The sequence below is a fragment of the Dipteris shenzhenensis genome, chromosome 24 (assembly GCF_047967505.1).
Source record: "Dipteris shenzhenensis isolate YYH24624 ecotype China chromosome 24, Dip_SZ_1.0, whole genome shotgun sequence".
NCBI lineage: Eukaryota > Viridiplantae > Streptophyta > Polypodiopsida > Gleicheniales > Dipteridaceae > Dipteris > Dipteris shenzhenensis.
Genome location: NC_141619.1, coordinates 39230943 through 39303031, shown reverse-complemented (window position 1 = coordinate 39303031; position 72089 = coordinate 39230943).

The following is a 72089-nucleotide window of genomic DNA, read 5'->3' as shown; positions in this document are numbered from 1 at the left end:
CATGGTTGTCAAACAAACAGCCAACTGTTTCTTTGTCTTTGACTGAAGCAGAATATAGAGCATTCACTACAGGTGCATGTGAGGCTATATGACTCAGAAGACTATTGTCGAAAATAGATTATTTTGATGAGTCAAAGCCAACAACAATATACTATGATAATCAATTGGCTAAAGCATTGGCCAAGAATCCAGTATATCACTCCAGGACAAAGCACATTGATGTCAGAGAGAGTACTTCATTAGAGAAAGAGTGTTATTTGGTGACATCACACTACAACATTGTGATAGCAAAGAGAATGTTGCAAACATCTTTATCAAACCACTCGGTAAAGAGCTTTTCGAGAAACACAAAGTAGCTCTTGGTTTGATGCAGAGGAAGGACATTCCCATTAAAGGGGTGTGATGGAATGTAATGCTCAGCATTTCTTCGATTCCCCAGAATCATCATCTTGAGGGTAGGCCTACTTCATGATGTTGATCTTGAGGGAAGGTGTTGAGAGTTCATGCTCAACATCATGTGATCATGTGTGCATAGCACCATCATGTGATCATATGTGCATAGCACTAACCCAATAGAGTGTTATAAAGTAAAGGGTTAGATGCCCTAACCCTAATCCTAAATGGGTTTGTATATATTTTACATTTTCAACTAAATCTATTGTACAGTTAGTCATTTGTGGTGTGCTCTCTAGTTGTGCCCTTTCTCCTCATCTCCACTCTTCTCCTCTCCCCTCTTCATATTTTATCATGTGAGTATGTGGTCCATGGTCCCATGATCATGACAAAATCTAGCTTGCCCCTCTGCTCTAAGTCCTTGCGTCTCTACGAACCGTACCTCAAAGTCAAACACTGATGCATAGATCTTGAATGTGATACGTCTAATCATGAGGGCTTTGTAGTCTCATGGGATCATCTTGCCTTGTGAATGGGTGAGATGGTATTAAGGGTCCAGCTGTGTGGCAAGCTAAGGCGCACAGCTCCTTTAAAGAGCTTCGCAAACTTTTCCAAGAAACTGTAGCTTTGGAATCCCGATTGCCATATTCTGATTCTTAAGATCTAACAAGTGCTTGAAATTGACATGACCATATCTCTTGTGCCATTTTGCAGATAGTGGCATCTGTTGCGGTTGAGCTAACATGGCATGCTTCTCTGGTACTGTAGCTAGCATTCTGTATAAGTTTCCTTCCTTGACACCTTTTGCTACTAGCTGACATCTTTTGGATTTATCTCTGATAGTGCATTCATCTTCGTCCAAGATGACTCGATAATTATGTTCCGTCATTTGACCTACTGACAATAGGTTCTTGCTGAGTTTCGGAACATAGAGCACATCTTTCACCAATCCTTTCGTACCAGTGAAATTGTTCATAGGGATAACACCTGTCCCTTGAACTGGATTCGATGTATTATCTGATGTGTAGATGACATTTTTCTAACCTTCTAATGGTTTCATCTCTATGAATCACTCCTCATGCTTTGTCATGTGAGATGATGCACCGCTGTCGATTTACTAAGGATCCTGTTCTGCTTGGTTGACTTGATAGCTAAAATCCTCTTTTGGATTGAAATCAATGTCTAGGTATCAGTTTGCTGCATTTCCTCAATTGCAAGAAACATATTCCCATGTTCATTTGCAAAATGATTTTGACTAGAATGTCCAACCCGATGATTTCCTCTTCTGTGGAAATTCCCTCAATTATTGCTAGATTGTCCACCTTGGTCGTACTGCTTTTTGTGGCGATCTCTCTCATAGTGTCCAAACTTGTGACAGTAGTTGGACTGGATGTTTGACACGTTATTGGACGCATCCCTCATCCTTACCAAGGAAAAATGCATATCCCTGTGTCGATCTCCTAGTCTCATGATCTCTGGCATAGTCATTGTCACAGTATTCATGCAACCATGGATGACTTCCTTTGTATTCTATCCAAACTGTCTTGTACCTTTGATGTATCTCAAGACTCTTTTGGCTGCATTCGAGTGAGACTATTTTGGATTTGCCATAAACTGTGCTAGTGAGCTTACTGCATAACAAATATCTGGCCGTGTGATTGTCAGATATATAAGAGATCCAATGAGCTACCTGTAGTATCTATCATTGAATATAGGCTTTTCTGAATCTTTAGTAAGTTTGAAACTCTATTCCATGGGAGTGGCTAGAATCTTGCAATCTGCCATATGAAACTTCTTCAGGAGACTGTCAACATACTTGAGCTAACTCATGAATGTGCTATCTAAATCTCTCCAGAACTCAACTCTAGACAATAGTGCATAAGTCCAAGATCTTTCATGTTGAACTTTGCAGATAAGTCGGTTCAATTTTCTGATGAATTGCTTCCTATCACAATCAGATCATCTACTTACAAAAGTGCAATAGCAATGTCTTCCCCTTGAACTTTGTAGTAGAGAGTATGATTTGCATTGGATTTCATGTATCCCAGATTAGCAAAATACTTCTCAATTCTGTTGTATCAACTTCTGGGTGCTTACTTTAAGCCGTAGAGACTTTTCTTGAGATGGCAAACCTTATTCTCCTTTGCTAGTTCAACATAACCTGCTGGTTGTTGCATATAGACTTCCTCATCCAGATAACCATTGAGAAATGCATTCTTGACATTGAGCTGGTACACATTCCATCTCCTGAGTGTTGCTAGTGGTATCAAGAACTGTATGGAATCCATCTTTGCTACTGGAGCATAAGTCTCATCATAATCCTGACCATATTGCTGTGCAAATCCTTTTGCAACTAGTGTGGCTTTGTATCTCTGAATACTACCATTTGGATTGTACTTCACTTTGTATACCCATTTGTTTGCTATGGTCTTCTTTCCTGGTGGAAGGTTGCATAACTCCTAAGTATTATTCTTATACAAAGCATCCATTTCTTCATTCATTGCAGTTTGCCATTCTAGCTTGTCTACTGCGTCTTCGAAGTACATTGGCTCTTTTGTAGCCATGATGGTAGTCATAACAGCATAGTTGGTGGTTTCCACCTGAATTGCTTTGCCTTTCTGAGCATATGCCAATCTGGCTGGAGGTCTGCTTTCCCTAGTAGACCGTCTGAGCTGCTGTGGCTCTGCTTGGGGTGTTGCTGGCAATTCTTGCTCTTCTTCATCAACCTGTTTTGTAGATGACTGTGAAGTTGATGCTTCTATCTCTTGTGTAGGTGAGGTTTTCCATTCTGATTCCTCATCAAAGATTACATCTCTGGAGATAATGACCTTGCGGTATGCTTTGCTTTCTTCACTGTAGCCAACCATGATGCATTTGCGTGACTTTGGATCCAATTTCCTATGATGATCATCATGTATGTGAGCATATGCTATGCAACCAAATATGCGGAGATGCCCAATGTGTGGCTTGTGTCCAATGAATGCTTCATAAGGAGTCATACCCTTTATCGGTTCGGTAGGAAGCCGATTAAGCAATTAGATTACAGTGGCTATTGCTTCTGCCCAATATTGATTTGGAAGATGCTTTTCACTAAGCATTGCTCTAGCACTGTCTGCTAAAGTCCCATTCTTCCTTTCAGCTCTTGCATTCTGCTGAGGAGTATGTGCACATGTGAATTGTCTTCGTATGCCGTGACTTCTGCAAAAGTTCATGAATGTTGAAGACATGTATTCACTGTTGAGAGTTGTGGTGCCGTGAGCACATAGATTAAAGGGCTAAGGTATGGTATAGGAAAGAATTAAAGTAGCCACCCTAGGATGTGGACTACAAGATGTGGAGATGTGGATTGAGGATATCCACAGGGAGAGATGTGGATGAGAGGATCCCACATGGTTGACTATTCAAAGGGCACTCTCTATATAAGAGGCCTATCATGTATTGTTGAGTACACATGGAGAAAAGCACATTCACTCAAGATTCTCTTTAAGAGTCCAAGCTAATCTATCTTGTAACCTAATTGACTTGAGGTACATGTCATGAGCACTCTCTTCATCATGTTTCCACACAGGTTCCATCCACCTTAGAGCGCTCCATAGATCTTGAGGCACCCATGTTCTCTCATGGTATCAGAGCTTAGGTTTAGCTAAGCCTAGTTTGAGATTGAGAGAGATAGATATTCATCCATTCTTTCAGAGATTTCCGTCATTTGAAATGTTTCCGTTCACGTGAGAGAGAGCGCTTTTGGGAGAGAGAGTTGTTCATCATGAAAGATGTTGAAACCATAACTATGGCATCTTCAAAGTACAATAACTTCAATCCTCAATATAAAGGATAAAGAATGCATTCACCCTTCCAATGCTGATAGTCAAAGGTTAGTTTGTCTGAGATTTAGTCAACACATATAGTCAAACTTAGTCAAACATGCCAAAAATGGTCAAGCTTCATACAGTGATCTTAGAGGCCAAAAGTGAGATGATGGAGAGCAGGTCTTAGAGGGTGTTTGCGTCCGAGCTTGTACATGACTAGCATACTGATAACATCTATTTGCGGCACGATGAACAAATCATGCGAGTGGACTTGCACACCTACAAGGCCCATCCATTCTCAGGTTATCTTTTCACCACAGAATCTGACACAATTGAACTCGGTGGTTCCCCTTAGAATGTTTAACATGCTCAAACCCTGAGAGGTGAGCAAAGGAATAGTAAGGGTCAAATTAGATCTCCACTGGCTATCATACGTAGGTGCCACAAGTGCTCACCATGAGTTCTCTTCCAATTGGGGAGCCAGGGTGAGTAAGATAACCTCCTCCATTGGCTCTATAAAGTGCGATGAAAGAGCCCCCTTCAGTTACGAATCTCCCTTTATCCAAAAGCTCAACTAAGGCCAAAAGGACCTCTTCTCCTGCAGAAATAGAGGAGGAGATTGAAGAAAAGGAAGACCTACAAAAGGTACCAACCCACTACAAGGCCTACACGATCGAGGATCGCAAGGTCTTATACCAATAGGTCAATAGATCTCAGGAAGACGGGTGCTCCCAAGGATACAATGGGCCAGCCCCGATCAAGGAGGTAAGCCGAGCTCTAGAAGGGTAGGACCCCCAACCTATATTCATCGCCGACAATCTCACCCCCAACGAGGAGAACAATTTGATAGCTCTCCTATGAGAATACAAGGATTGCATGGCCTAGAAATATACTAATATGAAAGGGGTGCCTACCAAAGTAGTGTAGCACATGATCCCCATGCTAGATGATGCTAGGCCTGTACATCAATGCCCCTACCCTATGAATCCCAAGTACACACTCATAGTGAGGGAGGAAATACAGAAACTCATAGATGTAGGATTTATCTATGAGATTGAGCATATGGACTAGGTGTCACCCATCATGATAGTCCTAAAGGAAAATGGAAAAATTAGAGTATGCATGGATTTGAAAAAATTTAACACTGCTGCCATTCACAGAACATGTTCTGGAAAGGGTAGCCAAAAAGGAGGTTTATATCTTCCCAGACGGATTTTCTAGTTACAACCAAGTGTCTATCGCCCCGTAGGATCAACATAAAATAGCCTTTGTAACTGGGTGGGGTGTGTGCAGCTAGAGTAATGATATTCGAGTTGACCAATGTGCCTTCCACCTTCCAACGGATGATGATCACGGTATTCAAAGAGTACCTAAGAGACTTAAGTCTTCTTGGATGACATATGTGTGAAATCGACATGGGATGATCACCTGAAATATTTCAGACTCATCTTGGAGAAGTGCTGTTTATACTGCATATCCTTGTATCCTATTAAGTGCTAATTCTGGGTCAAATATGTTGTAATTCTCGGCTACCTAGTGTCCCAAAATGAAATCTCTACAGACCACAACAAAATCAAACTCATCTTGGAGTTACCACCCCCCACCAACGCCCAAGGAGTCCAACGATTTATTGGTTACATGGGCTACTATAGAAGGTTCATCTTGTTCTATGTGAACATAGCCTACCCATTATACAAATTTCTAGTATCCTTTGAGTGGATCGAGGAGTGCCAAAAGTCCTTTGAAACCCTCAAACTAGCCCTAGCCACTGCATCGGTGTTGAGAGCACCCAACTGGGATCTAATATTCCACATCCATATTGATGCTTCCAAGTTTGCTACTATCGGGTGTGTGCTAGCCCACCCAGGAGAGCATAACCTGGACTACCCAGTGTACTTCACGAGTTGCCAACTAAATGAGGCCAAGGGTAACTATGAAACAATTGAGAGGGAAGGTCTGGCCATGGTATATGCAATCAAGAAGTTCAGCAATAGCTAACAAGTTCATCTTCTTCATGGACCACCAAGCATTGTTATACTTGGTCAACAAGCCATGCATGACTGGATGCATCACTAGGTGGATGCTAATCCTCTTAGAGTTCAACTTCACAATTGATGTATGTAAGGGGAAAACCCATGTCCTAGCCGACCACCTATTAAGAATCCCAAATAGCGAAGCCCCGATGGGAGTTGAAGATGACCTCCATGACGCTTCCCTCTTCTTCATTGACATCATACCTGAATGGGCTGCCGAGATCAATCACTACTTGTCCAATGGCCTACCCCTTGGCCAAGCTCTTAAGAAAGATAAAGCCCACAGACTCATTAAGGACGGAGCATCATATTAGCTAATTGTGCAAGCCAACTATACTACATGGGCAAGGATAACACCTATTTCATTAATTTTGGACTCATGCATTGTCCAAATTCATTTTGTGAGATAATTTTGGATAAAACATTAAAAAAAAAGAGGCTCTTATAAAACAAAACATTGAGTCAAAAAGGAAGATTTTAAAAAATCAAATTAGAAAAAATGACGTGAGATGTTATTAAAACTAGAGTACATTAAAAATAGAGGACATCACATTATTAAAAGAGACAAAAAGTAAGATTTTAAAAAATCAAATTAGAAAAAATGGCGTGATGTGTTATTAAAACTAGAGTACATTTCAAAAAGAGCACATCACATTTGTACAAGAAGTAGATCATATAACTCAAAGCCATATGGTGTCAAAAAACACCTTAATACAGCCCAAAGTCTAGAAGATCTCATCATTGGTCTCTCTTATCTTCTCAACAACCCAATCTTTCACTGCCTCCATAGCTGTATCCTCAACATAATTACATGCAAAGAAGAAATTTAAGCAATCACAAATTGTTTCTTTATAATTTCTCTGAGAGGCTCTTATTGTTCTCTCAGCATCTGCATCAAATCGCCCATGACGAGAGCTGCGATAATGCACGTTACTTAAGAAGTCTAAGAGATCTTGTCGTGCTTTTATCATACATTTTAAAAGTCTTTCACTCTCTACTATCTTGAGAGTCTCCTCCGTCTCTGCGTGCCTTTGTGCATCAAATTCCTCTTTCTCCATGTGTGTCAAAGGAGAACCTTGTCGAATTCTGGCCCCTCTCTGTGCTCCTTGGTCAGCAATCCATTCTTTGAGATTGTTAATTCCGAACTCCACATCTTCGACAATGCCAAGGACATCCATGGGTGGGGAGATGATAAAGAAAGGGAGATGGACTACGATGCAAGAAAGAAGAGAGTGTTTGTGGAAGGACTAGGATGGAAGAATACAAGTTAATGAGAAGCACTAGGATGGATGAAAGAAGAGAGTGTTTGTGGAAGAACTAGGATAGAAGAATACAAGTTATCAGGATGGATGAAAGAAGGACTAGGATAGAAGAATACAAGTTACTCAGAAGGACTAGGATGTAAGAAATAAGAGAGTGTTTGTGGAAGGACTAGGATGGAAGAATACAAGTGCACTAAGGCACGATGTGTTCACTATGATAAGGATAAGGGTTGGAATAAAGTGAGAGGCACGATGTGTTCACTATGATAAGGATAAGCGTTGGAATAAAGTGAGAGAAGCATTGGTAATGCTCTACTTTAAGTGAGTGGAGATTGTCCAACTGAATAAATTTTGCGGAGCATTGGGAATGCTGTACTTTAAGTGAGTGGAGCATTGGGAATTGATACTTGCGAGTGAAATATATTACAAGTGAGAGAGAGAGAGAGCAATATGATAAGGATAAGGGTTGGAATAAAGTGAGAGAAGCATCGGGACTGCCCTACTTTAAGTGAGTGGAGACTGTCCAACTGAATAAAATTTTGCAGAGCAATGGGAATGCTGTACTTTAAGTGAGTGGAGCATTGGGAATTGATACTTGCGAGTGAAATATATTACAAATGTTACATCATCACATATTCATATCAAAATTCTCATCACACAAGGATTTATTTCCAAATAATCACATCATCACACATTCATATCATAAAATTGTGTGCATGAAGAAATATATTACAAATATTACATCATCACATATTCATATCAAAATTCTCATCACACAAGGATTTATTTCCAAATAATTACATCATCACACATTCATATCATAAAATTGTGTGCATGAAGAAATATATTACAAATATTACATCATCACATATTCATATCAAAATTCTCATCACACAAGGATTTATTTCCAAATAATCACATCATCACACATTCATATCATAAAATTGTGTGCATGAAGAAATATATTACAAATATTACATCATCACATATTCATATCAAAATTCTCATCACACAAGGATTTATTTCCAAATAATCACATCATCACACATTCATATCATAAAATTGTGTGCATGAAGAAATATATTACAAATATTACATCATCACATATTCATATCAAAATTCTCATCACACAAGGATTTATTTCCAAATAATCACATCATCACACATTCATATCATAAAATTGTGTGCATGAAATAATTATATAAATATCATCAATAAATGCCACTTAAGTAATAAGTCACAAATTGGTGTATAATCAACAAAAACTACAAACACAACATCATACATGCATCACAACTCTTTTGATGCTTCTAGTGGAGACTGTGGCAACTCTTCTGATGCTTCCAATGGAGGCTGTGGTGCTCTAGATGTACACTCAATCTCTACTTCTTCTGTAGTATGAAGTGCTTTCAGAGTGGACTCAGTATCCTCTTCCTTAAATGCAAGCGGAGGCTATGGCAACTCTTCTGATGCTTCCAGTGGAGGCTGTGGTGCTGTAGTGTGCAGTGCTTTCATAGTAGACTCAGTCTCCTCTTCCTTAAATACAAGCTCTGATATTGCTTCAGTTGCACGTTGTATTCTAATGGTAGCAATTAGGTCTCGAATGATTTCAGCCCTAAATAATTGTATATCCTCCTCTGAATATTTGAGCTCCAAAGAGTCTTCTGATGAGATCTGTGGCTTAAGTGAGAAAATTTCTTTGAAAATCAACATGCAGTTGTAGGCAACTCTCCACCCACAACTATGCCCATCTTCCTGCTCTACTACTAAATGCTTTTGGAAGTCTACCGAGTCTTTGTACTGTCCTGTTTCTCTGATAGCAGATACCAACTTCTCAATCGACCTGCTCATCATGACATATTAAAAAAACTTAGTGTGTCTATTACATAAGGTACATAATATAGAAGTAACAACAGATTAATAGAATACTTACATTTGCACTGAGCCATGAAAGCCTGCAATCGAGTTAACAAACCAACAATAGTTGTCTTCAAGGTCCCAAACCACCAGACTCCAATGTTCCCTACACGAATAATTAAGAACCATTATTATTTAACACAATGTTGCTAGTATAAGATGAAAATAAAGGTTGCCATGATACTTACATCTCGTGATATGCCATAAATAGGACTCGCACGCCATGTAAATGTAAAGGCTGTAACCATTTACAAACATCAGCTATTGTCTTTCTGCTATCGCTAAGTATAGGAGAAAGGAGGGAATCCAACATATACACACGGTTTTGTACGGCTCTACCAAATCGTGAGATAACTATACTGCACCAACAAATAAATGAATATTAGCTTATTAGATTTAATCAAAATATTGAATTATCAAGTAGAGAAAAAGTTTGTATCAAACCTGAGAATGGCCATCATAACGTTGTTATTGACCTCATTTGAAGCTCTAGAGAGGATTGAAATCTCCTCTCCCCCAAATTCAAGATACTGAGGTCTATGTTGAATCATAATCCTAACATTAAAAGAGCTTCCCAATTCTTCCAATGAAGCCATGTTTGTAGAGTTGAGGTCTTCTATCCTCTTTGACTCTTTGACGGCATTCATTTCGCAATCAATGATTGCTCGAATGGTACATGTTATAAATGCATAGAGATGCAAATCCGTATATGTTGACAGTGTGGTGTCATTTTGTATCTCAAAAGTTTGACCAAGTACCAAAAAGCAATTGTAGCCCACCCTCCATCCACAATTATAGATGTGGCTATTCTCTTGATGTGATACCTGACATGTTATATACTCTATTTGTTGTGCCAAGTCACATTGCCGCATTACTATGTCGATAGCACCTACTAACTTTCGAGCTGATCTGCACATCAAAACATATAACAACAGTGAATATGTGCATTCCATATCAATCTACATGTCAAGAAGTGACAACAAGTGTAGTCTATACTTACTCTAACACATTGCCATGGATAGATGTCATTGAGTTGGCAAAGAAGCACTTCTTCGCAAGGATGTCCACGACTACCAGACTCCAATGTGAGTTGCATTATCAATAAAGAATAATTACTATGTTTGAGACAATTCTAGCAATGCAATAGAAAAAACAAGTAGGGTTTGATGTTACTTCTCATAATATGCTGTAAAAATAACTCGTGCGTCATTCATAGGGACGTGCTTCAACCACTTGCAAACATCCTCTATGGTTTCTTCTTTGTTGCTAAGCACTTCCGAAATACGAGGATCGAGCATATATGAAACGCTTTGTATATTTTGCGAAAAATTTGCTATAACATTACTATATTAAAAAAAAAAGTATTAGCTTCTTGGGTTTAATCAAAATAAGCAAAGTATAAAGCCAAGGAAAAGGCTGCATCAAACCTGAGGATGGTTGTAATGACTTTGACATTAACCTCTTTCTTAGGATTCAAGAGGATTGAAATCTCTTCTTCACCAAATTCAAAAAAATGAGGTTGTTGTCGAATTAACGACATAGTGGTGAATGAACTTCCAATCTGCTCCAATAGATTCATATTTTCATGACTCATCTTATCGAGAGAGTAGTCTACATCATATTCTTCTTCACTTGCTATGTCCTCCACATCCTCCTTCTGCTATAAAAATATAAAAAAGTTATGCGATGTACACATCCCAAATAAAGGCTTAAACAAGCAGATAAGGTTTCATACATGCTTTCATTAGAGTAAGTCTCTCCTCCGCTTGGAGCAAAAATTTAAAAAGGTTTCATACATGCTTTCATTAGAGTGAGTCTCTCCTCCTCTTGGAGGAAAAATTTAAAAAGTTATGAGATTTACACATCCCAAATAAAAATAATGGTTTAAATAATCATAGAAGTATAAAGATAGCATGCTTTCATTTGACTCAGTCTCTTCTCCTCTTGGAGGAAAATATAAAAAAGTTATGAGATTTACACATCCTAATTAAAGGCTTGAACAAGCATACAAGTATAAAGATAAGGTTTTATACATGCTGCAATGTAGTCATATTTTCAGGTTGTCTCCCAATGGTAGTAATTAGATGCTGAATACTCTCAGCCTGAAATGCTAGCAGATCGACTTCTGTATATGATTCCATTTTGACTGGTAACTCCAAATCAAAAATCTCTCTAAGAAACAACATGTAGTTGTAGGCAACTCTCCACCCACAGCTGTGTCCATCTTTTTGCTCCACTGGTAGATGTCTTTTGAATTCTACTTGATCTTGTTGCTCCGTGGTTGTTCTGACAGCAGATACTAGCCGATATGCAGCACTGTCCATCATGACATATTAAACATATTAATATGTCATGATCATAAGATACAAAATAAGAAAGTATCAAAAATATTAAGAGAATAATTACCTTGGGGAGTTGGCATGATAGCCTTCCATTGAATTCACAAACCATAAACGGTTGAGTTCAAGGTCCTAGAAGATCAGACTCCAATGTGAGCTACACGACCAGAATAAAAATGATAATTGTTTTACACAAACTTGCCAAAGAAATAGTAAAAATAAGGTTAGAATTGATACTTACGCCTCATGATAAGGCATTAAGATGACTCGCACCCCATCTAAATTCAAAGGGCTTAACCAGGTATAAACATCTTCTATAGTCTTTTGAGGAGAGCTAAGAATAGAAGAAAGGAGAGCATCGAGCATGTAGACACGATGCTGCACTACACTAGGAAGCTGAGAAATAACTACACTGCACCAAGAAATAAACAAACATTAGCTCATAGAATTGATTTGCATTCTGCACTAGGAAACTGATATATAACTACATTGTGAATAAATAAACAAATGTTAGCTCATTAAAGTAGCAACAAATAAACAAACGTTACCTGAGAATGGCCAAGATAACATTGTCATTAACCTCTTTTAAAGGATTGGAGAGGATTGAAACCTCCTCTCTACCAAAGCTTAAATACTGAGGTTCTCGTTTCAAAATGATCCTAACTTCAAATGAGCTCTCCATTTTATCCAATGCAGCTAAATTTGATTCTTCAATCAAATTTAGAGGTGGTTGCATTGTTGAAGTAGAAGGGAGTGCCTCCGTATTGACTTCATCCATTTCTTCTCCCTCTATTGCCTGTAAACAAATATGAGAGATTAGATTCATTATCTTTAAATTTAAATCTTATTTAAAAAATTATATTTAGTTGAGAAATAGAGAGTTCATACTGCTAAGTATTGTCGTAGTGGCCTTTTTTCATAACCCTGCGAGCCATAATTATCAAAGAAGGCATCATGATGTTTGTCTTCATCCACCAACCTCTCTGTGAAAGGGTCATGTAAGTCCATCTTTTCATCATCATCAACTGGGACATTATGATCTTCAAGGTAATCATCCATGTCATCGGTGTCCTTGTGGTCTATCTCTTTTTCATAGCCTGTGGTTAGATCTACTTGAAGCTGAAAATAAGCCATGAAATGAGGCTTGTCTAGCCTCCTCAAGAAAATGCTAGCTTGTTTTAATCATTTTAATCCACCTGTTTGCCCATAGCTTTACCTTGGGTGTTGACAAAGAAGCTATATGCTTCACCACATTATAGTCAATGTTACAATGAGTAAGTGGAATTTGTTTCTCTGACAGCAAATACTTAATCTTCTCGTACGTTCCTTTTGAATTCAAATTTGTGTTCAACATTCTTCTTGATACTTTCTTCAACATTCTTCTTGACACTTTCTTCTCGTAAGTCCTTTTCATTCTTCTCGTAAGTCAAATCTTATTTGTCGCTCTTGCTCGTGATAGTAAGTTAAATCCTCCTCTCCCCTCTCTCTCCTTCTGCTCCCTCCTCTCCTCTCCCTCCCTCTCTCCTCTCTCTCCTTTCGCTCCCCTCTCTCCCTCCCTCCCTCGACCCCTCGCCCTCCCCTCCTCCCCTCCCCTCCCCTCCCTCCGCTGCCAAAACCCCTCCCCCCCCTCCCCTCCCCTCCCGCTCCCCCCCTCCCCTTCCCCCTCTTCCCCCCCCTTCCCCCTCCCCCCCTCCCCTTTCCCCCCGCCCCTACCCCCTTTCCCCCCTGCCCCTGTCCCACCCCCTTTCCCCCCGCGCCCATCCCAGCCCCTTCCCCCTCCACCCCCCCTTCCCCCCTTCCCCAGGGCTGGTGGCTGTGGCTGCCAGCCCCCCCCTACCCCCTTCCTCCCCTACCCCCTTTCCCCCTCGCCCCCGTCCCACCCCCTTCCCCCTCCACCCCCCTTCCCCCCTTCCCTAGGGCTGGCGGCCACCGCCAGCCCCCCCTCCCCCCTTTCTCAATTCCCCTTGCACCTCCTTCCCCCTTTCTCGACCCACTCCCCAGCCCCCCCCTCCCCCCTTTCCTGACCCACTCCCTGCCCCTCCTCTCCCCCCTTTCCCCTCCACCCCCCCTTTCCCCACCCCCCTCGCACCCCCTTCCCCCTCCTGCCCCCTCACCCCTGCCCCCCCTCCATGGGTTGGCAACTGTGGTCGCCAGCATCCCCCCCCTCTCGTACCCCCTCGCACCTCCCCTCTCGTACCCCACCCCCTTCCCTCTCCACGGGCTGGCGACTGCGCCAGCCTTCCCCCCCTCTTGCACTCCCTTGCACCCCCCCTCTTGCACCCCACCTCCTTCCCCCTCCACGGGCTAGCGACCGCGGTCGCCAGCCTTCCCCCCCTCGCACCCCCCCTCTCGCACCCACCCCCTTTCCCCTCCCCCCCGTTCACCCCTGCCCTCCCTCTCACCCCCCTCCCCCCTTCCCCCTGGCTGGTGGCCGCGGCTGCCAGCCCCCCAGCCCCCCCCTCTCGCACCCCACCCCCTTTCCCCTCCCCCCCCTTCATCCCCGCCCCCCCCTTCCCTGCCCCCTCTCCCCCCCCTCCCCCCGTCCCTCGGGCTGGCGGCTGTGGCCGCCAGCCCCCCCCTCAGCCCTCCCCACCCCCCCTTCGCGGCCCCCCAGCCCCCCCCCTCTCAGCCCTCCCCCCCCTCTTCCCCACCCGCCCTTCCCCCCCTTCCCTCGGGCTAGCGGCTGTGGCTGCCAGCCCCTCCCACCCCCTCACCCCTCCCCCCCCTTTACCCCCTTTAGCCCCCTCCCCGCCCCCTCTCCCCCCTCCCTCCCCCCTTCCCCCCCCCTTCCCCCGGGCTGGTGGCCGCGGCTGCCAGCCCCTCCCACCCCCTCACCCCTCCCTCCCCTTCACCCCCGGCCACCCCCCTCCCCGCCCCCTCTCCCCCCTCCCTCCCCCCTTCCCCCGAGTTGGCGGCCGTGGCTGCTAGCCCCCCAGGCCCCCCCCTCTCAGCCCTCCCCCCCCCCTTTTCCCCCCCCCCCCTCCCCCCCCCCTTCTCCCACCCCCTTCCCTCTCCCCCCCCTTCACCCCCTTCCCTCTCCCCCCCCTTCCCCACTCCCCCCTTCCCGCCGCCAGCCCCCCCTCCCCCCTTCCCCCCTGCCAGTCCCCCCCGCCTCCTCCCCTTTCACCAGCCCCCCACCCCCTCCCCCTCTCCCTTCCCCCCCCGCCCCCCTTCCCCCCTCCAGGGGAGACCCAGTCCCCCCCTTCCCCCCCGCCCCCCTTCCGTCCTCCTTTCCCCCCTCTACTTTGCCCCCGCCTCTCCCTCCCTTCCTCCTCCCTTCCCTCCAACCCCTCCATCCTCTTCTTCTCCTCCCCTCAACCTTTCTCTCTCTAGTTCCTCTCTCTTCAAATTTAAAAAAAAAATCTAGATGAATTAATCAAAAAAATTTGCAAGTACCTGGAAAAAGTTTGTAAGTTTGCTCTTTCTTGCTTTCTTGCTCTTCCTTCCTTGCTCTCTTGATCGTCCTTGCTTTCTTGCTTCAATGAATGAAATGAGGGGAGAATGAATGAAGAAGGAAGACTATATATAAGAAAAATTAGGTTTTCCTCCTCCTCTCCTATTGGCTTTCCATTCCTCCCCTCTCTCCTATTGGCTTTTCATTTATCCCCTCTCCCATTGGCTCCCATTACTCCCCCTCTCCCATTGGACCCCCATCCCTCATCCCAATCTTCCATTAGCCCTCCCCCCATCCATCCATTTCTTCTTCCTCCCCATTGCCACCACTCCCATCCCACATTTCCACCACGTCCCATACTCCTCCCATTTCCCAAAATCCCATATTTCCCCATCTCACCCTCCTCTTTTTCATCCCCTATTAACTCCCTCACTCATTTCACTCCCTTATTATCCTACTCCCCTATTACCTTCCCCTCTCCCATTCCATTCTTCCCTCCCCACTCTCACCTCCACTTCCCATTACTCACTTGCCATTTGAAAACTATTAATATATTATTATACTATTTTTTATACTTATTATCATACACCCCTATTACTTCCCTCTCCCATTCCACTCCTCCCTCCTCACTCCCACTTCCACTTCCCATTACTCACTTGCTATACACATTTGCAAACTATTAATATATTATTATATGATTTTTTATACTATTTGCAAACTTACATGTGGGCAAAATCACAGGTGTCAAAGCTATCCTATTGTGGTCATACAACAATTGTGCTTTTATTCAACGGCATATTTATCCTCATCAACAAGCTTATTTACTCAAGGTATGAAGTGCATAATTTGTGCACTAGGTGTTTACTTTGTTGTATCAAATTGTTTGTCACACACACACACACATATACACATACCGAGAATTTTCTAATATTATCGCATCTACATTTCTCTGATGGGCACAAAACTTTGTACACGCCTCAACCTAGGTCTTATTGACTTGCATACAAAGTGGTGCATCCATCCCATAAGTACTTGTTCGGATAACACACCTCCAAATGTATTTTATGACGATTGTGCATAACACTAGGAACAAAATGGTGTATCATATGAGATCGACTATGCAAAGCATATTCAATGGACACAAGAGGCACACCCATACGATAAGTACTTGGTCAGATAACACACCTAAGGGCGTGTTTTTTTGCGGATGTGCATATCACTCGGGAAAAAATGGTGTATAATGCGTGATCGACCATGCAAAGCATATCCGATGGTGACAATACTTTGCACGCACCTCAACATAGTTGAAATAGACTTGCGTGCAAAGTGGAGCCCCCATCCGATAAGTACTTGTTTGAATAACACACCTAGGACCGTGTTTTTTCATGGTTATGCATGACACTAAGGCAAAAACGGTGTTTTATGCTTGATCGACAATGCAAAGCATATCCGATGGGCACAATACTTTGCACACACCTTCAAATAGGTGGAATCAACTTACATGCAAAGTGGCACACCCATCCCATAAGTGCTTGATCGGATAACATACCTAGCAGCGTGTTTTTTTACGGATGTGCATGACACTAGAGCAAAAAGAGTATTTAATGCTCGATCGACCATGAAAAGGATATCCGATGGGCACAACACTTTTTGTACGCCTCAACCTAGGTGGTATTGAAATGTTGTCAATGAGGCATACCCATCCGATAAGTACTTGGTCAGATAACACACCTAATGGCATGTTTTTTTGTGGATGTCCGTATCACTAGGGAAAAAATGGTGTATAATGTGTGATCGACCATGCAAAGCATATCCGATGGTGACAATACTTTGCACACACCTCAACGTAGATGAAAAGGACTTGCATGCAAAGTGGAGCCCCCATCCAATAAGTACTTATTTGAATAACACACCTACAGCCGTGTTTTTTGACGGTTGTACATGACACCAAGGCCAAAAACGGTGTATAATGCGTGATCGACCATGCAAATCATATCCGATGGTGACAATACTTTGCATGCACCTCAACGTAGTTGAAGCAGACTTGCGTGCAAAGTGGAGCCCCCATCCGATAAGTACTTGTTTGAATAACACACTTAGGACCGTGTTTTTTCATGGTTGTGCATGACACTAAGGCAAAAACGGTGTTTTAGGCTTGATCGACAATGCAAAGCATATCCGATGGGCACAATACTTTGCACACACCTTCAACTAGTTGGAATTGACTTACATGCTAAGTGGCATGCCCATCCCATAAGTTCTTGATCAGATAACATACCTAGCAGCGTGTTTTTTTACAGATGTGCATGACACTAGAGCAAAAAGAGTATTTAATGCTCGATCGACCATGCAAAGGATATCCGATGGGCACAACACTTTTCGTACACCTCAAACTAGGTGGTATTGAAATGTTCTTAATGAGGCACACCCATCCGATAAGTACTTGGTCATATAACACACCTAATTGCGTGTTTTTTTGCGGATGTGCATATCACTAGGGAAAAAATGGTGTATAATGCGTGATCGACCATGCAAAGCATATCCGATGGTGACAATACTTTGCACGCATCTCAACCTAGTTGAAATGGACTTGCGTGCAAACTGGAGCCCCCATCCGATAAGTACTTGTTTGAATAACACATCGTCTACCACCGACTTTGAGAATACAAGCTGATAATTGCTGGCGAGAAAATAAGAATGTACTCATGTTTGCATTCTGCTCCATGCTAGTTGCTCATCGAATCTTCAATGAGCTCGAATGTGGATTTTTGTATGTTGGGCATACACATGAGGATATCGATCAGGTTTTTAGCACAGTCTCAAGGGAGCTTAAATGCAAGGATGTGGAGACAATAGATGACTTGGTAAGAAGATGTGGCAGGCAAGTTGGTGGTCGTAAGGAAAGTACAGTATGTGAGAGGCTCGAAAGAATGTGTGATTGGAAGAGCTTTATTCTACCTTTCATACAAACGGGTGGTGATGCATTGACAGGTCATACCAATCCACACTACTTTCGTTTTTTTTAAAAGATGAAAAACCCGTAATGCAATGGCAACAGTATTCTCATGATACAAAATGGGAACCTGAAGAACCTTATAGTCTCTTAACTTCAATTCCCAGCAAGGAAAGGTATCCAACATGGGCTCCTATACAAGAATTCAATGAGAGGTCTAACTGTGAAATAGAAGGATTAAAAGCATTTATTACATACAAAGAGGAAATGCTCCAGAGATATCCTGATTCGAAGCCTACTTGGAGAGAACACACTACCACTGTAATTAACAAGACACAAAATTTAATAAAGGACCTTGAGAGAATGTGAGGCTCAAAGGATGTCAAGGAAGAATGCAATATGTTTTGGCCAAATGTTCATAATGATTTGCGCCCAGCTCCAGTCTTTGAAAATGAATTTGTATCATTACTCCCATGTCTATATTGTGGACCGAAGAAGAGAGAGTTTATGCCAGAAGTAGATATAGAGGTCGATTGTTTTTTGTTGCGGTCCGGCCATCGGATGATGAATATGAGAATGTGAAGTTTTGGGTTGCAAAAGTAGTTGAAGTGCAAAGAGACGACCAAGGGAGAGCTACAACATTTACAGTGGTATGGTATGAGCCAAAGGGCAGGAAGGAGAATATGGATAACAACACATTGTATACTAATTGTATAATGAAGGAGTGGGTCCCAAATGATGAAGCAGTCTCTCAAGTTTTGACGGAGACAATCATAGTGTCTTGGCATTCAAGGGCAAAGAAATCAAAGAAGCGCATGGGATATGAGATAGAAGGAAAAATAAAAATACCACAGCAAACTATTTTGCATATACACGAATTTTAAAGGATGCTCGCCATGGAGGAAGTAGAAGGAGACAGTGCAAATGAAGAATGTCCATGATTAAAGCTTTGTATTGAAGTCCATTGAAGGATTTTATTTGGGTACTAGGCAAGAAGACAATCTAAGACAATTATAATCAGAGTCATCACCTCCTATGTCAAATGAGAGTCAAAATATGCATTGGATGTCACCCAAGGGTCAAGGCTTGCCAAGACAATAGGGAGTTAATGCAGATGGCACCTGGCAAGGGACTATCACATTGAGCAATAAGACAATGGGGAGTCAATGCACCCAAGGGGAAAGGCTTGGCAAGATAACTTGTGGGAGTTAATGCAGATGGCACCTGTATTTTGCACTAGATGTCACCCAAGGGTCAAGGCTTGGCAAGACAATAGGGAGTTAATGCAGATGGCACCTAGCAAGGGACTATTGCATTGAGCAATAAGACAATGGGGAGTCAATGCACCCAAGGGGCAAGGCTTGGCAAGACAAGTGGGAGTCAAATTATGCAGATGGCACCTGGCAAGGGACTATCGTGACATTGAGCAATAAGACAATGGGGAGTCAAATTATGCAGATGGCACGAATTGAGGCTCTTTAAGAGCAACAATTTAAATTGTAAACATATGTTCAATCTATATCATTTTGGATATAAAGACTCTAGCTGAGAGCAATGTCTATCAATGTAATCATATAATAATAGCTATAATTGCTATTATACCTCTTTGGTTAAATACAAAACTTGGGTCTTATGGCATCATGTCTTTTTTCTATTTATCAAAAGTTTTAAAAATTTTGTGCATATTGCGAGTGACAATGTTATTTTCATGAAATATTTAAGTCTCCTTTCATGGATTTATAAATTTATCACGTCAAGGAAAAACGTCAAGGAAAAATATTAAAAATAATTAAATTAATAAATAACTTAGATATAGCTAGAATTTCTAATATAGGATTATTTCAAATTCTTGCATGTTGGTGCAAAAGTATAGATTGAAAAAACAATATTTTTATGTGAATATGATAGTGCCACAAAGTGAACTTTTGATTTGGGAAGAATATTTTTAGAAAGTAAAATTTTGAATTGGGAAGGATATTTTCACAAAGTAAAGTTTTCATTTGGGAAGGATTTTTGGGCTTCATCCAAAAACAACACAAAAAGTCCAAAATTAATGAAATAGGTGTTGGATGGCATCCTACATAGATGTGTGTGTGAGCACTAATACATCGATGTGCTCAAAGAAGCCCACTTGGGAATTGCAAGAGGTCATTATACTATTGATGTTACAACACGTAAGGTGCTCCAAGCTGGCCTTTGGTGGCCGACTCTCTTTGGAGACGCAGACAAATTCATCAAGCGATGTGACCCTTGCCAGCATGTCCAAACCCCACACAAGGTGGACATGATGCCCCTAACCTATTAGGTCAAGAGTAAGTTCCACATGGTGGGATTACTCCCCACCATGTGGTCTTTGTTAGATATGCTTAATGCCCCACCCTCCTGGTAACCACCAGTGGTCCAAGATGCTCAAGTTGTAAGGCCCCCATATGAGGAGAAGCCATGTGTGAGCCCGGGACACTGCATGGATCCTGATGAATTGCATGCCAGATGAGGTCTATCAGACAATGAGACCGTTGATGGTAGAAAGGTGATCGTGTGGGAGCCCCTTATTCTTGCTGGAGGACTAGTCGGTTCAATCGACTAGGTCGACTAGTCGGCATGCTGACTAGGTTGACTGGTTGGTTCCACCGACTATGTTGATCCAACTACCGCCCTCATAGCTATAAAGAGGTGACCTCCCCAGTCCATTGGGGCCAGATTAGATCTTCCAGCTAGTAGCTCTTCACCTAGTATCTATCTAGATCGCCATCTAAGCACCACTGTGGGAGCGCATGGGTGGATGGAGCCATCATCTGTACCACATCAGTATTGAAGGAAAATTTAGTTCAACTCCAGTTTGCTGTGAACTCTCTATTCTTTGTTCAGTTTCTATTCCGCTATGTCGTGTAATTTAATAGTCTTACCTCTAGGTTGGGGGTGGGCCACACATACACATTAATTTTGCTTAATAATTATCACATTTTCACACACACACACACACACACACACACACACACACACACACACACACACACACAATTTTCTTAGTAAAAATTTCCAACCCCTTTTCACCTTTTGGCATTTCTGAGAGGACACATTGATATTTTTATTCCCCACTCTTTTATGTTTTTTATCAATAATTTTTCTCACACATGCACTCCTCCTTTCCCTCATTTTCCTCCTCAACTTCGGCCCATTTTTAAAGCTCTCTTATCTTTGCTAAACCCCCCCTAACTTTGTTCCTCCCCGAGTCATTCTTTGCCCTACCTTTCGCTATAAATTTGTTTTCCTCCACTCATTATTTTCATTTTAAGTATTGTCTAACCCTTAGGTAAAACGCCCCACAGTCCCCTTTAATATTCTCATTTTTTTAGACAACAAAAACCCCCTTTTCATTTTTTATTATTAGTTTATTTCTAAATATATATATATTTTTGACTTTTTTATTAACCTTTTTCCCCTCCCTTTTCTCATTTATCATTCCATCCCCTATAACACTGTTTTTACGTTATAAATTGGTATTAAATTAATTGGTAACCTCATTTATCTTTTTTTCTTAAATAGTTAGTTGCATCACCTCACTTTTAGTTATTTGCTTTTCCCCCCCCTAAATGCCTAACCTAACCATGTAACTAAACACTCATGTAACTAGACCCCTAACCTAACCGACCTCTTTGTAATTAATTTAAGTAAACCCCCTTAAACTACAACCTAGCCTAACTATTTGCCCTTAACCTTGTTTCCTACGTTTCCCCACCCCTTACCCTACACAACCTTGGCCGTTATTATAACAGCCACCGTTTTGCAATGTTTACCTTCAAGTGACTGGACACTACTCTTGTTTGCAAGCTTTGGCCGTTAACCTCTTTCCAGCTTCTCATTTGAGGTTTACTAGCTTACGTTGTTCTTTCCGCCACCTTGAAGACAGCCTTTAACTAGCTAGTCTCCTTGCATTGCTACTCATTGTACCTTTGGTAGGCATATTAGCTAAGTCTTACCTTCTCACTACTTAACTCCCGTCGAGTCTGGTTAATCCTCTTTTACATGCCTGCTATGGTCACTTAGTGCAGTTTCTCTTGCTGAGCTTCACGTTTTCTTGTTTATTTTCTAGTTTTAGCTCTTTTCTTATATATATATATATATATATATATATAGCTTGAAAATTATTTCTTTTGTTGGGTAGTGTTAATTGCTTCCATATAGATCTACAAATTCCTCTATGTGCTTTCTTCTTTCAATTTTAATTTCCTTAAAGTCAATACGTTCTTTAAAATTTCTCTTTTTCTTTTTGTGACGTGTTTTTCATATTTGCCTTTAGTGATGGTAGTTGGACAAAATTTATATTCTATTTTATATTTTATGCTTGATATATAGTATATAAATAATGAGTTCTCTCTTTAGGTTATTTCCCTTACTTCTATCAAGTGCAATATTCAAAATACTATGTTTTACTTGGGCCTAGGCTAACACTTTCTATAGTATCTTTGATTTATTTGCCACTAAGCCTAATTACTCTTTATGAATGGTTTCAAGGGTTTACTTTTTTCAAGCTTTTGTTAAACATTATGGTGAATTGTGCCTTGGGTGTGAATTATATATATATATATAATTTTGCTTATAGCTTCTTAAAATTGCTATCAATTAAGTATTTAATTGTCTAAATTAATTATTTGATGGCTTAAGCACTTTCTGTTCCCTTGGAAGTTCCTTGTTTACTTTACTACTTGCAAGTTAATTTTTATGATTCAATTTTTTAAAATTTCCATCTTTTTTCACCATTAATCATGGATGCGGATTACCCCCCATCATCATCATCATCATCACCATTAATCATGGGTGCATATTACCCCCTATCATCATCATCATCATCATCATCATTAAGTTAATTGGCTTTAATAAAAAAGTAAGGTGTGGACTACCCCTATTGGTATTTTTTCATTTAAAGTGGTGCACCATCCCTTGGTATCTTGTTTAAAATATAAAATCTAACTATTGTATGGATGTGGGATCCACCCTTATTAGTTTAAAATTTTTGATGCCCCATGTTTGTAATCATTCTAGAATCTTGATAGGTGTCTTTCTCTATGGTATAAGTGATAACAATCTGGGTTTTACAGGCATTACCTGTCTTCCGTGTGAGAAAACTATGATGTTCTAACACATTGTTTTGTTTGGATGGTGACAACAGGTAAGTAGACCCTGACCTCAGAGCTTGGACTACCTGACGGATTTTACATTTTTGTACTAATTCTTTGCTTAAAGTTTGCAACCTCACTATGAATAAAAATTATTTTGCCAATCCTCCCATTTTTCTTTTACAAAAAGTTTTGGATTGTAATATGTTCAAAGGTTACTTCAATTTAAATTTTTTAATTTATTTATTTTCCAAACCAGTGCTTTTTATAATTATTCAAATGATTGAACTAATTGTATGGTTCATTGATTGATAGGAAAAAGAAATCTGGCTTGCAAACCTTTGAGATGAATGCTTTCAACAATGTCTACTTAGATGTTGAGAAACTCCAACAAGCAATGGTTGAATTCTATGGCATGAGAGAAGATGGTAAGAGGAAATCCATTATAGCATTGCACTTTACTTAGTTCATTTCCTATATCACGTTTATCCTAATGATTTTTCTCTTTTGTTGTACAAATTGCAATGGAAAGCTCATTTTTGTCATCAAAATGGATGAAGCTCAATTGGTGAAAGAACATAAGTTAGAGAGAGTCAGCATCTGTATTATGAATAAAGCCTTAGCCTTTGTTCAAAGGGATGAAGAAGTAGAGCAAGATTTCTTAGTGCAATCAGAGAAAGATATATGGTGGCTTGTAGCATTTGAGACTCCGAAAGAGTGCCATGAGACATTGAAGTGGGTTCTAGATAGAACATGAATCCCATCGATGATCCAAAGACAAGAGGAAGGGCAAAGTCAATGGCCATGGAACCTTTCAAGTTGAATGGCATCTTGCTGGTGATTTGAAGACCCTCAAGTGCTTGCATGGTTGTGATACAAGGGCAAATGCAATGAACACATGCCTTTATTGCATGTATTCGAAATGTAAGCAAAGGGCTGGCTTACAATGGGAGAATGGCATTCTATCTTGCAGCCAAACGCAAGCTCCCAATCATGACCAAGAAGGATCCAAAGTGGGATCCCATCTTGCCCATCCCACTTGAGAGAGTGCACATATGTACTTTACATGACGTAGAACTGCACGTACTTGATAAGACATAGAATCTTCCTGCAAAATTGTCCATGGGTGGAGGGAAGGCAAGGAGATTCCTATTGAACCACAATCTTGACAAAGAAAAACATACATTGTCTCAAAGTAGTTTGGGTTGGGAATACTGGAAAGCATTGTGTAAATGCACGACCAATAAGGCTTCTCATCCTCAAGTAGCAACTTTGAGAGCTAAAGTATGGACAAAGGTAGATGCACTGATAAAATTGTTTCGCCAAGTTCAAATCGATGAGATGTATTATGAAAGGTTCAAGATGGCTGTGAAAGAGTTTATGCAATTAATGGTGAAAGCATGGGGGGAGTCGCACATTATGCATTACATGGTAATCTTGGCACCATTGTAATATTTAGCACTTGCTTTATAAACAGTTTTTGTTGCTGATTTGATTCTCATCATGTTTGCAGCATATTCTTTATGCACATGGACCATGGTTTGTACAAAATTAGGGTCCCATGGCTTGTTCAAAAGAAGTGGGTTCTGGTTCCTGTATCACTTTGACCATATAGGCATAGTGAATGGCTGTAAATCCATCATATTTCAGCCTATCCACAGGATACCTAGCTCTGGTAGACCTGCGCAAAATAGGCTCACTTCTAGGTGCTCTCAAAACATCCCTGGTCTTCCTTACTCCAGGTGTAACAACAGAAGGAATACCCAACTCATCATCAATGCTCTGTTCTGAGCCACTGGATTCACCATCCACATAAGAGTGACATGCATTCACATCAAACATGGGCTGATCTACCTTCTCTTTTCCTTTTTGTGATACTTGCATACCACTATCTGCATTGCTTTGAGGAGATTCTCCTGATCTCAATCTGCCTGTCCATGGCGAAGTATGTGAACCATTGCTAGAGGACACTGTAGGTCCACTGATATTTTGTGATTACTACTGTGAATTCTGTGCAGCATTACCATTTTGTGCATCTACATCAATCATCACATTTACTTGTTTATACCAGCTGCTCATCTCATCAAAAACATCTCTGCTCACTGTAAACTTATGAGTAGAAGGGTTATAGCATCTATACCCTTTCTGCTATAGAGAATAACCAATAAAAATGCACTTCTCAGCTTTTGGATCCAACTTGGACCTCAACTCATTTGGCACATGAACATAGGCAATGCAACCAAAAATTTTCAAATGAGAAATGTCTGGTTTCCTACCAGTATACATCTCCTCTGGCGTCATGCCATGTGTTGCTGTAGTGGGAGTCCTGTTCATTATGTAAACTACTGTAGCAACTGCTTCAGCCCAATAATAATCTGGTAGATCTTTTTCATTTAGCTTGGCTCGAGATACCTCTCCAATATGCCTGTTTTTCCTTTCTGCAAGTCCATTTTGCTGTGGGGTATGACTGCATGAATATTGTTGCTTTATGCCATGCTCCTATAGGAACCTTGCAAACTCATTTGAGAGGTACTCTCCACCTCCATCTGACCTTAGGCATTTTATTTGCAGGCCTGTTTCTTTTTCAACCATAGCTTTAAAAGCTTTGAAGTTCCCAAACCCTTCACTTTTCTTTTTCATAAAATACACCCAAACTTTTCTGCTAAAGTCATCAATAAAAGTGACAAAATAGTGACAGCCTCCAATAGATGCAGCTTTAGTAGTCCACACATCAGAGTGGATTAATTCCAATGGCTTTTTACTCTCTTGAACATGCCTAGGAAATGGTTTCCTTGCCTGTTTTCCAAATTTACAGGCTTCACAAACCTTATGCATTTCTGCAACCTTGAATTTAGGCAATCCTGCAATAATATTTTGGGCTTGCATTGATTTAAGTCATTGTATATTAACATGACCAATGCGTTTATGCCAGATATCAATATCTGCAACTACACCGGTCCCATGTGCAAACATTGCCGCACTCAATTTAGGCATGTCCACATCCAATGTAAACATCCTGCCTTTCTTCTTTCCTTTTGCTATCAAGTGACCGTTATTTTTCATATCCTCAACAAAGCATCCATGAGGATTAAATCTGACCTGCAAGCCCTGCTCAACCATTTGACCAATAAAAACCAAGTTCTTGGTGATGTTCGGGACATGAAATACATCAGATAGGTATTTCTTTTTCCCATCTTGCATAGACAAAGGAATTTTACCAATCTGCACGATAGGATGTGCAGTATCATCACCAGTCTCCACAAATCCTGGTTTTTCCATTTTCCTTGCATCCTGCATCCACTCTGCATGACCTGTCATGTGGTTTGACGTAGCTGAGTCAACATACCACACATCATTTTGTTCTTCTGCACTTGTCACAGAATTTGGTCATGTGCTGCACCATAAATAGATGCTCATTTCTGTCATCACCGTGTCTACTAGAAGATGCATAATTGCCTTGCTGCAATTTTCCATTCATAATGTCATTCTACTTTTTGTAGCAGTCCTTATCCATATGACTCATTTTACCACAGTAGTAGCATTCAACATTTTTGTTTGCATTTTGGCCTCTCTGCCATCCACCACGGCCTCTTTGGCTCCCCCTGCCTCTAGAGTTACCACGTCCTGCTCCATAGGATTGGTTTTCTTGAGTTTGCTGCATATTCTGATTTCTACCATGGCCTGTAGATCGGCCTCCTCTACCTCTTCCTCTACCTCTTCCAGCATTTGAGTAGAAAACAGTTTCTTTTGAAGTTCCTCCTGAAGAATATGCACCCCCATTTCTCTGCTCTTCAGAAATTAGAAGAGCAAACAACTCTTCAAAATCAGGAAATTTTTCAGGGACGGTAATGGATGTCGAGATCTCTGCATAATCCTTTCCTAGACCATTCAAGGTCATAGGAACTAGATCATCATCTTCCATTGGCGACCTAATGGAAGCAAGTGCATCTGCAATTTTCTTCACCTTCATGTGGTAGTCATTGATGCTCAAATTTTCTCTCTGCACATTGTGCAACTCCTGTTTGAGTTGCATTTTACTGGCTTGCATATTTGTGCTGTACATTTTTGCCAAAGTATCCCATGCCTCCTTTGGTGTACTTGCATCCTGAATATGCACAATCATAGAATCCGAAATATTGATAGACAGCCAGTACATAACTTTTATGGCTCTCTCATGCCATCCTTTAAATGCCTGCATTTCCTGTTGATTGGGAACATTAGGAAGAACTGGTTCTTCTTCATTTCCTGTAATGAACTCCCAATAGCCTTTTCCCATAGGGAAATTCATCATTCTAAACTTCCTTGCCTGGAAGTTGTTCTTCTCAAGCTTTTTAGTGACAATCTGTGAGAGAGAATCAGACGCCATCATAGAACACTGCAAAATATTCTGTCACTACAGAAAAAACACAGCTTTTGCCTCACACAGGCAGATCTGCAAAACTGACGAAAGTGGTATTTGACCACACAGTCACTTCCTAGTGATGATTTTGCATCAACAGGCAACAAGCATGATTTTGCAACTCCCAATATCTCTGCACAAAAGCATACGATGCAATTTCTACGGCAACTTTTCACCGACCAGCAGAGCAGTGGTCGTACAACAAAAATAGGACCTTTTTCTATGTGCCTACGAAGAACTTCCCCCTTCAAAATGGGCCCTGAAATGGCCTGGAATTAGAAAAATAAAGTCCCTGAGGGCTTCGCCCACACCTGCAGCATATACTGCCCTCTCGCCACAACACAAAGGGCGTCTCAATCTGAGACAGTGCACTCTTGCACTTCTGGCTGTGCTACCTGTAGAGATTTGCTCCCAAACTCGAAAAAGAAAAGCAACACTGGTCCTCTTACTAGGACACCGCGAACTTGGTTTGCTTTCTTGAGCTCCTTACCACGAACAAGGCTCTGATACCATGTGAAGATAGTGGGAGAGAGGGAAGGAGTCTCACTTGCGGCTTTCTCACATACACAATGGGGGAATACACACACAGGTGGAGGCTGAAAATAGTTTCCCTCTTCTTAGTTGTGAAAAGCCAAAAGAACTCTAGTACAAAGAAATATAAGAACCATATATGTGGGTCTCAAACCAAACTAAACTAACTAAGGTGGCATACTAACTGAGCCACGAACTAGAGTAGATAAGGATAGCTGTCATCCAGCTATTATTCGTGGGCAGTGTACCAATTGCATTTGCAGCTAACAAGTCCGTGACATAAATACACAGTGGTCACCCTAGCATATCACGAGTGGAGCTCGATATCTCAACATCCCCCAAGTCCCGTGAGCCCACTCCCCAGTCTCCTGAGCCTTCTCCTCCCCCCAAGTCCCATGAGCCCACTCCCCAGTGTCATGGGCCCACTCCCCAACCCCAAGAGCATGAGCCTTCCCCCTAGCCTTCCCCTCAGCCTCAGCCTTCCCCTTAGTCTCTACCTTCCCCTTAGCTTCAGCCTCAGCCTGACCCTCAACTTTCCCCGAGCCTTCCCCTTAACCTTCCCCTCATCCTTCCCCTTAGCCTTCCCCTCCCCATGAGAGCCCTCTCCCAATCTAACAAAATGTGTTCAATAACCTCCCTGACATAGAGAGGCTTCCTGAGGGCCAACAGACTACCAGGAAGAGCACCATCTTCCCTTTCCTGGTGATATAGCCCATCGCAGAGATGATCTGTGTGCCCATGAGGAGGGTAGAGTAGACGCCGAGGAAGCCCCATCCCAAAGAAGGTCAAAGCTCAAGACGTTACTGAGAGGAGGACTCGGAGGAGGATCAATGCAGACAAGAGCAGCGAAAGAAGTTCAAGGCAGACAAGAGGCCGTGGGCTAGTATTCGGGTACCTGTAAGGCCCCGCCGACCAAGAGTCAAGAAGCTGTAAATAGCAAAGCCAGGAGCACAGGCCCTGAGGGAGATCAGGAAAATGCAAAAGACCACTGACAACTTGATCCCGTGTGCTCCCTTCCAATGTGTGGTACAAGAGATAGCATAGGGATACAACGATGATGTGCAATTCAGTAGAGGAGCTATGGGGGCGCTCCAAGAGACTGCGGAGCAAGTGACCACTACTCTATTCGAGGATGCCAACTTGTGTGCCATCCATGCAAAGCATGTCACGGTCATGGAAAAGGACATGGCCCTGGTGAAGTGGCTATGGAGTGACCCAAGTTTGAAGCCCTAGATTCTCTTACAGCCCACTCTTAGGACTCAGACCACCCCTGTCCTTAAAGGCACTATCTTGTATCTAAGGCCCAAGGGCCCATTGTTTTTAATAAAATATATCAACATTCTCTACACTATCACATTGTTGTATATTTTTCATTTCTATGATTGAGGTAACTGATCATTTTAATGTAAGTTTTGAATTCTGTCAAATCCTGAAGGAATTTCACCATTGCGCAGAAGGGAAAAGTGTCCGAGACGTTGCTAGGACCCCAGAAAGCCCAAAACCCACCGCAGTGCAAATTTTGCCAGAATGCCCAAATTTGTGCCGTGGCGAGTTTTGGGCTTTCTGGGGTCTTAGCGATGTCCCATACACTTTTTCCTTTTGCAAAACGGTGAAATTCCTTCAGGATTTAATAGAAATGAACTCTCGATACCTAGAATTGGTGAAAACGATACTAAATTGACTAGCAATTTATTAAATTAACACAATTAAAATGATGGAGAAAATATATCATCAATGACTTAAACAAAATACAATCGAATTCATGATGAGCAATGATAACTTAAAACAATTAATAAAGACATGTAGTCATGTATCCATTGAAATATCCATTTAAATATATGTTTATATATACAAAAGGCCTCACAAGCTATCTTTCTTCTTGACTAGTTTGCGTACATCGAGAATAGGGGCCTTTGAATCCCCTAGTGGATTCCTAGATATAAATCTAGCTGCAACAGCACTAACATCCTTCTCTCCTGCTACCAAAGACATAGTCATTGTCGTCAATGCCCTGCCGTGAATGTTCGATCCAAAGACATTGATAGTAGTCAAGCGGTGTACCAAAATGACTTTGTCGGCATTCCGAGTAATGTTGGAGTATCCGATAGTGTGCGACAATGCCTTGCACTTCAACAACTCTGAAGGACCTCGAGGATAAAATTTGCTGTGAAAGACCACGATATCCTTTGCGACTTTGCCAAGGTAATGGGCCAAAGAATGATCTCACCCAAAAGTGTTGCGAACATTATCCCATTGAGATGAGAATTCATCAAGCTCAAACGCATCCTACAACAATTCAACAAACATTAGGAGACCGACAAAACAAATTATACTGAAAGAACATTAAAATAACAAATATTGTTCGAACTTACCACTACAGTGTCGTCGGCTTCTATCCCTTCCTCATTTGCAATGTTGATGGATCCAGGTGTTGTGTGATGTTCCATTTGGGAGGTGAACGCTTTCTCCTGACCTATGTTGGAGGTGGAAGCTTCTGCATGAGAGGGTTGTGCATCGTATATGGACATGTCTACATCCCTCATTGAAACCAGTGTCGTCAAGAGAGTTTTCCATTGTCTAGTCTTTGGTACCTAAAACCCTAGGATCTTTGACACTTGTCAACATCGAACCCTGATAGGACTCCGAGTTCCTCATCCTCTCATAGTCCAAAAAAGAAATCTCTATGTCATGGAGGAATACATACTCTTCTCCATCGATGATGAGGGGGGACAAGGACCATTATTCTGAGTCTGCGTCAATGGTCTCCGATGCAGATTCTTGCTCTACTGGGGGCTCTTGAAGTAGGCTCAATGCTTGAGCTACTTCCATCTCCTCTGTTGCATCATTAAGACTCTCTTCCATGTATATGTCCGAGTCGACCATATCAACAGTTCTACTAGAGGGGGTGCTAGACGATGAGGCTTCTTTCTCTAAATTTTCTTGGAGAAGGAAGATGAATGTCATCTCCCATGAAAGGAATTTGGCGCCTGTTTTCCTCTGATCCCTGTGTCTAGGATGTCTTGCACTTCGAATGTCCTAAACCCTTTGTCGGTAAGGTTGTCACAAAAGTAGGCCAAGCACTTTTCAAACTTGGGTTCCTCTACGAACAGATACTTTATGTAATCTATGGGAACCCATCTCTTTGAAGAGTGGTCAAGTGTATAGGCAAAATTTGAGAAATTATCTTGCATGTAAAGGATGAGATCTGAGAAGTCATCATCCTTGGCTCACATATATGTGCCTAGGACATCTAAAGTCCTATCAAACACTAAAAATAGCTCTTCCTCATGATTTGCAAATGTAGTTCATGAAATGAAGTCATGGAACACACTTCTAGCTGAATCCATGGCAAATAGCAGTTGATGGAGGGAGTAACTTCTGAGGACAGGAGTTTCTATGGATCTCTAAATGTGAAAGTGAGAATGTGATGTAAAAAGGGCTCTTACCCCTTAATATATATCAAAAACCTAAAAATTAAAATTAATCATAAAATCCCCAAATTTTTTGAAAAACATTTACCATGAACTGAAAGGAGAAAACATTAAAATAAATAACATTTTCATTTAATTATCCATCATCTTTTGAAGCAACTAGGATTTGACAGACAAAAAATTAAATGTTGCACTAGTCAAGCACATTGTTAGCAATCTTCAAATTTGTAGGAGGAATGAAATTGGCACTATGCATGCACTTCTTCACATGGCGGCTTATCTTACCACCATTTAAGGTAAAGTAGAAGGACCCTGACATGCCATCCTCCATGACCAATAGGTGTTCTCGCACATCCCTTAGAGTCCATTGCGATGTGACATTCACATTCTTGACATCTCCCTCTTCAACATCAATAGACAAACTTACCCTCGCATTGTCTTCATCATTAGAGTCTAGGGGAAGCCATCGGCCATTTGATTTCTTCCAGCGCCTCTACTAAAAAGCTAAATACAACATTTGGCATGACAAATGGTATCGAAAACCACATTGTCTTTACGTGCATGACATTGAATCACATCACCCTTTTGGTTGCCTGACCTAGTTCCCCAATTCATCCCAAGTAAATCTTCAAGAGCATTTTCATCTACACGCTTGCAGGACCACATAGTTTTTGTTCTATGCATATGTATATTCTGAAATAAATAAGCAAAAATGTGTAGAGGCATAAACCAATATAACCTTGCCCATTTGGATCCAAATGTTAAACTTCATGGCCATGCCCACATCCTTTGCAATCTTGTCCTTGTACGATTGCAATGTCCTCGAGTCCACATTGTTGCAATCCATGTCTTGAAGTTGTGATGGTGCAATGGTTTGTAGATGGCCATAGCTTGATGATGTCGTTGGAGTGATGTATGTTGCATTATACCAATACACATTCTTCATTCTGCAAGGAGGCCAAATTCTCCCCGGCATGCATTTGCTTACCTAAATCCTCATGAATCGCAGTGAACTTGCCTATGGATTATTCAACTAGTTTCCACTCCTTGAGGTCCAAAGGGAAAACATCTACCACCATGAATAAGAGCTCTTAGAAACCAAACACAAAATTTCCAAATGGACTCATTACACTTACAGGTGAAAAAGGTACATAGATAGAAAGGCTCACAGTTTGATGGTATCCTAGATTGATTGAATGATGGAGGAAGCTGCATATCTTTTCCCATGTAAACATGTTGCACTTTTGTGAGCCATCCTTTCTTCCCAAACTTGAACTTCAAGATGCACCCCTTCCACTCATGCAAGATGTCACCTCTCTTGCTCTTGGGAAGCTTATGTGGACCTTTGGCTGATCCTTTCATCACTATCTAGTCATTTAAGTTGTAGGTGCAAGGTATCCACTCATCCAATGCATTTTTGGTGTTGTGGAAGACATAAAGGTCACAGCATTGTGTGGTCTTGTAGCCTTTCTCCTCACCATGCTTGCAGAGGTTGCAACAACAATAATGGGACTCCTACACAAGGCAATGCAGCTCCAACAGAGGCACAAAAAAGAGGGAGAAGCAGAGGGACAGAGCAGCAGCAACAGAGGCACAGGAGAAGGAGAAGGAGAGGGATAGAGCAGCTCTAATAGAGGCACAAAAGAGGGAGAAGGAGAGAGACCAGAGTAGTAGCCCGGGGGATTCACAGGAGGAAACTTATGATATCACGTGAGTGTACAATAGGGGTTTTTTTAAAAATGAGGCATAAGCTTATACATTAGGGGTGGGGGGCCTTTTATTTTTTCCCAATATTGAATTTAAGTTAGGGGGGCCATGCCATATTTAAGAGGGGGGGACATAGTATAGGCTACCTTGGGTGACTAGTCCAAACAAGTTTGGTTTTGTGTATGGTTTTAAATCGTCATAGGGAAAGTAATCTAAATTTGCTTATTGTGTGATCTAAATGCTTGAGAAAGAACGTAGATTTAAGGAAAGGGGGGACATAATAGAATTTTGGTGGTATCTTATAAGCTTAAATAGGGGTGTTTTATCATCCTACATGGATCTTAAATAGGGGGTCTTCTTGAAGTTCATGCACGTAGGTGACGTCCCCCTTTCATGAAAGTGAATCCCCCGGGAGTAGTAGCAACAGAGGCACAGGAGAGGGAGAAGGAGAGGGATAGAGCAACAGCAATAGAGGTACAGGAGAGGGAGACAGAGAGGGACATAACTGCTCCAATAGAGGCATAGGAGAGGGAGAGGGGAGAGAGAGAGAGAGAGAGGAGCTAGAGCAGGAGGGAGCAAAGAAAGAGGGGGAAGAGGGAAAATGCATGGAATTTAGTTCAAATCTAAGTGATTTGGTAGGCTAGACCAGAACAATGGGGGGCTGAGCCCTAGAAAGAGGAGGGGAGAAGACAAATTCGGTAGAAGGGCCCTACCATCCCATTGAAGGCTATTTTGGGCTCATGTGGGGGAGGTGCACTTGGTAGGAGGGTCAAACATGGGTTAAGAGGGGGGGTGGTCCCTAGTGTAAGGGGAGCAACCAATAGTGTTTGGGTGGTCCCTAGTGTAAGAGGAGCAACCAATAGGGTCTCTCTGCAGGCCTGCCCACCCTCCACCTCAACATACCATTGCCCCACACCTTCTAGCACTCTCATTGATACACCTCAAATCACTCTCTAATCCCTTGAAATTAGGAAACACTAATTGGAGGCCCTTTTGAGACCCCAATTCTCCCCTAATGAATTTCCCCCCCTCCGGCGATACACGTTAGTAGCATTGCATATCCCAAACAAGTGCAATGTGGCCTCCAACGCTTCAAAACACAAATGGGCAAAAGGGCACACTATCAGGTTTGATGTTGTGTCTTATTAAATGCAATGACCTATGGCATGCTTATGAGCCATATAGCAAGGAAGTGCATGGAAAAATAAACAATTCAAAATTGTAAATAGTGTTGGATTTATTGAAAGATCTTTGCACATGCACAAATTGCACATTTTTGAATTCTTCCATTTTAGGGTGAATCTAGATACCAATATTAACAACTATCAATGTTTTAAAACAACCGTTCAGTTGTCCCACTAGTTTGGATTCCAAGTTTCCAATCGGTTTTGGTTTTAAACAAATTAAAAAAAAGTTATGGATTGTGCCCTCAAATGGGTGTTCATCACTTTGGCACAACATTGGAGGCCTATTAACCCATATTCAATGTTCTCATTTAGGTGTGTCCTTGGGTTGAGGAGAAGCTCATGTGTCATACTTTTGAATGATTACTTTGTTGCATGTATATATAGAATAAAATTTAGATTTTTTTGAATAAATTTCTATATCCTGTAGTCTTTAAGATGCATGCTTCACATGAAAGAGAGCACTGGTAATGCTTTAATGGTCTCATTCCAAATTGTTATTCCATATTTTTTTAGTTCCATATTCAAGTTTGGAATGTGTACTACAACTTGAAGATAAAGTTTGTTGAATTCAGTCAAGCAATGCATAAGATATGAGTCATGCACAATACCTATATACAAAACATTCCCTAAACCTCAACAAAAATGGCTACACCCAAGCAAACAATGACCCTGTAGTAGTTGACGATCCTCTCATTGGTAGTTGACAAGCCCTTGAGCTCTCCTCACGTTTTTGCCCATGATTTTGTATATCTCTCTCACCCAAATATTCCTTGTAGGTGACAAGCTTCCAAAGATATCCTCAAGTATCGAATCCATTGGGTACCATCCTCAGATCAGCCCAAGAGAGTAGCCCAAAACAATGTCCATCCTTAAAAAGACAATGGTACTATCCTCAAATCTCATAGAATACAAGGCAAGTATATAATAAGTGCTCCTATGTCTCTAACTCTACCTGTATGCAAGGCCTATATAGCCTCTATGCTCTAGGCATGTTTGTGGCTCTCCTTGCATCAATCCACAAAGCTAGTGGGAGGAGACCCACATCTATTCGATGGCAATCCTCAATGCATGTGAGACCTGTCTATCCTCTAATATTGAGGTCTGATAATCACCCCATCCTCTAATACTCCTAGGAAATGGTTGTGGTACAATTGGGCCTTGGTGGGGAACTCTTGGTCCCCCTGCATTCCATGATGTATAGAGCTAGACTATACCCAACCAAATGATATGGTTGATCTTATACTAGGAGATTTGCAGGGACAAAACATCCTAGGTATATTGGAAGGGGGGAGGCAGTCCATCTGAATACCTTATCTAGAAAACCATATTGATATGGATGCATATTAATCCATGCAAACTCCATGCTTGATTAGTCATCTAGATGATTCTAGTGCCACCCTCAATAGTGTTTAGCTAGGTAGGGCCCAAGCCTTGTGAAGACTTGTCACCATCTCAAAAAATGGCATCAGTATGAACTGGTGTCATAACAAAATTTGCATGTTCAATTTGATGAGGAACTAAGGGCTTACTCTAAATCATTCTAAATTCTATAGTCACTTATAGCCTCTTGAATCACCGCTAGTTTGGTATCTGATAGGTCACTTTTCAAGAAGGGTGCTGCATACATGATTTCCAACTCACAAGTGTATCGAATACACATCCCTTCATTGGAGGTCTTGGAAGTGTGCCAAAAAGAATTGTCACCCTAATCAAGCCAGATCCCCTTTCCCTTATGTGAGCCATGCCCTAAGTGCATGCGTCATCATGAAAACTCATCCTGTGAAGATAGCATCAAGATAGGTGTATGACTGCATGATCTCAACTGGTTCTCTTTAGTAAGTGAATTTGTATTGACGTATCACTACACATGAGGTGTTGAAAATCATAACCTTGGTCTTGCCAAGGTTGACTGTCAGGTCCTATGTGCCTCTGTAGCCTAAAGAGGAGACCAAGACTATGTCAACTGCATACAACAGTACCTGTATCATCAAATCTATGAGCATACAACTGTATCTATATCATTAGATCTACAACAAAGGATCCCTCTAGTCCTAGGCAATTAATGACTTAAGTTGTGATGTACAAGAAATGATCCCTCTTATCCTCTAATCAGCATATCTACAAGAAAGGATCCCTCTAATCCTAAGTTGTGATCTCATTAATATAGAGCCCAAAGAGTGTGAGTGAGAGTGCTTCACTCCAATCATTCTTTCAAGAGTATCTATATCATCAATTATGAGTGTACAACTGTAACTATATCATCAGATCTGCAAGCAAGGATCCCTCTAATCCTCTAATCCTATGCAATCATTGAAAGCTGTGATTCAAGAAAGGATCCCTCTAATCCTCTAATCATCACATCTACAAGAAAGGATCCCTATATTCCTAGGAGATATATGAAAGTTGTGATTTCATCAACATAGAGCCCAAAGAGTGTCAATGAGAGTGCTTCATTGCAATCGTTCTTTCAATCTAGGCTAACAAGCATCTAGGGGCAAGTAGTCTCCCTCTAATTATCTTATATAATATCATCACCCCCCAAATCATGCCTCTAGGGGCACATACTCTCCCTCTTACTAACTTATAAGTTCATCACCTTGTCTCCTAGGATCTAGACCTCCTAGAACCTCTTGATCATACATGCTTATGGGATTGTGTCAAAGGCCTTCCCTTCGATTTTTTTGATACCCCTTGAATGCATGTGATACCTAGGATTTCTTAGTGGTGCACCCGCCGCGGCCTTCCCAAAGCCTACAAAGCAAGCATAGATTTTCTAGGATCTTGATCTCCCCTCCTCAATTATGACCCGTAGGGTGAAAATGTGATCAAGATTGGAATAGTACTGGGACAAAGAACTGGGGTCCTAGTTTTGGTCACATCTCCAAAACACATATTAAAGAGAGAGGAGGTACCGACACCAAATTAATTAAAAGAGAGCGTTAATCTCTGCCTTTCTCTATCTATACAAGGATATACATGTCAAAGGTGAGGTTGTACTCTAGCATTGGAAATAAGAAGGGCATAGGTGAAGCCTTGATTTGAGCTAATCTATCAGCTCCAAAAGTAAGAGAAAGTATTTGCTGAAAGAACATCTTATGGCTCTGCACAATGTGAACAAATGTGAAAGGCATAAATTGATACGGTTGATTGGGATGAATTGGATGATTAGGATGAAGCATTTTTGATGAGGCTAAACACAAGGATCATAGAGAATGATACACCCTATACTAGGTGAGTGACACACTAATTCAATTATATGAAAGACCGACCAACTCCACAAAGAGATAAATTGAAAGATCAACAAAATCTCTTATGAAAAACTAATATTGTATCAAAGGGCCTTAAGAGAGCTTTACATCCATGTAAGAAGAACTAAAATTGAACCTTTGAGGGAAGGGTGAAATCGTTCATCTCTTGTTTGTCTATAATAAATTTTCCTTCATGTCTATTAGCAACTTTAGCCCCTACAGTGTAGGATGGTACCATAGGATTCAAACAATATTTCCTCATTTGTTGGGTCTCTATATTGATGAGTTGTCCACATTCATGATTATTTTGGGACTACTTGGCCTTATTTGGATGATGGACCTTGTCCATAGATGGTCAACACTTGCTAAAGTAATTAGGAGTGTCATGCTATTTTGGAGTACATCTAGAGCTCCTTATGAGCTGCTACCTTAGGTTAACTAGGTCTTGATTGGGACAATCGGTTAGCCAACCCTATCTATCCCAACCAACCTCCATAGGGCTGACGAGTTACACACACACATTCTCATAAATGAGATCATATAGGAATCAAATCTGATCTAATATAGTCCATGCACCACACACGTGGCACAAGTGGATCACATTCACCCCCCAATAGTTGAGGGACACTAACTAGGACTTTATCCCTAAACCCCACACCCTGGCTATGACTTTTCCCAACACTCCCAAACTCCTTTCCTAGCCCCTAACCTCCTGACTTAGCCTTTAGACATCCTACCTAGGTCCTCTACACCCACCTAGTATTCTATCCTCTTGCCTACTCGTGGGATATTGCAAGCTCCTTTATAGACCGTGGACCTACTCTAGACCTATACAACGTAGCTGCACCCTAGCCTCTTGGTTGCAACATAGTTGTAGGCCCCAACAAGGAGTATCATTTTCTGCAAAGTTGCTCCAGCTTCCTAAAGGCATAATCGTTCGCAATATAGCTCTAGGCTCCACAAGGGTCTATAGCTTCAAGCTGTTTCCAAATTGCTCCAAGACTCCAAGGTCCTACTCTAACATGGACCTTCTCTACGAGGTGCCCTTTAACTGGAGCCTTCGATGATCTACATGATAGCCCTCCAAATATGTTGCCCATGGGATTTCTCTAGGTCTGGCTTTCTATAGTATCTTGATTTGGCACCTTCAACAATTTTGAAATTTCAAAATATGCAAATAAGAAGACAACCAATGTAAGGGACCATCAGAAGGGGGGGGGGACATCTCATTCTTTAGAGATATAGATAGTGGTGTACATGTGCAGCATGGGCAATTCATTGGACAAAAGAACTAGAGGTGAGAAGGAAACAAAATATAGTTCAATCTGGATTAGTACTCAGAAAATTATTGCCCAACATATTAAAAAATGTCTTGTTACAATGAAGGAGGCTTCTAAAATGTAGGGTGCAGACAATGAGATTTGTAGAAGAAGCTAGGTTAAAGACTCTGAGGAAGCCATGCGCAGACTGCATGTTTCCATGGAGGAGGATTTAAATATATGGAAAGTTGAAATGCAAATACAAGTGGGGATTTAGTTAGGTCAAGTGTAGGAAGAAAAGAATTGGGTATTGCCAACCAGCATGCCTCAATGATAAAAAAGTTGGAAGAAAGATTCATCACACATACCCAAATGGAGGAAGGAGGTTTGCTCGGATTACTTTTAAGCTGATGATAGCCACCCATTGGGTAGTAATTCCCATAAAAGTAAATCATGAAGCCTAACCACCTCTAATCTCTCATTACCATGCACTCTAGTACTCTCTTGAGAATGCAAGCCTAGTGACTGGTAATTTACTGCAGTCGTAGTAATCATGCATGCAAACCCAGTGGTGGTAAGTGAAAGCTGAGTAATTGCGAGCCACTGTGGTGGTTGGTAATTAACTGCTAGCCCGGTGGATCTTAGCCACCACCATAGACATGTGGCTCAAAATCTTAGATGTCACCACGTCTAATCATTCATTACCATGCAGGTCAGTACTGCCTCCTCGCATTAATCAAAATTTAGGCCAACCACCATGGTGGCTCTCACCTTGACAGTAGTCACGGGCTACAACCACCATGCTGGCTCTCACCTTAATAGTGTAGTCACAGGCTACAAACTGCTATTCCATTCCCTTAACCGTTTCATCTTCTATTCCTCTCGACTGTTTCGTTCTCCCTTGCAATCTCAAGCCTCCACTATTCCATTTCCTTCATTGCTTCATCTTCTATCCCTCTTGACCATTTCTTTCTCCCTTGCAATCGAATTGTAAACTCAAGCCTCCACTATTCCATTTCCTTCACTGTTTCATATTCTATCCCTCTAGACCATTTATATCTCCCCTTTTGCAGCCCAGTGTGCTCGAGCCCCTCCTCCCTTGATCTTGAAATCGTGACATATGGGAGATCCTCTCTCGCTCTTTAAAAGCCCAATTTTGATGCTCTCCAAAACTTCACTAGGTTGGTATAGAAGGTGAACATGAAGGAGGGGCAACTAGTCTATCAAAGTCAGAAGATTACCATCAATGAAAGTGTGATTGAAAATGCTCTAGGAATTTTTAGAGACAATTTGCAAGCACACTTTTTCGAGAAGCAATGGAAGAGATAGGATATTCTAGATGTATACCCCAACGCTCAGATTAGTAAAGATGGTGGAGTCAAGATTTCAAGCTTGCCAACAGACCTCCAAGATGTGCTAAAGAAGACCATCACTTCTTTCTGATACAACAGGAACCTACAAGTTTTGGAAGGTTCAAGAAGCAGTAGAGCAATTAAAAGGCCGTGATGTATCTTTCTCAAGGGCAATCTCCAAGAGCGTGAAGAATTGTGTGGATGGAAAATACCAATTGTCATCTCAGTCCATAGGAGTTGCAATGCACCTAATGGCATCTACCCTCAAAGGGATTTTTGAGCAATATGATAAGTAGATGTCTCAGAAGGTGACTTTTCTACAAGAGAAATCCACCGATGCAACAAACGCAGCACAACTTGAGAAAAGTCTCAAGGAAGGTACAAAAGCCAAGGTAGAGGAGGCACAAGCGAGGGCCTTGCAAACACACGAGCAAGCTGAGGCCTCTACAAAATTGGTCAACATGGAAAGGCATAGAAGAGAAGAAGCAGAGAAGCGCATGAAGGAGCTCCGAGATAGGCTCAAAGAAGTGAGAAATGACGGGGACATGGCGGACAAGGAGCTAGAAAAGAAGCAAAAGGATCTTGAAGATCAGAGAGACAAAAACAAGGGTCTTGACAAATGGTTCTACAACATGTAGAATGCATTGAACATTGAAAAAGACTAGATGATGGAGTGTAGTGGGTCTCGGCGGTGACTCATGTGTCATGGGGATATTGAAGATATGCTGATAGAGCTTCCACTCCGAGCTACTCCTGAAAATACACAATATGGTTTAGATTTGTTGGTAGGTGCAACTAGGTTTAAGATATTCATGATTTTTTGGGTTTTGCCTTGCTAAGCCTGTGGGGGTTAAAGGTCACTGTGCCTTTACCCCAGTTATGTACAATACTCAAACACATATATAAATGAATGAAAAAGAAGATGAGGGTGGTTCTGCACCCACCAAACTTGTGTGTCTCTCTGTCTCTCTCTCTCCCTCTTCCGTTCTTGCTTCCGTTGAGAGCACTCTCAACTGGTATCAGAGCCCGGGTGATCTAGCTGAGCGTGCGTGAATGCTTGAAGCTCAGCAGCTTTGTGGGAGGAAGGAGAAGCTTTGTGGGAAGCTTTGTGGGTGACTTTACTTGCATCCGAGTGTGCAGAGACCTTGGAGGAACCTTTGGAAAAGTCACTTTGGCTTTGTGAAGTGGTTTTGAGAGCCTGTTAAGTGTTTTCAAAGAAAAAGTCGTTTTTTGAGCTTTTTCCTGTTCCATTCGATGACAGAGACTCCATATTGACTTGTAGAGGCAACTATTGCTTGCCTTTGGTGTCCACTTCACTTCAGGAGCTTGGAAACACCTTCATTCTTGAATCTGGGATCATTTCATTGAATTTCTGACTCATTGTGTCAGTTTCTGCGTTTTTTGCCCGGGTGTTGGAACTCAAGTTTAGAGCAACCATTTGCAGATCTGTCAGTTCCGGTGGACTCAGGAGGTCCTAAAACTTCTATGTTGCTCATCATTCGCACTCCAGTGGAGTTTACAAACAGTTCTGTTTCCAAAAACGTTTTTCAGTCCGTGTGTTGGACCCAGTGATTGAGACCACGGTTTCCAAAACCGTCTGTCCCATTGCGTTTCGGACGCCCAAATACCCCTACCTATCAGTTCTTGTGCAATTCGGTGAAGGATTTTCAGAGTTATAGATCTCTGTGTATTCGATTTCGTCTCTCTGTTATGCATTTTTCATTCTAAGGTTTTGAAACCTTAGATTTATGCCACATGGCAGTGGATAAGTGTTGACTCCCATTTCTCACTCATCGGTTAGGATTTTGGAGTTTTGGCAGAAGACAGATATTTGCAGATTTTCTTGCTGAGTCCAATTATGCAATGGCGCCCATGTTTTGAGGCATCTCAGGTTCTATTTTCAGTAGCGGTCATTATCGTGGGACCATAATTTCTTGAGCATACCTTATGCAGATCACTCTGGTTGCAGTTTGATCAGTGTGCGCTCATTCGTGGTATGCATTGGGTTGCAGTGGATGATTTATAGGCCATTTGGATGCATTGCGGTCCTTATTGGATGCACTGATAGGCCCAAATTGCCTTGTGGGATGCTATTTTTATGGACGCTTTGCACATGGATGCTATTTTATGTTGAGGGACAGCTTTGACACATTGCAGGTGATGCACTGATAGTGCTATGCTCTCTTGAATGAGATATTATTGTGCATATGCCAGTGGAAGGTGTTTATGCTTGAGTCATTTGGCACTTATTGGCATTTTCTTTTGGGCCAAATTTGCTCATATGGATGCATAGTATATGCACATGAGTCAGATGCATCTTTTGATGCTTTGATCTTTAAGTTTTGGTGATATTTCACTCTATTGTGGCATACACATTTGGGTGCACCTGGTATTTGGTGTGATTCTCTCTTGAGGCACTAGCATTTGGGATTTTGCTTTATTTGCATCATGGCATCCTCTTCCATGTCTGAAAAGGAGTTTTTCAGCATTAAAAAGTTTGATGGGACAAACTTTTCTTTGTGGAAAGAACAACTAAGAGATGTGCTTATTCAAAAGAAGCAGATTAAACCCTTGGCAGGGATTGAAGCTAAGCCTGCAAATATGTCTGAGGATGATTGGAATGAGTTGGATGCATTAGCAAAGTCTACTATTAGACTTCATCTTGCAGAGTCAGTTTATTTCACAGTAGTGAATGAGTAGACTACGGAAGATTTGTGGAAGAAACTGTGTGCCACTTATGAGAAGGAAACTGCCTCTAATAAAGTTTACCTCATGAAGAGGTTGTTTGAGCTACAGATGAAGGAAGGGGTCTCCATTGCTTCTCACTTGAATGAATTCAATATTATTTTCAGCCAGCTTCAGGCTCAGAAAATGATTTTTGATGCGGAGACTAAGGCAATATTTCTCTTATGTTCATTGCCATCCTCATGGGATACCTTCTGTACAGCTGTCAGTAACTCTGCACCTGGCGGAGTACTGAAATTTGATGATGTTGTGGGTAGCTTGTTGGCCGAGGAGATTAGACGGAAGTCTATGGATGGCAACAAGCAGGATGCAGCCTTAAATGTGCAAAGGGGCAGATCACAGTTCAGGGGGAAGTCCCAAGAAAGAGGGAAGTCACGTAGCAAATCTAGGGCACGAAACATTGAGTGTTACCATTGTGGCAAGAAGGGCCATATGAAAAAGGATTGCTACAAGCTGAAAAGAGAGCAAAAGGATAAGAAAAAGAATGCAAATTGGGGTGCAAATCAAAAGGAAGAGAGTCCAAGGGAGGACAAAGGAAAAGTGAAGATCGAGGAGATCAATGCAGTCACACATGATAGTGACAATGACGTTCTCTTCATGTCTAGTTTATCTGCAGAGTTGCTTACCACTTCAGATGATGCATATTCCCAGGATTGGATTTTGGATTCTGGTGCTTCATTCCATGTTACTCCCGATAGGGAATGGTTCTCCACTTATGACAGTGGAAAGACAGGTTGTGTGCATCTTGGAAATGACTATGCATGTGACATAGTGGGAGCAGGTGACATAAAGTTTTCTTTTGCAAATGGGGCTGCATTTGTTTTGAAACATGTGAGACATGTGCCTAAGCTAACCAAGAGTCTTATCTCAGTGGGTTAGCTAGATGATGCTGATTTTCACACCACTTTGGGCTTTCAGAGTTGGAAAATTCAGAAGGGCTCTATGCTTTTGGCCAAGGGTGCCAAGTGTGGGACTTTGTATCCCTTACATGTATCAGGGGTATTTGATCATGTTGTTGCAATAACCGAGCAACCAAGCACTTCTTTGTGGCATTGCAGGTTAGGGCACATGAGCCAGAATGGAATGAAACTCTTATGCCCTTTGGGTTATGTACCGCATTTGAGTTTCTCTGATTTTGAATTTTGTGAGCACTGTCTCTATGAGAAGTAGACTAAATCAGCCCATAAAAGAAGGGGAAAGAAAGAGTTTGAAAAGCTTGATTTGGTGCATTCAGACGTATGTGGTCCCACGCCTACACGATCATTAGGCGGGGCTGAATACTATGTGACATTCATTGATGATGCAACTAGGAAAGTGTGGGCTTATGCTATAGCTCGGAAGAGTGATGTGTTCCAGGTATTTCAGAAATGGCTGGCCTTGGTTGAGAATCAGTCAAGTAGAACGCTTAAATGCCTACGGACTGACAATGGTGGAATCTCTCTCAGGACTTTCAGTATTTCTGTGATACATGTGGGATTAAGAGGGAGCTCACATCCCCTCGTACTCCAAGCAAAATCCAGTTTCAGAAAAGATGAATCGTACCATTTAAGAAAGGTTGCAATGCATGCTTTCCAATGCAAGTCTTTCTGATGGTTTTTGGGCTGAGGCAATGAAGACTGCAGTGCATGTGATCAATAGATCACCTAGTAAGAGTTTGGATGGTGGTATTCCTGAAGAGGCATGGAGTGGCAAGAAGCCCTCTTACCCTCATTTGCGTATATTTGGGTGTGAGGCATATGCACATGTTCCAAAAGATCTTCGAAAGAAGCTAGATCCTAAGTCTAGGAAATGCATCTTTCTGGGTTATGGTGAAAGTGGAGAGATGGGCTATCGTCTTTGGGATCTAGAAGCAAAGAAGATCATACACAGCCATGATGTGGTCTTCAATGAGAAGAAGATGCATAAGGCACCCATGAGGGATGTGGAAATGAGGAGAATCACTTTCCAGGATGTGAATCCACCTGCATATGTTGATAGACAGCAAGCTGTCCATGCACCAAATGTGCAAGAAATGGTACCACCAAGTCCTCCCACAGGTATACAATCAAGGGTAGATGATGGATCATCTATTGGTGGAAATGATGAGCCAAATGTGGCTGATATGCAGGTGGGACAGCAAGCTGAAATGCCCTTGAGAAGATCTTCTAGAGTGTCTAGACCGCCTGATAAGTTTGTTCCAGGGGTAGACTATGTGATGCTTACTGATTGCGGGGAGCCTTCTTGCTACAAAGAGGCTATGATGCACGAGGATCAATGCAAGTGGGAGTATGCTATATGCAATCAGAGATGAGTTCACTTATGAAGAATAAGACTTGGGACTTGGTTTCTTTGCCACATGGAAAGAAAGCATTGCCATGTAAATGGGTCTACAAGATGAAGGTCACAAGTGATGATGTGCCTAGGTACAAGGCCCGTTTGGTCGCTAAAGGGTTCAAGCAAGAGAAGGGTGTAGACTTTGATGAGATATTCTCTCTGGTTGTGAAGATGACCACACTTAGATGCATGCTTGGACTAGTGGCAGCCGAGGATATGGAGCTTATGCAGATGGATGTCAAGACAGCTTTCTTGCATGGGGATTTCCATGAGGACATCTACATGGTGCAGCCGGAAGGCTTTGAGGAAAAGGGCAAAGAGCATTTAGTTTGCAAGCTGAAGAAGAGTCTCTATGGTCTTAAGCAAGCACCTAGAGAATGGTATCAGAAGTTTGATGCTTTCATTCGGTCCTAGGGTTTTAGAAGGAGTGAAATTGATCACTGCCTCTACACTAAAAGGGCTAAGGATAATAGCCTGATAATCTTGGCACTATATGTGGATGATATGCTATTGGCTAGCAAGAATACTTATGAGCTAGATGCATTAAAGGCCAAGTTGCATGAGGCCTTTGATATGAAGGATTTGGGATTTGTAGGTCATATTCTTGGTATGCGCATCACGCGTGATTAGAGTAGGAAACTCTTTTGGCTTTCACAAAAAGAGTATGTTACAAAAGTATTGCAGCGTTTCAATGTGGAGGGGGGGAAGACAGTGAGGACTCCATTGCCTCCATATGTGAAATTGAGTCATACAGATAGTCCCAAATTAGATGAGGAAAGGGCCATGATGGCCAAGGTTCCTTATGCATCAGCAGTTGGGAGTCTTATGTATGCTATGATAGCTACTAGACCAGACATTGCATTTGCAGTGGGAGTTGTTAGCCGGTATATGGCTAATCTAGGAAAGAGGCATTGGGAGGCAGTTAAGTGCATCATGAGGTGTGAAGATTGTGGAAGAGAGGGAAGGAGTCTCACTTGTGGCTTTCTTACATGCACAATGGGGGAATACACACAAAGGTGGAGGCTGAAAACAGTTTTCCTCTTCTTAGTTGTGAAAGCCAAAAGAACTCTAGTACAAAGAAATAGAAGAACCCTATATGTGGGTCTCAAACTAAACTCAACTAACTAAGGTGGCATACTAACTGAGCCACAAACTAGTGTAGATAAGGATAGCTATCATCCAGCTATTATTCGTGGGCGGTGTACCAACCGCATCTCCAGCTAACAAGTCGATGACATAAATGCACAACAGTCACCTTGGCATATCGCGAGTGGAGCTCGATATCTCAACACTCCCCCTCGAGCTCAATCCCAATTCTTGCACACCAAGCAGGTCTCTGAATTACGCAGCTTCTCTGCGCCCAATGCTTTTATGAAGATGTCAGCTACCTGATCCTCTGTGCTGACATAAACTAGATCAATAAGACCTAGTAACACTTTCTCCCGCACATAGTGATAATGCACCTCAATGTGCTTTGTTCTAGCATGAAAGACTGGGTTCTTTGCCAAGTGTATACTGCTCATGTTGTGACAATAAATGACAACTGACCCATCTGTAGACTGATGCATATCATAGAGTAGCTTATGCAACCAAGCTACCTCACATGCAGCCATTGTTGCACCCCTGTAGTCAGCCTCTGTGCTCGACAAGGCAACTGTAGGCTGTTTCTTGCTGCTCCAAGTGACTGCAGCACTCCTAAAAGAGAACACATATCCACTGGTATATCGTGTATCAGAAATACTACCAGCCCAATCAGCATCAGTGTATCCATGCAACTGTATCTGAACCCCAGCCTCATAAAATAGTCCATACTGCAATGTGGACTTCACATACCTGAGTATGCATCTAGCCGCATCCAAATGCGGTTTCCTTGGAGCCTGCATAAACTGACTTACCAACCCAACAGCATAGCTCAAATCTGGCCTGGTAATAGTCATGTAAATCAAACTTCCTACTATGCGTTTGTACATAGTAGGGTCTTCCAGAAGCTCACCTGCATCTGCGCTCAGCTTCACATTCTGCTCCAAAGGAACTGAAATACGTGTAAGAAAATAGTACGCAGCGGAAGATAACAACAAAACGCAAGTACACGATGGAAAGCTGGAGAGAATAGAAAAATTTAGATATACCAAACTGCTGATACAACTGATGGTTGGCTGTCCACCCGTGCGCTCTACAGACAGAGCTTCGATGGTGATCTAGACAGATGCTGGACGGAGGACTATGAGCGTGAAGAACTGGTGATCTGATGATAGGGGTGGCCACTTATATAGTGTAAGTGGTTGACGGTCGGCCCTGTAATAGGCAGTCGGCCTAATAGACAGTCGGCCTGGAAGACCACCGACCCTTCAGAAAACATGCTGGCGGGCAGATGAAGGACTGCGCATAGGTCATACCGTCGGGCCTGGGGCTACCGGTAGCCCCCGGACCCTGCCACTGGAGGCTTTGCCCCCAAACCCCCACTGGGGGCCTGCGCCCCCCGGACCCCCTGCTATCGGGGGGGCTATCGCCCCCCCGAACCCCCCCTTTGTGCAGACAGGTATCTACTCTTGGCTCCTAAGCCGTCTCATAACCATCTGGTCTACTCTAAGACCCCTTCCAGTGTCTAAACTGGGGATCCCTCCCAATATCTGATACCCATCATGGCTTCTCCTCATATGGGGGCCTTACAACATTGGGTACACAGAATATTGGTGGGTTACATGAGAGGTGGACATTTGAGCTAACTCTAACAATACGCTTACAGCCTGTCATCCCATATTTGGATAGCATGTCCAGTCCATACGGCCTTTGCAAGAGCTGTATCCCACTTGGTGATCTAATCACCTCAATGCCCAAGAAATAACGCAGCTCTCCCAAATCCATCATCGCAAACTTTTGCCTCAATAGCATTTTCACATGAAGGATATCTTCATCACTATCACCTGTGATGATCAAATCATCAACATAAATGACTAGCAGCATAATCCCTTTCTCTGTTTTTCTCACATAGAGTGAGAAATCTGCCTTGGAAATCTGAAAGCCAATAGTGACAAGATACTATCCTATCTTGTGAGACCATGCTCTAGGTGCTTGCTTCAAGCCATACAAGGCTTTCTTCAACCTGCAAGCAAACTCAGGATGAGTAGCATGAACATAACCTGCTGGCTGCTCCATAAAGACCTCTTCTTGCAAATCACCATGCAAGAAGGCATTCTTTACATCCATCTGATGTAAAGACCATCCCTTTGATGCAGCCATAGCAATGGCTGCTCTTACGGTTGCCATCCTTGCAACCGGGCTGAAAGTTTCTTCATAATCAATGCCATATGTTTGTGCATACCCCTTGACAACTAATCTTGCCTTGTATCTATTCACAGAACCATCTACATTGTGCTTGATCTTATAAACCCACTTACAGCCAATTGCATTCTTGTCTTTAGGCAAAGGCACCAATTCCCATGTAGCATTTGCATCCAGGGCATCCATTTCTTCATCCATGGCTTTCTCCCATTTTTCATTTCCCATGGCTTGCTCAAAAGAAGTGGGTTCTGGTTCCTGTATCACTTTGACCATATAGGCATAGTGAATGGCTGTAAATCCATCATATTTCAGCCTATCCACAGGATACCTGACCCTGGTAGACCTGCGCAAAATAGGCTCACTTCCAGGTGCTCTCAAAACATCCCTGGTCTTCCTTACTCCAGGTGTAACAACAGAAGGAATACCTAACTCATCATCAATGCTCTGTTCTGAGCCACTGGATTCACCATCCACACAAGAGTGACCTGCATTCACATCAAACATGGGCTGATCTACCTTCTCTTTTCCTTTTTATGATACCTACGTACCACTCTCTGCATTGCTTTGAGGGGATTCTCCTGATCTCAATCTGCCTGTCCATGGCGAAGTATGTGAACCACTGGTAGAGGACACTCCAGGTCCACTGATATTTTGTGATTACTGCTGTGCATTCTGTGCAGCATTACCATTTTGTGCATCTACATCAATCATCACATTTACTGGTTTATACCAGCTGCTCATCTCATCAAAAACAACATCTCTGCTCACTGTGAACTTACGTGTAGAAGGGTTATAGCATCTATACCCTTTCTGCTGCAGAGAATAACCAATAAAGACGCACTTCTCAGCTTTTGGATCCAACTTGGACCTCAACTCATCTGGCACATGGACATAGGCAATGCAACCAAAAATCTTCAAATGAGAAATATCTGGTTTCCTACCAGTATACATCTCCTCTGGCGTCATGCCATGTATTGCTGCAGTGGGAGTCCTGTTCATTATATAGACTGCTGTAGCAACTGCTTCAGCCCAATAATAATCTGGTAGATCTTTTTCATTTAGCATAACCCGAGATACCTCTCCAATATGCATGTTTTTTCTTTCTGCAATTCCATTTTGCTGTGGGGTATGACTGCATGAATATTGCTGCTTTATACCATGCTCCTACAAGAACCTTGCAAACTCATTTGAGAGGTACTCTCCCCCTCCATCTGACCTTAGGCATTTTATTTGCAGGCCTGTTTCTTTTTCAACCATAGCTTTGAAAGCTTTGAAGTGCCCAAACACTTCACTTTTCTTTTTCATAAAATACACCCACAGTTTTCTGCTGAAGTCATCAATAAATGTGACAAAATAGTGACAGCCTCCAATAGATGCAGCTTTTGTAGTCCACACATCAGAGTGGATTAATTCCAATGGCTTTTTACTCTCTTGAACATGCCTAGGAAAAGGTTTCCTTGCCTGTTTCCCAAATTGACAGGCTTCACAAACCTTGTGCATTTCTGCAACCTTGAATTTAGGCAATCCTGCAACAATATTTTGGGCTTGCATTGATTTAAGTCGCTGTATATTAACATGACCAATGCATTTGTGCCAGATATCAATATCTGCAACTACACCGGTCCCATGTGCAAACATTGCTGCACTCAATTCAGGCATGTCTGCATCCAACGTAAACATCCTGCCCTTCTTCTTTCCTTTTGCTATCAAGCGACCATTATTTTTCATATCCTCAACAAAGCATCCATGAGGATTAAATCTGACCTGCAAGCCTTGCTCAACCATCTGACCAACAGAAACCAGGTTCTTGGTGATGTTCGGAACATGAAATACATCAGACAAGTATTTCTTTTTCTTATCCTGCATAGACAAAGGAATTTTTCCAATCTGCACAATAGGATGTGCAGTATCATCACCAGTCTCCACAAATCCTAGTTTTTTCATTTTTCTTGCATCCTGCATCCATTCAGCGTGACCTGTCATGTGGTTTGACGCACCTGAATCAACATACCACACATCATTGCTTTCTTCTGCACTTGTTACAGAATTTTTCATATGCTGCACCATAAACAAATGCTCATTTCTGTTATCACCCTGTCTACTAGAGGATGCATAATTGCCTTGCTGCAATTTTCCATTCATAATGTCATTCTGCTTTTTGTAGCAGTCTTTAGCCATATGACCCATTTTGCCACAATAGTAGCATTCAACATTGCTGTTTGCATTTTGGCCTCTCTGCCATCCACCACGGCCTCTTTGGCTCCCCCTGCCTCTAGAGTTACCACGTCCCCCTGCATAGGACTGGTTTTCTTGCGTTTGCTGCATATTCTGATTTCTACCACCAAGATCGGCCTCCTCTACCTCTGCCTCTACCTCTGCCACCATTTGAGTAGAAGACAGTTTCTTTTGAAGTTCCTGTTAAAGAAGATTCACCACCATTTCTCTACTCTTCGGAAATTAGAAGAGCAATCAACTCCTCAAAATCAGGAAATTTTTCATGGACGGCAATGGATGTCCGGAACTGTGCATAATCCTTTCCTAGACCATTCAAGGTCACAGAGACCAAATCGTCATCATCCACTGGCGACCCAATGGAAGCAAGTGCATCTGCAATTTTCTTCACTTTCATGTGGTAGTCATTTATGCTCAAATTTTCTCTCTGCACATTGTGCAACTCCTGTTTGAGTTGCATTTTCCTGGCTTGCGTATTTGTGCTATACATTGTTGCCAAAGGATCCCATGCCTCCTTTGGCGTATTTGCATCCTGAATATGCACAATCATGGAGTCCGAAATACTGATAGACAGCCAGTACATAACTTTCCTGGCTCTCTCATGCCATCCTTTAAATGCCTGCATTTCCTGTTGACTGGGAACATTAGGAAGAACAGGTTCTTCTTCATTTCCTGTAATGAACTCCCAATAGCCTTTTCCCATCAAGAAATTCGTCATTCTAAACTTCCATGCCTGGAAGTTGTTCTTGTCAAGCTTTTCAGTGACAATTTGTGAAAGAGAATCAGATGCCATTACAGAGCACTGCAAAATATTCTGTCACTACAAAAAACACAGCTTTTGCCTCACACGGGCAGATCTGCAAAACTGACGAAAGTGGTATTTCACGACACAGTCACTTCCTAGTGACGATTTTGCATCAACAGGCAACAAGCATGAATCTGCAACTCCCAATGTCTCTGCGCACAGGCATACGATGCAATTTCTGAAGCAACTTTCCACCGACCTGCAGAATAGTGGTCGCACAGTAAAAACAGGGCCTTTTTTTGAGCGCCTGCGGAGAACTTCCACCTCCAAAACGGGCCCCGAAATGATCTCGAATCAAAAAAATAAAGTCACCGCGAAGGGCGTCTCAATCTGAGACAGTGCACTCTTGCACTTCCGGCTGTGCTACCTGTAGAGATTTGCTCCCAAACTCGAAAAAGGAAAGCAACATTGGTCCTCTTACCAGGACACTGCGAACTTGGTTTGCTTTCTTGAGCTCCTTACCACGAACAAGGCTCTGATACCATGTGAAGATTGTGGGAGAGAGGGAAGGAGTCTCACTTGCAGCTTTCTTACATGCACAATGGGGGAATACACACAAAGGTGGAGGCTGAAAACAGTTTTTCTCTTCTTAGTTGTGAAAGCCAAAAGAACTCTAGTACAAAGAAATAGAAGAACCCTATATGTGGGTCTCAAACCAAACTCAACTAACTAAGGTGGCATACTAACTGAGCCACAAACTAGAGTAGATAAGGATAGCTGTCATCCAGCTATTATTCGTGGGCGGTGTACCAACCGCATCTCCAGCTAACAAGTCGGTGACATAAATGCACAACAGTCACCCTGGCATATCGCAAGTGGAGCTCGATATCTGAACATGAGGTACATGAAGGGTACCAAGGAGATGTGCATCTCCTTTGGTAGAGGAGACATGCGTGTACTTGGGTACACAGATTCAGACTATGCAGGTCATGTGGATAGTAGGAGATCCACTTCTGGTTATGTGTTCACCTTTGCAGGTGGTGCAGTGTCGTGGATGTCTCGTGCACAGAAGTGCATTGCTTTGTCTACCACAGAGGCTGAGTATGTTGCAGCCACAAAGGAGGCTATATGGCTTGATCGGCTAGTGGGAGATTTGGGGATTCATACAAATATACCGACATTGCATAGTGATTCCATGAGTGCTATTCAACTAGCACGGAATCCGGTCTTTCATGCAAAGACCAAACACATTCAGGTCAGGTACCATTTCATCAGGGAGGTACTTGAGGACAAGCGCATAGAGCTTGTCAAGGTTCATACAGATGATAACCCTGTAGATATGCTGATGAAGAGTCTACCTAGTCAGCGGTTTGAGTATTGTCGTGTATTGATGGGCATTGGATAATATGCTCACTGGTTGTTCTCCCTTAAAGGCACATTGTCCTTTAAGTGGGAGGTTGTGGGGGTTAAAGGTCACTGTGCCTTTACCCCAGTTATGTACAATACTCAAACACATATATAAATGAATGAAAAAGAAGATTAGGGTGGTTCTGCACCCACCAAACTTGTGTGGCTCTCTGTCTCTCTCTCTCTCCCTCTTTCGTTCTTGCTTCCGTTGAGAGCACTCTCAAAGCCCCAAGCCCTAGTTTGAGTTTCCTATGGGGTGAAGAGACACAATGATTTTCCATATAAAATAGAGCCTACATATATATATATGATGAGATGGAATCAAATGATGGAAATAAACCCTAAACTCAGAGCTATTAAGGCTGCATACCTGCAGAACAGTGGTCGCACAGCAAAAATAGGGCCTCTTCCTGAGTGCCTGCGGAGAACTTCTGCCTCCAAGACGGGCCCCGAAATGACCTCGAATCAGAAAAATAAAGTCACTAAGGGCTTCGCCCACTCCCGCAGCATATAATGCCCTCTCGCCACACCGCGAAGGGCGTCTCAATCTGAGACAGTGCACTCTTGCACTTCCGGCTGTGCTACCTGCAGAGATTTGCTCCCAAACTCGAAAAAGGAAAGCAACACTTGTCCTCTTACCAGGACACTGCGAACTTGGTTTGCTTTCTTGAGCTCCTTACCATGAACAAGGCTCTGATACCATGTGAAGATAGTGGGAGAGAGGGAAGGAGTCTCACTTGAGGCTTTCTCACAAGCACAATGGGGGCGTACACGCAAAGGTGGAGGCTGAAAACAGTTTTCCTCTTCTTAGTTGTGAAAGCCAAAAGAACTCAAGTACAAAGAAATAGAAGAGCCCTATATGTGGGTCTCAAACCAAACTCAACTAACTAAGGTGGCATACTAACTGAGCCACAAACTAGAGTAGATAAGGATAGCTGTCATCCAGCTATTATTCATGGGCGGTGTACCAACCGCATCTCCAGCTAACAAGTCGGTGACATAAATACACAACGGTCACCCTGGCATATCGCGAGTGGAGCTCAATATATGTTTGAAATCTCACCCCATGTTTTAGACTTCTCCACTTTCAATTCAAATATTAGGTAGATTTTCTAAAAAGGTAATCATAAATCCGAGAACTTTAATGTTTTGCTGTGATATGTTGATTCTAGGATGTGTTGTGGCTTGATCAATATGTTATGTGCAAGGGTAAAACTAGAGGGTGATCTAGGGCTTCAATTAGTCAGTTCATCGACAAAGTGTCTCCGCACATATCGGTCTTCCATCAACAATTATTACCAAATGGAAAGTTAAACATTATGAAGTTTAGGGTCCTTAGTCAGATGGTGAAGATGAAGCCCATCCATCACATTATAGATCAAAATTTTTTGATAAAGCATAGCATTGCTTTATTTCTGTTCTCATGGGAGGACACCCATCTTCGAGAGGATAAGGTACTATGCCATCTTACAAATGACACAAGTGAGGATATCATTGACTTATGTGCTCCCTTCAATCCAACATTCAATGAGATCGCATGGTTGGATAACCCAAGCCTGAATGATTTAGAGGGAATCCATCTCATGCTCATCTAGAGTACCAGATGTCCAAGGAGGAATTATCGGATTTGTTGAGGTCCTTGTTTGGAGACAAAGATGAAGAAGTTGGCCCTTCAAGTCAACATGATGTGGAAAGAAAGGGATTCCACTTGGACAATGTAGTTGACACCCTTCACAATGAGGCAAAAAAGGTATGCACCCTTAATAGCTCTGGGTTTAGGGTTTATTTTCATCGTTTGATTCCATATCATCTATATATTTATGTAGGCTCTATTTTAAATGGAAAATCATTGTCTCTCTTCACCCCATAGGAAACTAGGGCTTGGGGCTTAGCAAGGCAAAGCCCAAACAATCATGAATATCTTGAACCTAGTTGCACCTACAACAAATCTAAACCATATTGCATATTTTTAGCCCAAAAAAGGACCTGGAACCATGAAATCCAACATCACGCAGCCACAGCATACTTTTGCAGATTTCAGGCCCATGAAAGGCCCCGAAAACATGAATTCCAACATCATGCAACCACAACCTACTTTTTGCAACACCTTTTTTGGGCTAAAAATCGACCACATGGTTTATATTTGCTATAGTAGCACCTGGATTCAAGAAAACTCCCCAAAAAAAAATCTTCTCTTAATTAGACATAGAAACCCTAAATTATCAAATGAGGTTTATGGTTTAGCATCCAAAAATTCAATAAATCTATTTTTTTAAAAAGCCATGCAGTTTCTCATCCCATTTAAAGCATGGGGTGAGTTTTCAAACCAAAAAAGGCTGAAAAAAGTAGGTTCCAGTCACATGATGTCCGCTTTCATCCTTCCAAGGCCTTTTCTAGTCTGAAATCTCACCCCATGTTTTAGACTTCTCCACTTTCAATTCAAACATTAGGTAGATTTTCCAAAAAGGTAATCATAAATTCTAGAACATTAATGTTTTGATGTGATATGTTGATTCTAGGCTGTGTTGTGGCTTGATCAATATGCTATGTGCAAGGGTAAAACTAGAGGGTGTTCTAGGGCTTCAATCGGTCACTTCATCGACAAAGTCTCTATGCACATATTGGTCTTCCACCAACAATTATTACCAGATAGAAAGTTAAGCATTATGAAGTTTAGGGTCCTTAGTCAGATGGTGAAGATGAAGCCCATCCATCACACTATAGATCACATTTCCTTTATAAAGCATAGCATTGCTTTATTTCTACTCTCATGGGAGGAAACCCGTCTTCAAGAGGATAAGGTACTAGCAATCGCACAAATGACACAAGTGAGGATATCATTGACGTATGTGCTCCCTTCAATCCAACATTCAATGAGATCACATGGTTGGATTACCCAAGCCTCAATGATTTAGAGGGAATCCATCTCATGCTCATCTAGAGTACCAGATGTCCAAGGAGGAATTCTTGGATTTGTTGAGGTCCTTGTTTTGGGACAAAGATGAATAAGTTGGCCCTTCAAGTCAACATAACATGGAAGAAAAGGGATTTCACATGGAGAGTGTAGCTGTAATCATGAAATTGGACATATTGTGATCAAAGCCTACTCTTTGCAGCCTTTTCTAGCTTGATAAATCACCCCATGCTTTAGATGGGCTGAGTAATCACATGGGTATCCTAAAAAATAGATTTTTTGACTTTTTGGATGCTAAACCCTAAACCCTAGTTTGATAATTTAGGGTTTGGATGTCTAACTAAGTGAGGACTTTTTTTTTTGGAATTTTCTTGAATCCAATTGCTAATATAGCAAATATAAACCATCTGGTGGATTTTCAGCCCAAAACAGGCCATGCAAAAAGTAAGCCTTAGCTGCATGATGTTGGACTTCATGTTTCCAGGGCCTTTTTTGGCCTGAAAATTTGCAAAAAGTATGCTGTGGCTACATGATGTGGGATTTTTGAAGAAGTGAGTGGGATAAAAGAGATGCATGATGACACAAATAGAGAGCTCAAGTGAGGCAAAATCAAAGTGTATTGAGATGAAGGAAGATGCTCCATTATATAGAGTGAGAGGAAGGTGTAGGCACCTCCCCTACATCAGTGGCAATCATCCCCTACATCATAGGAACTAGCTAAATCAAAGGAACCTCCCATGTGGGGGCCTTTGTACTTACATCATCACTTATGTCATAGACTAGACACCTCATAGCACTAGGTGTGCTTCTACTATGCGCGCGCACACACACACACACACACACACACACACACACACACACACACACACACACACACACACACACACATGTGACTCCCCTAGATGTACACATACACCTTAGAGCAAGCCCTTGATCACACTTATCCCAACATAGCCCCCCTCAAGGGTTTGCCTCTTGCTATGTCAAGGATACATCTAGTCACATAGTTTCTCATGCCATCTCATGGTGGTCACACATGCCATATCATGGTGGTCAAGGATAAATCTGTGGCTAGGATCTCATGCTAGCAAAGGTGCCCAAGGGTCAAGGTTTACAAAAATGGGATAGACCAAACACACATATCACATGGCCTACATCATATGGTGACCAGAGGTGATTTACAAAAGACAAAACACATGACATTCTTTGTGGAGTACTACTCCAGGCAGAGAACCTCAAAATTTGACTAAGTGATGATAAACAAAATTTCAAAGACAAAGTGCTCAAAAAGCAAAGTCCTTGTCTTCTACTACAAAGTTTGATTCTTCATTTGGAGTTCTCTCTTCAACCAGATTTGTCATATTTTTCTTTTTCTCATTGCAAAACTTCTCTGAATGATTGTTCTTGCCACAATAAGTGCAAGGGTTGATTTTATAACAATCCTTCTCAAGATGATTGTTTTTCCCACAATGCTTGCATGCCTTGTATCTTCTCTTTGATGAAAACTTTACTGCAAGTGCTTCTGTGTGTACTTTACCTGTTCTTGAAATGTTCTTTCTTTCCTCCTCTTGTAAAGCACTGATGACGCCCTCCAGTGTGGGTTGGGGAAGATTCTTCAAAGTAGTCACAACATAATCATAGTCTTGAGGCATACTCTTCAAGAGCACAACCATAGCATCATCTTCAGTAACTGGAGAGTTAATTGAGGCCAATTGTGTCATAAGACTCCTCGAAGTATTAACATGAGCTACAACATTGTCTCCATCCATCTTAAGTTCAAAGAACTTAATTTTCAAATTCAATTTAGAACTATGAGAGCTAGCAACAAATAATACATCTAGCTTATGCCATGCCTCGAAAGGGGATTCCAAATCTGAAATCTGATGGACATAATCATCTCCAAAACCTAATGCAATTATTGCATAAGCTTTCTCTATCCTTTTTGCATCTGCAAGTGTAGAAGAGGAGTCAGTTGCCTTCCCTTTACCTTTGGTTGTGGTTGATTCACCTTCTTGAGAGGATTGATTTCCTACCTTGACCAAGTCCCACAAACTCTCTTTCATAAGCACAAACTTTATCTTCATTTGCCAAGTGTGAAAGCCTTGGCCATTGAACTTGTAAATTTATAGGTAGCCACATGAGAGGGTCTTACCTTTATCAAGCAATGTCTACTCTCTTACAAAATGACTAATCTTGTTGAACAAAGAAATATCCCTCACCATACAAATGTAGATTGCTAGAGATAAACTCAAAAAAGCCTAGTTGTTTAGCATATGCATACCCAGTTGGCTTCTCCCAAAGCTTCTTGGCCGAGGTCTTCTTTACCTTGAACTTTGTCCTTCTTGTAGTCTTCTTCAAGTGCTTAGCATTGGAAGAACATTGAGAGCTTGGCATCTTGACAAGAGATTAGTACCAACTGAACTACAAACTGACATTGCATTCTCTGAACTATAGTTTAGCACCACTTCATACCTCAAGCATCATCTTAGCATTTAATCTAGTGTCGAATTTCAAAAACTATAAAAAATGCTTGCAAGGAAACATAGTAACTTGGAGGCTTGAATTCTCACTCCATATATCAGCAGATTTGGGGCTTTGTAAGCTGAAATGAAGTCGTTATCCCAAAGAGTAAGTACAATAGAGGAGGGGCAAAATAGTGCACCACATTACCTATGAGAGTCTCTCTAAAGTTGACTATTTTTTTGATGAATTCTCTATAACCAGTCGACTATATGAGCTCATATTTCACCAGCAGCAAGCTCTAGGCATTGCCTAACTTGTGCTTGAAGGCCAAGTCGTCTTCTGCTCTGTAGGCACACAATTTGACGAATAGTCGGCACACTCAGTTTGGGTCGGCACATCGACAAGGACCAAATCTTGAAGAAGGCTCTGAGCCAGAGGTGTGCCCCAGGGGGTAGAAGCTTTAGTTCAAATGGTTTTGCAAATGGCACACAGGATGAAGAGACTTGAGCTTAGCAAATTCTGAAGAGAAGGGAGAGAGAGCTTCAAAATGGACGTGATGGAGAAGAAGCTCAAGTGAGGCAAAATCAAAGTGTATTGAGATGAAGGAAGATCCTCTATTATATAGAGTGAGAGGAAGGTGTAGGCACCTCCCCTACATCATTGGAAATCATCCCCTACATCATAGGAACTAGCTAAATCAAAGGAACCTCCCATGTGGGGGCCTTTGTACTTACATCGTCACTTATGTCATAGACTAGACACCTCATAGCACTAGCTATGCTTCTACTACACACACACACACACACACACACACACACACACACACACACACACACACACACACACACACACACACACGTGACTCCCCTAGATGCACACATGCACCTTAGAGCAAGCCCTTGATCACACTTATCCCAACAATTTCATGTTTCTAGGGACTTTTTGGCTGAAAATACACAATATGGTTTAAATTTTTTGTAGCTGAAGCTAGGTTCAATATATTCATGATTTTTTGGGTTTTGCCATGCTAAGTCTGAAGCCCTAGTTTTAGTTTCCTACGAGGTGAACTAGGGTGAAGAGAGACAAGGATTTTCCATTTAAAATAGAGCCTACATAAGTATATAGATGATATGGAATCAAATAACAAAAATAAACCCTAAACCCAGAGCTATTAAGGGTACATATCTTTTCTACCTCATTGTGAAGGGTGACACCTACAGTGTCCAAATGGAATCGCTTTTCTTCCACTTCATGTTGACTTGAAGGGCAAGCTTCTTCATCTTCGTCCCCAAACAAGGACCTTGGCAAATCCAAGAATTCCTCCTCGAACATTTGGCACTCTAGATGAGATGGATTCCCTCTAAATCATTGAGGCTTGGACCATGTGATCTCATTGACTATTGGATTGAAGGGAGCACGAAAGTCAATGATATCCTCACTGGTGTCATTTGTGAGATGGCATATTACCTTATCCTCTCAAAGAGAGGTTTCCTCTATCACTTCTAATAGTGTAAGGTATTCCTCAACCTCAATAGTGATTCTTTGCTTCCCAAATACCTATCTATGGGAGATGTGGCTTGGTTGCTTCCTCATCAAGATTATAGGTGGAGGATGGATATACATAATTTATATATGCTAATAGGATGGTCTAGCTCTTAGATTGCTCTTCGGATAGGTCTATAACATGCTCCTTAGGTTCTATGTCTAAGTTTATTAACTCATCCACTCCATCACTTGTGGATGGACCCGCTCCACTACTTGTGGATGCAAAAGGACCCTTGGGCTATTGTTTGACATCCTCATAAAAATTGCTAGTTGTGAGGAGAATAGCAAGGGTTGCAGAGTCTCTCGATCTAATAAAGGGGGGAAGATGAAGCATTCTTGAGGGGAACAACATACTCATGGGGAGAGAGAGGGACATTATCCATGGCCCTACCTAGTTTCTTCTCGAAATTAGCACTCTGGTCAAGAGATCTTAAAATATTCAATGGGACCCATTGGTGAGGTTAGGTAGTAATCATGATAGATTGCCCATGGATAAGTCTCTCTCTCTCTATCCCTCTCCCTCTCTCTTTCTCCTTTTTAAATGACCAATTTTAAAATGAGCATAAAATCCTTAGGTACAAAGTGTGCACATGCAATGTCAATTTTCCAAGGTCTAAACAACCAAAGAGATATAACTTTGTGCATTAAAACATAAAAATGAGTAAGTTTTGATTTTTAAAGAACTTTTGTTGAGCAACAACACATTTATAGACTCGAGATTCACGCTTCATAAAGTTCCCCACAATACCAATCTTTCAATATGGCATCTTCTTATTGTCCATCCATTGTCAAATAATTCACACAGCCAATGTAGCTTTAAGGTCTTGCAAATATATGTTATTTTTGTTTTCCTCAATTGTTTACAATTAGCAAAGAAATCAACAAAGCATGGGAATGGAAGAAACCAATACATCCTAGCATTTTGTCCACTAGTAATCGGCTTCATAGCATTTCTCACATCACTCAACATTCTACTTATATATGATTTGATGATCTTTGTGCTTGGAAGTGGACACTTTGTATTGTCAAAAGAAGGCAAGGGAAGAAATTCTAATCTTCTATACTGACATTTTTTATTCCGCATGATGAACTTCGAGTCATAAAAGCAAGACCCATCTTTATTCAACTCTGATGGTGTATGAAGTTCATAGCAAAGTCTACCGATCTTAGCATGAAGGACATGCAACACACCAGTTATCTCGCCAGTTATGCATGTTGTAGGCTCCCACTCCTTGTAATTGGATGGATACAAATCTATCAAACAAATGCAGGGATTGTCAATGTCTCTAGCTAAATGCAAATACTTTAAAGCATGACCCTAACATAGCATGTTGAAGTACTTACAATGAAGTCCCACATCCAGATGAATGCATATGTCTGATGGGTAAAGATATGTTAAAAAAATACACGAGTGACTATCTTGTTGCTGAGAGACATGTCAAAGTCCATGATTCTACCTTTCCAATGTTTGGAGATGTCCTTTGCATCTTTCTGATCCACTTTATAACACCCACGATGAGTGTGTTGCATTGTGATCCAAGAATTTCCTTTAGAGCTAAGGAATCCATTCCTCATCCTTGATTCTTTTTGTATAACAGACAATATATTACCTTCATATCTAGTAATTTCCATCTCCATAGTCCCTGTTCCAATACTGTATGATTAATAGTAGCTCTCATCCTCTCTCTTGTTAGCCAAAAAAACATCTCCCTCAAATTTCACAATGTCTATCTCCAAACTCTCTTACTGTCTCTTATCCCTTACTGTCTCTTATCGGATGTGCACATAAATTTCGAGAGATAATGTTCGACACCAACCATGCTAGTATATTTCTCAAAGGAATATACAATTCCTCCATAATTTCTCATTTATGGAACCATATACTTACTTATTTATCATTATAACCCTCATTTTAGAGAACATCATCTATAGATGAACAAAGAGTGAACACTTTAGAAACTCCTATAAATCCCTCCCTACCATACTCTCTTTTGAGGATTATGGTAATTAAATCGATTTAAAGGGTTTCCCTTAGTTTTAGCAATCCCATATTTGAAGTATTGAGAAGCTCTCATGTAACAATGTATAACCATATTCCTTGGATGAGTAGGAAAAGGATATTGAAAATCTCATAATTGAAGCCATTATTATCGATCATAAATTATTCTCTAATCCATCATCAAATATGGAAAGGCAAGGGAGGTATTTTCAAAATATTCCCAATTCTCCAAACCTAAGTACTTTTGAGGAAATGTGGTCCCTCCTAAACTCCTTCCTACCATAATATGAATTAGGAGAAGTTGTATCTCTCATATACATCTTGAAATTTCTAATTTACCTCTTCTATCCCTATAAAAAATACAACTTAAAGCCTACCATTGCATAGATCATGAAATTTTGAATATTTTTCCTTTTTATAGCTCCTCAATCTGAGCTAAGGAGCAAAAGTTATGACCCATTCTTTGTAGGCTCTCCAAGGGTATTCTGCCAGCGGAATAGTGTGGGGGCAAGCTCTTCAAGCCATATTGCTTTAGCAGAATATACTCAGAGGGTCAGTAAAAAGACGTTATTTATTTTTCTTAGCTCATCCTGAGGAGCTGTAAGGCGGATATTTTCTCAAAATTTCATGATCCAACCAATAGTGAAAGGAAAAGAAAGGATATTTGAAAGTCATAAAATAAGTCGCCATTTGGACATTATATATGTATATTATATAAAGGGATATTTATATCTATCTCTGTTCATCAATATTTCATGTGTAGGTACATATTCCTTGAAATAATTTCTAATTTTGTGCTCTCCAAAAATGACTTGAGCCTATATATTATGACCCCTCCCACCTTTTGTCCGCTCGTCGCTCAGGGTTTTTCGCTCAGAAAATGGAAACCCCCTCTCTTATCCAAACTCTCTCTCTCTCTCTCTCTCTCTCTCTCACTCTCTTTGTCTTTCTCTACAATTAACTTCCCCTCTCTTTATTTGCCCCTCTTTCTATCTCTCCTTTAACCTAACTCTTGAGACAAACATACTTTAGCATAATCTCTCTCTTTCTCTCTCTTTCTCTCTCTCTCTCTCTCTCACACACACACACACACACACACACACACACACATTCACATTCAAATCAAATTTGACTTCAAAACTTTTAAATTGTGTGTTTGCGCTTGCCACTTACGACCATAATTAGCAAACTGGTTGACCTACCATGTGTATGCATCGACATGTGTGTCGAAGAGACAGTGTGGTAGAGGTCCTAAAAAAGAACAATATGATAAATTTAGTCATTCTAAAGAGAACAATGATACCACATATCTTGAGGGTAGGTACTATGTATAAAATGACAGGTTTAAAGGAGGGAAAGAATGAGACATGCAAAATGTCAAATGCTAAAAATCTAGAGGGCAAATCCACAAGTCCTCTTTGAATGCCAAAATTAGAGCAAATTTAGGATAAAGGATTCAAGGCAACAAAGAGATCCAAGTTACATAATTTCTTATTGAATTCCCAGGGATGAAAAACTATATATATATACACACATAGTATAAAAGCATTGAAGCAATGGAGACATTGCTTGCCTTCCAAGGAGTTTGTTGAAAGTAACAAAACAAAATGCAATGTTTCATTCCATCAACTTGATAGTAGTGGATATTAAATCCTAATAGATAGTTTGATTACTTAGATTACCTTTGGCCATCTTGATGAGGACAATTGTATTTACAACAAGAGGATCTAATAATTTTTTATTTCTACATCCTTATCTCAAAACTTTGATCAAGCATGAGAATGCTCTTAGGATCTAAAATACTTGATCTTTAAGTCTAGAAAAAGTCAAAAAACATCTTAAAAAGGACCTACAAAGCTATACTTAGAAGAATTGAGACGTGATTAATCGCAACATCATTCTACACCAAAACTTTAAAAGCTTGAGGATCAAGTGGCACATAACTCACATGCTATAGACTGATTTGTGCCAATTGTAATTGGAATTTCCTGATATGTAGCTTGGAGGGAGAATACAACCCCAAGTGATGTGTTTCACAAGACTACTTGTGAGATTTGAGGAGAGCGGTGTCGGGAAAAAAGGAAAGTGCACATCAAATATAATAATCTCAAATAAGAGTTGAAGGTTCTTCAAGTGAAGGCATATACATACATATGCATCCACACAAATCCATATGTTTGAGTGTCATGACACGAGTGTATGTGTGCGCGCGCCCGTGTGTAAGAGAGAGAGAGGGGGCGAACCCCATAACATGTTAGCTCCAAGAGAAAATTCCATGTCAAAGGTTGAGATATACATGTCGGTGAAGTAACAATGCATATGTGACATGGATAGAACTAGAGTTGTTTTGATTTCCTTTCAGCCCAAGCACCCTCAGGTGCACACCAACACTTGAATGACAAGAGGTGTTCCTGAGACGAGCTTACACAAACTGGAATCACAATTCGAAGCGCTGGGCACATAGAATATTGAAGTCTGTGGCGAACCCTTTGATAAATTTGATCGGTCGGCATCAAGATCGCGTCCAAAAACCATAATACAGCGTTCCTATAACAATATGCAATACATAGCTCATACAGTGATGATCGAGAGTTAAACATTAGGAAAAAAAAGGGAGAGAAGGGAGCTCCCTTCAGTCCAAGGCCGGCAAGTAGGAGGAGGACCGGCTCCTGCATCATCCACGCGCCTGAATGTCATCTGATCAGAACGTCGAGACAATTCAAGCGGGCGAATGAGTCAGCAGCTGTACCTTTTCCAAACTGTCCAGGGTTGAACTGAAGGGTGCCCCCATTTACCTTCCCCAAGGTGACCTCATTTGTCAATTACAGATTTTCCCTCTGCTTATCAGCTGCAACTTCAAAAGCAGCTCAAATCCATGAGTAACCTTCTTACAACGTAAGGATCAAAACCGGTATTCATATTGAAAATAAAATTTCCCGATAAGATGAACCACTAGCAATAGTAATTACTTGTTGGAATGAACTTCCTGATAACTGGCATGCGAGCTCCGCGGACGATGATCAATTGTTTCCTGGGTGGCCTATATATAATCGAAGGACCGAACGCTCGCGAGAACCAAATCATCTGGAAGATCTTATGCGGGCTGCTTTTAGTGATCAAATCAAGCGAAGGCCCACATACCTTTCCGCCAGGAGGTAAAACTCTCGATGGCTTTTCTTGAATAGTGCTTATTTTTAGGGTATTCTGGTCGGGGTGCTTTCTTCAATACTAAGGATTCTCGCGATTATGTGACAAATGTATGGTTGCAAATAGATTTCTCTATGAGATCACGTAGTGAAGCTAACCTTAGCCCCTCCACTTCAAGGAAACCCAACTTTCATGGTAGAACTGCTACGTGTTTAACAAAGATTTCGAGAGTTTTGAGGAATAGCAATATTGAGCGGTTACCATGAAAACTATATAAGCTAAAGATGTATAAACAATCCATTCTCAAGGGTCATAAGACCACAACACATAAATGGCATCTACATACTATCAATTAACAAACTTAACAATGAGATGCAATATACCTCTCATATTCGAGTTATTGAAACAAAATATTCGACTATGATGGTGGGAAATATCATGTGAACAAATAGGGGGCCCTAACGCTCCCAAAAATAAAATCATTAATTAGTTGAGGAGGGTGGCGCGACGACGTTCGAAAAATGGTTAGCGAACGGAATTAACGAAGGCTGCTGCAAATAATTAACGAAGGCTCGAGAATCACGAACCTTTCAGAGACTTTGGAAAGTTCCGCCAGTGCCTGAGCATCTACTATATGAAGAAGGGGGGGGAGGGCACGGAAGGGAGAGAGGAGGAGAGAGGGAGAGGTAGAGGGGTAGGAGAGGGAAAGGGAGATGGAGAGAGAACCAAGCAGAGGGAGACGGAGGGGAGAGGCTTGTAGGGCGAGAGAGAAGGAGAGAGGAGAGCTTAGATTAATTAGGTAGTTAATTAATTATAAAACTTAACTTAGGTTAATTAATTACAACACTTAACTTAGTGAACTAATTAGTTGAATTTTGAGAGGAGAGTGGAGAATAGGTTCGATGGTCTACTAACATGTCACATATGTCAAAAGTGCCCCCAATGCCCATAAGAAGAAATAGCCATTAAGTTAGAATCTACTATTTTCCTATTAAACATGATTCATGATCTTCTACATTATTAACCCAACCATAAAACGTGTCACTGTAACACTATACTTAAGTTCAAAAGGAGTCCTTCATCTCATGGTAGAATGCTTATCTAATTGATTTCTATGTTGAATCTTATTATCTTTAATATTATCCATCTAACTAGCCCTAAGCACAATTCCTCAATAGGCATCAAATATCTAGGCTATCTTTAAGATTACATGCATAATAATACCTCGATAGTGTATCTACTTCCTTTCTTATACCTTTCGAGAATCCATACAAGTAGCAAATTTGTTCTTGTTATTTTAATTAAGCACACACTATCTCTAAGCTTTAAAGGAAAATAGTTGAATATTATTGTAGAATCAAAATTTGGACCTACTAGCTCATGACTTCTCATAATGACTTTTTTATGGATTGAAGAATTGAAGATAGTATAGGGTACATGTACTTGGACATTAGAAAATGTTCAAACATATCACTATGTAGAGAACATAGAGTTTTTTAGCATGCAAAAGCTTTTGCATTGGTACACACCTCTTTCTCCTACATAGGTTTGTAAAATTAAGGCAAGAAATGTACTTAGATATCAATGTTTGAGAACTACTTTTCTAGCAATCAACGATCATACCTAAACTTTATTACTAAATTAGTATTTTGGAAGTAATAACACTTTAAGCCTTTTACAAGGACCACTTTGTCGAGGTAGCAATGTGGACAAAATGTTATCCAAATGAAACATCAAAATATTCTTTCCTCTTAAATCTTTAAAAATATTGATCACCTTTGAAGATTCTATGATCCTTGGTCTATATTCACAATGAGCATTTAATACATAGGCTCATCAAGGTAACAACATATACTCACACAAAAAATGAAGAATATTTCCCCGCAATGTGAAAATACATGTTATATGTAAGTGAAAAATATCTAACATCACGTACCTTTAAGCGAAAGCCCACCCTACCACCTTGAAAGTTATTTAAGAATATTTATATTACATAACCCACCTATAGATAAAATGTAGCAAGGTGTTTTAGCATTATCTTTTGGTATATAGTAATATATAGTCTTAGTGAACAAGTAATCACTTCTCTTAGTTTGTACTGGTGCTTTTAAAAAAATTGTAGTTAAAACCCTTATCTTAGTTTTAGTCGAGAGTGAACATGGGATTACTTATATTTTATTATGGTCCTTTAAAAACTTTTGATGATGGACCATTCAAATTTCTAAGGACAAAATGCATAATAGAAAATCTTGAGCTCAAGCCTCTGCAATGTTCACATTTAGAAAAGTCATAAATCACTATCCTTATTGACCTACTTGTCTACATAGTTCTAGGGACAAACGATTAGCATGTATCTCTCTAATTATAATATGGTTTCCCAACAAGCAACATAGATAGTCCCCAATATTGCAAATAAGAAATATAAAGTATACATTACTTTCAATCAAATGATTTTTTGATGTAACTTCAAGACACTCCAATCTTTTCCAAGGTATGAAACAATTAATGGAGAGAATATAATAATAAATACCATACATGTCTCGATTTTATGTTGTTTGCCTTTCTAAGCAAGGAAAGAATGATAATTTACCATAACTTTTCCATTACAACTACCCTATTCATGAATCGAAGGGAACATTGATTAGGTTCAAATGAAAATCTAAGAATATGTTCAAGTGTAGCTTGTGGAGGATTTTATTACATTCCTCACCCATGGCCTTTGGAAAGAGACCATGATCTAGAAAAGCATGATTTTTATCATGTCATGCTTTATGAGGTTGTTATCCTAGCAAGGAAAGATTGATTCTTTCTTAGGATTGGTTTATTTATATCCTTTCATGCAAATGGAGAGAACAATGATTTGATTCCACTATGAATATCTCTAGAGGTGCCAATCTATTGTTACTTTAAGCTACATTCCCTCAATCATGGATTTTATAAAGAGATCACAATTACAAAAAATAATGAATATGATGACGTGCCAATCATGAGCAACATTGTGAATTATATTTGTTCACAAATACATCTTGAATTGATGCAAATAGAATATAAATAGCGAGACTATTCACATCCACCTTATAGAGAATAATTTAAATATATGTGATACTGTCAACTTTCATCAATATATTCACTCATCCCCCAAGGGTAAAACCTAAAAATATGCAATCATACAAGGTGTTTTTGCTGTAAATGGTTTTTTAAGCCAATAAGATCAAAACAATACATACCAAAGGGGTTTTTGAACTCACAATACTATAAGATTCAAGTTTTATAAAGGAAAATGGATGTAGGGCACTTATGTAAGTAGGGTTTTAAATATTGGAATTGTGGGTTCCCATAAAGCCATTCTAATATTTTTGTGTTGATAGACAATTGATACACTAAGATCTATTGTGAGACCTTTAATTTGGTTGCCTAGCCACCCATTTAGTTTTTATCTCCACCAATATATTAACATCAAGAATAGAGAGAAATATAATCATGTGTACTAATATGTGAGCGCTTATCAATGCCTAGTTCTAATGTGGATACAATAATCAACAAACCAAAGGGTCAATTTGCAATAGATTGTAGATTACCTCCATTCAAGATTACTTTTCCATGGTTATTTTTTAGCTTTTACAAGATATTTAGCTAACCTAAATGAAATGGAAGCTTATGCTCCACAACAACCCCCATAAACAAAAATCTTGGTAAAGCTAGGTTTCAAAATCAAATGATGAACTTTATAGATTTAACTTCCAATATCCATAGGATGATGACACAACAAGACAAAGCACCTACAGACATGCACACATATGTGTTTCCTTAACTGAACAAAAAACTTATAGGCGCATCTATTTGCATGTCTATCGGTGCATCTATAGACCCGCATCTAAAGTCGCATCTATCTAACAAACAGATGTGCCTATGGACGTGCAAATAGATGCCCTGTTAGAAATTAAAAAAAGAAAGACAGATGCATATATAAATGCATACATAGACACATTTATAGACGTGCCTATAGATGCACAAATAGATGCTCCATTAGAAATTTTTTAAAAATAGAGAGACACGTACATAAACGTGTTTACAGACATACTTATAGATGCTCTATAGAATATTGTTTGTTAATAAAAGTAGAATTTTGTGTGCTTGAACATAATGTTGTGTATGGTGTGTATGCTATGTATACAAGAATCCCATTTCCACACTCGAGGGGGTCACTCAGCATATGTAACCCTATCACGTGAGTTCAACAGAAGGATATTTTTTATTTCTAAAATTTACAAAAATAAATATACATAAGGGACTATTCAAAAGAGGTTTGGAAAGAATAGATTTGTATAGAAAAAGGGTACAATTTATTAATGAAAATTTTACAGATAAGGGATTTTAGAAATAGGCCTTGAATGCACGTGATATAGAGGGTTTACACATAGTGACCCCCCTAAGTTTCCACATTGTGCAATTCAATTCTTACAGCCAACCACATTTCAATTAGCACGATTGCAAGCACGTCTATAGCCGATGATTACAATTCCAAATAAAACATTACAATTCCAAAACGTTTAGTTCACAAGGCATTAATTGATAGAACGTTGCACAAGGAAATTGAAAGCCAAAAAAATAAAATCAGTGTATATTAATTCATAGCTCAAAAAGTGCTTGTATGTACATATAGCACGGAAGCCAAGCCACGTCTTGTGGCTTCAAGTACAAAAAATAAGAGGAATGTATATACAAGAGAGGCATGAAGCCAAGCCAGTGGCTTCAAGTACAAAAAATAGTAGATAGCACTACTTCTATAGCTAATCTAAGTTCTCTGCCTCCTCGCTCCCTTCTTTGCCCCCTTCTTCGCCCCCTTCTTCACTCCCTTCTTCGCTCCCTTCTTCCTCCTGATCAGCCAGAAGGTCTTGTAAACGAGGAACAACATGTATCAATGTATGAAAAATCAAATCTTTACTTATAATATTGAAATTAGTTAATTACTTTCAAATACTTGGGGGGTGCTCCAGTAGCCCTGATAAACTGATCCTCAGTAATCAACCCATCAGCATAGAAGTGCCTCCATGTATCTCCTCTGCGATGGTGGCAGTGGTAGGCTATCTCGACAAGAGTAGCGTACCTGCCCACAATATCAAGCTGCAAGATGACACAATTTGTGGAGGGGTTAGTATAAAGAAACAACCTCCTAATAAACTACATAAACAATTAATTTGAGATCGATACTTACAAATTGGGCCTCCCATGATTCAACATCCCTTGTTCTGAAATGCATAATTCCATATTGCTCCATTTGGATCCTTCGTGCCTCCACGTGCTGCAAACTGGAGTCCGCCTTCACTGCCTTCATTACTTTCTTCCTCTCACACTTGTGAGCAGTGTGGGGCTGGCCCCTTGGTGGTTGAACTCCCTCGAGCTTGGTAATCTCGGCTAGTGCCTGCCTCTTAAGCGAAGATCTTTTTATTACCAAGTATCGTTACAATCTTTGACTTGGCCCATTTATCTGTGAACTGAACATTGGGGGGATTGGGATACCTAGAGCGAATAGCAACGAGGGTCTCATCAGCCAAATTTTTTGGATGGTCTTTGTAGTGAATAAAGTAATCTATGTAGTTGTTAGCAATTACAGAGCACATGAAGGCCATGATGTCCTTCCCCCGTGCATCCATCAAGATGCATCTTGTCTGAGTGATGTCATAGTAAATCATACCATCACCCTCTGGCATGTCTGCATCATCTGAATCATCCGCGTCCCCACCACTACCCCCCCAAAGCAAGCTACCATGCATCCCCCATTGCTCTCCCTGCTACTACGACTGCTGCTCTATAGTGTCGAGCTAGTACACTAGCCGCTCGTAGCTGGAGAAGTGACTCTCAACTACACGGGAGTATGCTGGCCACTCGTAGCTAGAGAAGCGACTCTCGAAGGCACAGGAGTACACCAAGAGCTCTACGAGGCAGCAGGACCTCTTGACTGTAGGGGGGGAGAAGGGGCTCCGCTCTGTAGCCGGTTGGGCTGTCTTGACTCTGTTGGAAAAATCTTAGCTAGTGTGGGATTGGGGTGGTTTGGAGTTTGTACTGCCGACTCCTGGGGGGTGTTTGTAGTACCCATCATGTATGTGTATAACTCCGTAGGAGTGGGAGGGTGCCCCAAAATATTATATAACTCCCGAAAGATGGCATCCCGAAGATCAAGTGACGCTGAAGAGCTTCCTGGCCACATGATGAACTGAAGAAAAGAAAAGAAGAAGATTACCATTGAGCATGCCCTTATCACGAGATGCAAAAGAAAAAATACAGTGACAGCCTAACATTGAGCAAGCATTTATAGACTCCTACATTCTTTGAATTAGAGTGATAGAAATCTATATATGCTTGCTCAATGTCAGGCTATTGAAGCTTCACATGGGGAAAAAGAGAGAAGGAAAGACAGGAAAAGAGAGGAAAAGAGAGGAGAAAAAAGAAAGGAGATACGAGAGAAAAGAGAGGAGGGAAAGAGAGAAAAAGAGAGAAGGAAAGAGATGAGAAAAGAGCTCGAAAAGAGACAAAAAGAGAAGGAAAGAGAGGAGATAAGAGAGAAAAAGAGAAGGAAAGAGAGGATAAAAGAGAGAAGGTGAAGGAAAGAGATAAGGTGAAGGAAAGAGGGGATAAAAGAGAGAAAAATAGAGAGAAGGAAAGAGAGGAGAAAAGAGAGGAAGATAGAGGAAAAGAGAGGAGAAAAAAAGAGAGAAAAAGAGAGGAGATAAGAGAGGAAAATTACCACAAAAAGAGAAGGAAAGAGAGGATAAAAGAGAGAAGGAAAAAGAGAGAAAAGGTGAGGATAAAAGAGAGAAGGAAAGAGAGGAGAAAAGAGAGGAGGGAAAGAGAGAAAAATAGAGAAGGAAAGAGATGAGAAAAGAGATGAAAAGAGAAGGAAAGAGAAGAGAAAAAGAGAACGCAATCCCTTATTTCCTCACGAATGTAGTCCCTTTCTTCAATCATGCT